General features: G+C 34.7%; 3 protein-coding genes, 1 long non-coding RNA gene, 1 other non-coding gene and 1 pseudogene across 5 annotated transcripts; 1 reads left to right on the top strand and 5 right to left on the bottom strand.

Moving 5' to 3' along the window:
* Nucleotides 1–23901: 23901 nt before the first annotated feature.
* Nucleotides 23902–26757, bottom strand: LOC110733911. The gene is made up of 2 exons (XM_021913987.1): nt 25643–26757; nt 23902–24523 (listed from the first exon to the last, which is right to left on the bottom strand). Exons 1-2 carry the CDS (start codon nt 26454–26456, stop codon nt 24159–24161), a joined length of 1179 nt encoding a protein of 392 aa, XP_021769679.1. The 5' UTR covers nt 26457–26757; the 3' UTR covers nt 23902–24158.
* Nucleotides 26758–36384: 9627 nt separating this feature from the next.
* Nucleotides 36385–40427, bottom strand: LOC110733910. The gene is made up of 5 exons (XM_021913986.1): nt 39683–40427; nt 38705–38890; nt 38223–38282; nt 37718–37774; nt 36385–37534 (listed from the first exon to the last, which is right to left on the bottom strand). The coding sequence occupies exons 2-5, from the start codon at nt 38807–38809 to the stop codon at nt 37409–37411; spliced, it is 348 nt and encodes a 115-aa protein (XP_021769678.1). The 5' UTR covers nt 38810–38890; nt 39683–40427; the 3' UTR covers nt 36385–37408.
* Nucleotides 40428–41379: 952 nt separating this feature from the next.
* LOC110733909 lies at nt 41380–45492 on the bottom strand. Its single transcript, XR_002513709.1, has 3 exons — nt 44396–45492; nt 44235–44298; nt 41380–43183 (listed from the first exon to the last, which is right to left on the bottom strand). It is a non-coding gene; the product is annotated as an uncharacterized LOC110733909 (long non-coding RNA).
* Nucleotides 43489–43562, bottom strand: TRNAV-AAC. Its single transcript has one exon. It is a non-coding gene; the product is annotated as a tRNA-Val (tRNA).
* Nucleotides 45493–49792: 4300 nt separating the features above from the next.
* Nucleotides 49793–50973, top strand: LOC110733772 (annotated as a pseudogene).
* A 2988-nt stretch (nt 50974–53961) lies between these two features.
* Nucleotides 53962–56127, bottom strand: LOC110733908 (protein PNS1-like). The gene is made up of 2 exons (XM_021913984.1): nt 55696–56127; nt 53962–55397 (listed from the first exon to the last, which is right to left on the bottom strand). The coding sequence occupies exons 1-2, from the start codon at nt 55795–55797 to the stop codon at nt 54099–54101; spliced, it is 1401 nt and encodes a 466-aa protein (XP_021769676.1). The 5' UTR covers nt 55798–56127; the 3' UTR covers nt 53962–54098.
* Nucleotides 56128–72089: the final 15962 nt, after the last annotated feature.

Below are 72089 nucleotides of genomic sequence, written 5' to 3'. Positions count from 1 at the left end.
AACGACGTTAACCGTCAATGCATATGAAAAAATGCTAATTTAATCACAAGAATACGATTCAAGTATCTTTCAAGTCTCATCCACTCATCTCAATTAAATATCGATCACTCAAATCGATAAATAACTAAGAATCCTCCCTAGTGGAGTCGCCAAATTGTAAGCATCATCTGAAACGCGCCTACTTTAAGCATGTTGTGAATATGCCTGGCACTTATATGAAGTGGAATTAACATAATACGATTTGGGACAAGGAAAGTAGGGAGCCGCCAACAAATTTTTAAGGAACTTGTAAACCGTTCACGGTCATTTAAGGCAAACACGATAAGGGACAATGATAGGCAACAACAATTGACCTGTATGTTGGGTTTCGTAGCGTCCAACGCTACGCAGAAGAGAAACTTGCCCAAGACCCGCCCACTAATTAAAGCAAATAAACATGCAATCACATAATTAACAACATAAGAGAGAGAAAGAGAAAAGACATTCTTACCCTCGACGCATGCTTCGCTCGATTCACGAGCTCTTACTTAGAAGCTCGAGCCACGCAAGTGCGTAGGCCTCCAATGGCTCGCACCCTCGACTCGACCCGAACGGTCTTAATCCCGAAGGTTAGTCGGGACTTGACCAAATAAAACTAGAGTATTACAAACTTAAAGGTTTTCTCACTAATAATGAGATGCCTTATTGAGTTCAACTCAAGTGATTTTTCCCAAACCCAAAACTTGGGTATTTATAGGGAATGGAGATTTGACCTCCCTTCTCCCATCAATTTGGGAGACTTGCATTTTTCCTCAATTTTATTTTAATCAAAAACAAAATAAAATGCAAGGCAATCAACAAGCTCCAAGTGTCACATGGAGGACAAGAGTAGGTGAGGACCATTTAAGGGGGGGACCAAACCCCATACTCACCAAGCCACCCCTTAATTTCGGTCCCCACACAAAACCGGCACACACCTCACCACTTGGTTGGTTGGCAGCCTGCCTTGGCTGCCAAGGCTACCAGCTGGTGCCTAGCACCAAGGCTGGGCAGCCCAGCCAGCCAGCACGTAGCACATGCGTAGCCAACCAGCACGCATGCATGCGATGCTACTGCTTGGTGCGCGCTGCTACTTGTTGCTGCTCGCTAACACACATGCACAGCCCAGCACGCTTGCACGTTGCTGCAATGCTGCTGCTTGGTGCTGCTCGTTAGCAAGCACGCACGGCCCAGCACGCTTGCACACTGCTACGATGCTGCTGTTTGGTGTTGCTCGCTAGCAAGCACGCATGCACAACCCATAGCACAAGAACGCATAGCGAGCTGCTATGCGAGTGTTATGTGTTGCATGCTTGCGGTATGCCTAGTGATGCGCATGGCATCTTAAGCTAGCCTAGCACTCGCATTGCTAGGCAAACTCGACTTGACTTGCGACGCTCGGTTTCGACGCTCTAAGCTCAACATCCGACGTCTTTGTTCGTAATACTCTAATGACTCATCTAATCCATCGGATTGATTCGTCGTCTCGGATCGGTTATTCGATAAGGGTGCGACCCGAAGGGTTTAGTCAAGATTAAGTGGTAATATTAATTATGCATTAATATTACTGATCGGAAGCGGCCTCCACATTCCGATCACATGACCTCACTGAAAAATTAGCTTTCTAATAATTCCGAACCCTCTATCGGAATAATACACTTGTTGGAAGGACACCATTCCTTTCACCGTGAAGGTTACACCCCGTTCATAATCCATGAGATTACTAACTCCATATGGTTCGATACCACAAAAGGAGGATCGGGGATGATGGTACGAAGTGAGTCATGGAGTCACATTCGCCGTATTAGCCTCTACTAAATTCTTTTTGTGAAAAGTGATTCCTGCGACCTCAAAGGCATGCAAACAAAGATTTAATTTGCTCCAAACTAATATTAAGCTAAATTTGTTTAATGTTAATGCAATATATAATTCTAAAATATCGTGATCACTTCGATTAAACAACAAGATTAAAAAGGAACCTAAATCCGTAGTCCAAATTATCTTATTAGGCGTGATATTCACTTACATATTCCCTTTAAACATGTAATACGGTGATCAATAAATATAATAGAATAAACATCAATATGGAAGCAATTTAACAATAATAACGTTAGCCAAATCAAATAATGATAAGCCTAATCATGATACTAGCAACAAGAATAATAAAAAGAGTAATTAAGTGAATTAACTACTCACGTTCCGCGTTTCCCTGAATTGCTACATCATGAATAAATTGTTAGTAACTTCAATAAATAATAAATCAAATTGAATTAAATTAAATGAAAAGTAGAGTTGATTTAGTCCAAACCCTCAGTTAATTCTACCTTTCACGCCTTGGTTTAAGTATAGAACTTCCGGTCAAGTATGGACTCCTTGGAGTGCTTAGGGGAAGTATTATGAGAGAATAGTGTGGCTAGTGTTTAGGCTAAAGAGATAAGAGAATGATTGTTGGTGTAGGGAGAAAGAAAATGATTTTTGGTGCCTGAAAACTGAGGAAATCAGGTTCGTATTTATAGAGGAAATGAGTAGGGGTGAAGCACAAAACCCTAGAAATGAAAAGGCTCCGCGGGGAAACCCTAGAAAAATGCCCCGTCACGACAAGGCGCGGAATACCGTTACACGGCTCAAAATACCACGACACGGCGCGGAATACTATGACGCGGTGTGTCTGCCGTGACATTGTGCACATGTTTTCCTGAAAACAGTCCAGATTCATTTATTCCTTGCTTAATAATTAAGTACGTGATATATTATGCGCCGTTTCAGCTATTCCGAATTAATTTCAGGCTTAGGGTTTTTATTATTTATTAATCGGGCTCAATTAAAAAATAATATGAAATGAATTAAAAGGGTTTGTGCTGAGATATGGGTTGGACTGTGTTTGAATACATGCTTGGACTAATTTGTAGATTGAATATGTATGACTAAACATGGGTTTTAAGCACTCCCGAGATTAAATACTCGACCCGACAATAATGGCGGTGAAAGGTTGTTCATCATCGGGTTTGGTTTTGGGGAGACATTTTCAGGTGTCTACATCTGCTGAGGCACATACGGTGCCGGTTGTATCACATATGGGCCAATGTAGACGGATAGGTCGCTCGACATGTAATCTTTCCCAAATTGGGAGTACCTCAAAGAGGTATTTAATGTGCTGTCTGGCATAGACGGCGTGCATGCCAAATCAGACAACAACTGCATTTTCTTACGCTCAATGAGTTGCCGAGCGTCATAGTAAGTTTTCTTGGTGCCATCCGGCTCTTCATGTCGGATGAGTTTCCTTTTAGGCGTCTTTCAAAGACAAATCTTAGTCCTGTCAATGAACGGGTTGCCCCTCCTGCCGCTTAGGGTGAGGAGTGGGCTCTCTGTCTTTAGTGGCCTTCAACCGCTTGGAGTGAGACGGCTTCTTGGCTGGCTGAACCTTTCTTGGCCCAGCCTTCTGATGAGAGCTGCTTCTCATCGTGATTTTATTCTCTCCTCTGAAGTTTGTCATGAACTCCACGAATTCCGAACGTGTTATGTGAACAGTCGACTCTTCAGTCTAAGACTTGCCGGTCGACTTACTGCCAATCAAGATTCCTCTCCTTTTTATCCTTGGAACGGATATGCTTTACTCTAAGTGAGCCGTCAGTAAGGTCTGTATGGAACTCTGCCTCCGTCTTAGACTCAGTATCATGCTTAGTATGGACCTCTGCCTCATTCGGCGCCTCTTTTAATAATCAACAATTCAATAAATAAAACTAAGAAAGCATAACAAGTAACTCTCTGCACTCATTCCCTTCATGCTCTTCATGCTTCAAGTACCTGTCACTTTCTCTTTATTTCAACCCCTTTATTCACCATATAAATGGGTCACAATAGGGCCAATCTAAAGGAAATCCAAACACAAACACAAAAGTATGAATCAGCATAAACTGAGTACGTATGCACCACACTAACATCAATATCCTAGCAAACATGCTCGCCATACAATTCACAAGTCAATTTACCTATAACTCATAACCAACAATATTAATTATTAATAAATAGATTCGGATTACGCATCGAACGGGTTTCCTTCCTTAAAAATAGCCCATAAAAATATTAAGCTTCCAATTAGGGAGCTACTCCAATTAACACTACTATGTCACCTTGTGACGGAATTCTAGCGCATTGATAATAAAAGAAAGTATAACGTCCTGTACCCCTATAGAAGTTATGGTTAAATATAAAACGCCATAACTTTCCCCATATATTCATACTCCAGGTGTATATGTTCCAAGAGTTTTGGTGCGTATCCTCTTACACTTTACGTGATTTACCAATTTAACTTATGATGACTCCAACCAATCAATCAAGAATAAACAAAACAATCATCAACACACATTTTCATTTCATTCTTGAATTAATTAGTGAGGACATACAATTTATTTTAATTAAGGTTCCTTGTCTAGTTTTGTGCACAACATTGCACTATTACTACCTTGGTGCATAAGATGAACTCATAAACTTCCTTAACTCAATCTCAACTTATGTGAGTGAGTAAATAAATACACTAAATTCTTGACTCAATAATAAATAGGTGAGAAATAAAATCATGAATCACGCTCAATAATTCTAACTTTATCTCTTTCAAACATACATAAGCAAGGCTTATTAAATTCATGATTCCTTGATACTTGAAAATAAAACATACTTCCTTGATTCATACATATTCAACTTGTATCATGCCTCAAATAACATGTTCACATGCTTCCATAATAATTCATGATCAACCAACATCAAATCCAAGCATATAATCAACCAAACATGCTACTAATTCAACACTTGAAACATACTTTACAATCCTAGCATGATACTACGCATACATAAATATTTCTATGCGCATACGTACCTTGACTAGTGCCTAAACTCAGCCACACTCGCTAGAAATCACCTAGCTCAAAGCTTCCTACAAATAGAAATACATAACTATAATTAATCCACTATTCTCACAAATTTTCAACTATAATATGCTTTAAACCTCACTAATTAACCCAACTTAATGGTTTAAAAAACTTAGAACCTTTTCTCTAAGTGGGTACTTAAAATCCTTTCAAAAAGACTTAGTTTTCATGACTTAAATAAAATTTCAGCATACTTATTTAATATAAAACATCACTAATAGAATAGAAAATCATATTTAAATCATCAAGAACCTTTTTCCTTTTTATGGGTAATCAAACCCTAACATAATAATTAAAGAGTAGTGTGTACATTTAAATTCCAACATTAATTGAGGGCTTAAAACTCATTAAAAACATGTTTAAATCATTTATTTAACAACCACAACAACCTAGGATCAAACCCTAACCATAAACATTAAATTCCCAAATTCTAGGGTTTGTAAATTGGGGTTTTTGATTTAATTAAAATCTAAAATTTAATTATAGGAATAAATTAACATCCACTACCCAAAATCAACATCAAAATATAATCAAAATCATGCTTTGAATTAATTAAAACAATCTAGAATTAAATTAGGAAGAAAGAGAGTTTTTTTTTTCTTTTACCAAACCGTGAAGAGGAGAAAGAGAAGAGGAGGGATGGTGGCGCATGACTGGGCTGCCGGTGCTGCCGCTGGCTGTCGATGGTCACCGGTGGTGGTGGTGGCAGCATTGGTGGCACGTGGGAGAGAGGAGGAAGAGGCGTGGGAAAAAGAGAGAAAAAAAAAAGAGAAGAAAAAGGAGAGAGAAAATAAGAGGAAAAATCTTGGGGTTTTGTGAAATCTGAAAATATGATTTTTGAGTGTGAAATTCTTGAAGTTTTGGGTATTTAAATCTCCCTTTTAAAACAAAAACACTTATTTACAAAACTGTCATTACTAATCCTACTCCTCCTTGAATTCTCCTTTGAGGCCAACTTGTTGGGTTCTTAAGTGTTCTTTGATTCCCAACAAGTTGATCCAACAATTTAATTGATGTTGACCTAATTTAAAAACATTTATTGCCTCAATTAATGACTCTTATTATTTTATACACGCTTATTTTATTTTTTAATAATTAACTCTTGTAAAATGAAATGAATCATTTTAATTTATAAATAAAATAAATAATTTATATATATAAATACAGAGTATTACACTAATACTCTAGAATAAGATATGGTATTTGACTTGTTGGCAAAGAACAATATTTGTCTCAACAACTGTCCAGGGTGATACGTGTCACATTCTGATTGGTCCACGTGTCTAGGATAAAAATTACCCTAAACATTAGCCTTTGTATTTTGCTTGTTTGGACAATTTAATTTTATTTTAAGCTTATTTTAGTAGGGTTTTATTTCACTCCATGTATAAGGAGAAGAGAAATCCTTGTAATAGACATTCATGCCTCTTTTGAACTTTGAATGAGAATTTTCTCTCTCCTTAATATTGGTGATTATTTGCAAATCTATGTGATTTTCCCCCTAATCTTTGCTTTACTTTGTGTTAGGCTTGGATTAAACCCTTATTTCATTAAACTTGGTGATTGATGTGATAAGAATTTATCTATGTTATTTGTTTTCTCTAGCTTGGTGATCAATGTGATAAGAATTTATTTATGTTATTTGTTTTCTGTCAAATTGCATCTTAAACATTGAAGCTTAGACTAAAAATTGGTTTTACTTGTTTATTTCATATCAATTACACAAAAAAATTAAGTTTGTCTTAGGTTTATGTCCCAAATTCCATAATTTAAGCCCATAATTAAATCAGTGTTGATTTACGAGCACATGATAATTTCTAGGATATTCTAGTTTAGTCATGTGCTTGTTAAAAAAATCATGAACCTTTCGAAAATATGACATTGGATGGCTCTAGAGACATTTATTGATGGAATTTTCTACACAATTCTATCGGTTTCATGAATCTACCATCATCAATTTACATATCATCTATAAATATAGGTGTTGAATATCATTTGGGAGCATGAAATTTACTTAGCTACATTTTCCAATGTTCCTCCAAGACCATCGAGAGATCCATGAGTTATAGTGAGAGTTATTATTTTATCATTATTCCTCCCTAATATGTTGAGGTTACTTATAGTGGTAGTGCTCGTCGGTCGTGGTCAATTTTTCCCACGTTAATTGAGCGTTTATGTTGTTATTATTGTTGCCTTTATATATTCCCCATCTAGTTCTCAATCTCTACCTATTAATTTGCTTCTACTACGCATTCACAATCCTTACAATTTCAGTAAAATAAGATTTTACAGCAACTTTCAGACACAATTATAATTTATTATATATGAGTTCAGACAAAATTAATGTAGATTAAATAATAATAAGTTGAAAGAATGTACAGTATTGTAAATAAGATGGAGCCAAAATATGCAAATAAATAAAATGATGACTTGGCAAAAAGATTTAATCATGTTTTGTGGTCTAAGGTTTTTATGGAGAAACTAGCCTCAAGATTTTGAAATGAAAGAATGTTCAAAGATATGATTGCGTTTTTAATCAATTTGCTTTTCTTCAACAATAAAATAGAGTAGAGATAAAAAGTTAACTTTATTATGCAAGTTTATGTTATAAAAGTAATACACAATGTCAGTTACCCGTCATTTTTTATCTGTTCTTGTGTTCCATTATCACCTGCATCAAGTTAATCTAGAATTAACAGAGATTGATTTCAAATCTCATTTGCTAATAAGAATCGTGTTCAAGTAAAATATATATCTTGTAGAATTGTTCAACTTAATCCCTAAAATCTATTGAGCTCTAAAAAAAGGTGTCAGGTCAAACAACCATGCTATTATATTATAGCTTGAAAAAAGTGGTTATTAAAATTTGTCGCCAGCTCATAAAGTCGTGCATTATATCGTGAAAAAAGGGGTTAATAGTGTATTAGAGCTGCTATATTTTAAGAAACTTTGTTACTTTATATTTTGTTATGAGGAAGTTATTTTCTTCCCCCATTTCATTCTATATTCTGCATTTTGTTGTGTTAAATCTATATATTTGATACGAAATAAAGCTTTGAATGTAAAGATGAGTGTTTGAGAGTTTTGAGGAGCATATGCTGGATGGGTTTCTTATTGAGCACAACAATTTTTTCACGCTTAAATCTCTAGCATTATTGAGTTCCTTGAGTTTTTAGTTTTTTACTATAAAAGTAAGGGTCATGATTTCGTAATATCAAACAAAATCAGATAAATCAAAATAACCTATAAAATATATGGATACATATTAATTTCTCAGAGAAAAATTTACCTATCATACCTAAACTACTTATAATAATAGTATTTTTCCCTAATTATTTTGTCTTTCCGTTCTATGACAACTTATTTAATAAAATAATGAAATTAAGATTTAACATTTTTCAAATAACGAGTAAATGACTACCTTAAAAAAATCATGCAATACACGAGTCTTATGTAATGAAATCATTCAGAAAATAAATCAAGACTCAACATACATTATTAAACTAAAAAAAGAAAATTTGTCTACAATAAAATGACCTTAGGGCGGTCTTCCAAAAATTAAATGACCTTTTAATTATTCCAAAATAAGACGACCTTTGTCCTACATCTGCTCAAAATAGAACAAGAAAAATGGTAACCTGCATAAAAGGTTAAAATCAAATACGTGTCGCATTGTGATTAGTTAGGATTTTTTTTTAGGAATAGGATTTTTTATTTTAATTTTTAACAATTTTCTTTTCTAAAAAAAATGATTTGAATTAAAGAACTTAAAAAAAAAAAACTTTTTCTTTATCCTGCCCTCCCCTTTCTAGTGAGGGTCGTAACCACTTGAACCCCCTCCCCAGAACCACCCCACCCCTCACCTCCCCAGCCCCATCCCCCTTATCGTTCAGAATCCTCCCTCTCCACCTCCTCTTACTGTCGGGCCACCGATCACCCCCTCCCGCCTGCCGAGTAGACCCCTACCCCTCCCTACTAGCCATCGCAACCCCCCCCCAACACCCTTAACCCCGTCCTAGACCCTCTTCTCCACCATTAAACCAACAAGGAAGGGCAACTTTCATACCGGCATATTTTGCCAACATCGCTGGCTATTAAACAAGGACGCCATCTTCACCCGCCACCACCACGCCGCCGCACACGCCGACTATTGTCGCACATTCCTGTTGGGTTTTACAGTGTCCAACACCGCGCAGAAACAAAATCCGCCTAAAGATCCGTGCATAAATTAAAGCAACTAAACATGCATTAAATAAAGCATACAATAAACACATAATAATAGGGAGAGAGAGAGAGATAATAAAAGACGATCATACCCTTGATGCGTGTTTTCCACTAGCACGAACACAAACACGAACTCACGAACGGAGAAAGAGCCTCAAACGCGACCCCTCCAACGTGGTCCACCCACAACCCAAACTTGGTTAATATTACTGGCTAAGGCAATATTAACACAACTAAACAATGCAAGAGGATCTCTTTATAAGGTTTTCTCAATGGAGATGCCTCTTATAGCGTTCAACTCTTGCAAAGAATTCCCAAGGGAGGCCTTGGGTATTTATAGGAGAAGCATCTCCATCCCCTTGATTTCCAATCAATGTGGGACATTTGCAAAGTTGAGAAAAGCTAGTATTTAATTTAATTCTAAAACAAATTAAATAGCTAGAACAAATAGTCAAGCAACAAGTGGCAATCCCATGGGAGTGGTTAGTTGAGGACCACAAGGAGAGCCACATGGCCTCCTTGTTCCCCAAGTCACCAAACCCACCAATCACAATAGCCTATGACCGGTCAACACCCTTGCCCACCAAGGTATGGCCTGTCAAGGCCTCCTTGACTTGGCTTGGGCTTCCCAGCCACAGCGCAAGCCCAAGCGTGTAGTTGGGCTACTTGTGCGCTGCTCGGCTGCTGTGCCGCAAGCCCATAGGTCTTTCCCGCAAGCACCATCAAGCCTCGCTTGCTAGCGAGCTGATACGTGCTTGCTAGCAGGCCATGTGGGCAAGTGCTAGCAGCTGGTAGCGAGGCCAAGCGCTTGCTAGCAGCCAGCCTTTCCAACACTACTAGCTTGTGAGTCATGGCACGCTTGCCTAACAAGCATTCGTGTGCTGCTGCTAGGATTACGACCAAGTGTCACGCATGTTTGCATGCTTGCTAGCCATACTAGCCTAGCCCTCGCATGGCTAGGCCGATGCGAGGCTAGGGCTTCGTATGTTGTCTTGATATTTGTTGTTTGACTTATTTGCACGTCTCATAAATTCCTAGAATTTAACTCGACGTTCGTTTCGATGCTCTAAGATCAGAATCCAACGTCAGAGTACGAATCCTCTTGTTTGACGTATTAAGGCCTTCGACTTAATTCATCACCTTAGTTTGGTTGCACAATTGGGTGTGACCTATTTGGTTCAGTAGAAGGAAAGTTGTGAGATTAATATAATTAATTTCACTGATCGGAGATGGCCTCTAGCCCAACTTTCCGATCACTCGACTTCACTAAATAATTCACTCCTTAATTAATTCCGAACCCTCTATCGAAATAATACACTTGTTCGAAGTACACCAATCCTTTCAATCTCAACTCCCACTTGTCCTTCCAGACAAGTGTGCTGATAGTGTATAGCCTTTATCCTATGTCACTTAATGCCTCTTCATGAACTATAAGGTAAGATTCTTCGTCATCCTTATTACGTCCAGAAGTGTTTCTCGATTTTCGAGTTTGACTGTCAATAAGCAGATGATTTATAAAATCCATCTGAGCATGGCCATGCATTTTTACAGTCTCACTCTTCGAAAGGCCTTGTAACAACAAAGACATGTTCCTTACTATTAATATGGGACATTACCAGTCTTGCATTGTAAACTTCCCTTACTAAGAGGCTCTAGACGTCCGAGTGTTGCCTTTATAATCCCCTTGTACGGCAGACGTTTGACAACATCAAAGCGGACTAGTACTCAAACAAGAGAACTTACAATACTCATGGTTGAGGAAAGAGGTTCCGATAGCCATAATGAGTAATATACTTATGACGATTGTTAAATCTCTTAAAGTATTCTCATAGGCCGATCCAGTATAGTTCCAAACCAATACCTATGGAAATAATTTATGACATTCTTGTGCTTGTAGCACAAGAAACAGTCCTATAAATCATACTACACACTAATCTCATGCGGTCATTAGTCGTCCAACTTTCAAATAACCTCGATTAGGGATAATTTCGTTATGACATTTAATGTTCACTTAATAGGTGTTTCTTTATCCAAGACTTGTCTTGATACCCTATTTTGAATGTCGTCAAATCGAATGGACTCATTATTTAATTTTCTAAACCACAATTAAATAGTTTTTGTGGAATAATTAGTAAAATTATATTCCACTATGAAGCTTTCAAACGTTTCATCTTATGATAAATGGTTTTGCCAAATGTTTTAAGAGTAATGCTCTTGACAAAACATTTATAGAAATCACACCCATATTTAATATGCTTGATTTCTTTTATGTAATTGTGAATGTTGAGGTTCACTTATTGCATAGGTTTAGTTACGATTACTTTGCAAATCTTCGCATCTTCATTATCAAACACTTTCATAATAAGATGATAAGATTTGAGAGTGTTATGGATTATATGCGATTTAGGATTTATTGTCCAAGTGATGGCTCCCACTCATTTTCATGATTTGAGATTTTCAACTTGACAACCTACAATCATCAAAGTTCAACAACGAACTATCCATTTAACAACTTCCTTATTATTTCCTCTAAGGCAGCAATGTTCTCAACATTATACTTTATTAGATTTCCTAATGACGCTTTGTTTGGATTTCACTCCAACTGGCTCACAATGATTTGGATACCCAAATCATTTGTGATAATGGAAATTACCTTAAATTTCCGCATAATATACATGGACATAAGTTCATGTTGCCATTCTTAAGCCACGGCGCATCTTAACCTCGCGCTTATAAATGACTTCCTCATTAAGGATCTAATCCTTGCTGAGGTTATGCTTGCAACATCAATACAAAGCAGATGCCCTTACAACTGATGTAGCACTACTTGCTTCATTCCAAGCTTGTAAGTCAATAACTTAGCTTAACTTCAATGGTTTGAGGTCACTTTAAAAGTGGAACACTCAAGCAGTATTCGATACTTGTGAAGATAATGAGTTGTTAAGTTTAACTATGATAACATGAACTCTTAGGTAGAATTGGAATCTCGTATTCCTTTCCAATGTTCCTTGTTTCCTATATTTCTTATCATACATCATCTCATAACTTTTAAGAACCATTTCTTTAAGTGTTTTGACTTTTATACTTTGTTAGGCATAATTAAGCATCTAATGCGCCGTAAAACAAAGTTCCATCTTTTCCTTTAATTCATACTTGAATTTCTACATTAATGAGTCCTACTCATTAGTGTTTGAAGCGAAAAGATATGTTGGTTGTCAACTATTGACATTTTGAGTTTTTCAACTCAATACTTCATGTTTATCAAAACTACCTAGTATTTTGAATACATAATATCCAACCGTCCTTTCGGACTAAGCCATAAAAGTCATTTATGAGAAGTTGTATTTAGAAATGCCTTTTCTTTCCTTGAGAACCATTCTCAAAAGATTTCCTTTTACCAATCGTTGGAAACATTATTATTTGTTTTAGAGTTCTACAAATATAAGTGCAAAGTATTACCATTTATCAAAATAACATAATAAGCATTGAAATACAGGCAAACTGGCAATTTCAAATAACTTATTAACGTTCTATTCACACATTTATAAATTTGTCCCAATTAGGCGAGAATAAAACGATTCCAAGACCCCAAAAATCAAAAACTGATTAAGCATGCTTTGGCTTGTCTTGACACTTAATATTTTAAGGTAAGCAATCTAATTGCTAATAGCTCTAAGCTATCCTTGGTTCGATAATTCGTCGCATCCAATGCCTTACTTTGGCAAGCACACCAAAATACCTTACTTCTCTAGTAAAGTAGTAATGCCTTGCTTTGGCATAGCCCATTACTACTCTCATTAGTTCCGTAAGTGTCATTTCGGAATGGCAAATTTAACTCGATATTCTTTGGGACTTAGGGTTTCTAAGTTGGTTGATTTAAGTGAACTAAATTAATCATTCAACATTCGAAATCCTAAACATGCATCTAATATCGCATTATATATAAGCAAAATATAGGGCATAAATAGAGATGCATTTGGCAACTAGCATGACCCCTTGAAACTTGAATATTCAAATCTTCAAGGGCCTTCATTGCATCTTCTTGGCTTCGTCTTCTTAGAAATGTCGTCTTCGAGGCATCACCACCAGTTATGCAACTTCTAATAAGACTAGGACTAATCTAAATATTAAGGTACAAAAATACTCAACGGCACGTAGTTCGTATTTAGATTTACAAAAATACAGAACAGAACGTAGTCCGTATTTGCTATCCTAGTCGGGCCCCACTAGTTGCCATTTTGTAAAACCTGCATTAGAATATCTATTCCATTCATCCATTCACTAACGTGAATGTCCCATGCATTTTTACAAATAATTCAAGTAACAATGCAAAACATGCGCAAAACTAGTAACTAACTTAGGTGGTTAATCCAATTAACGCGCCTAATTAAAACTAGTCAAAGTTGTTATACGATTATGTGAATTAACGCAATAATAACTCAAGAGATTAATGAAGCTCCTACTAAATTCCACATCCAACTTAATTAAAATTAATCCAATTAAAATTAATTAAGCCAATTAACCAAAATTCTGTCAAAAAATTGCAAGTACATGAAAACCGAGCCCTAGCCTGGTTTTAACAAACATCGCAAAACCGCAAGCCTAGACCAAAGCCTAGCCTCCCAAGTCGAGGGCTGGGTGCTGCTAGGTTGCCTAGCCGAGCAGCCTTGATGGCGCTCGGGCTGGGTGTTGCCTAGCAACCACATTGCACTGCTAGCATGTGATGGCCGCACATAACTCAGCAGCGCAGTACTGGGTGGCCTTGGCAGCTGCACAACATGCTTAGCATGCTTGCGTGCTGCTGGTTGGATGGTGCTTGCGCGCTAGCTGGCTGGCAGGTGCCATTGGGAAGCCCTGCCTTGCGGGTTGGGTGTTACCTAGCAGCCCGTGCCCTTGCGGCATGCACATGGCAGCCCTCACATACCTACGCTCGCACACACTCGCATATACTCGCATGCATTAGCTCGGCAGCCACATGTGGGCTGTGCTAGTAGCCCAACTAGCTGAGTTGGTGCTTCGAAGCTTGACGCTTTGATTTTTATGCTCATGCTCCGGAATTAAATTCTGATTTTATGTGTCTTTAAATTAATTCTAAATTTGTTTTAGAACTAATATTTGAGCAATATTGAAATTAAAACAAGTCTAACTTAATTAAATTCAATTTTAGTGCACAAACCAAAATTAATTCAAGAACCATTCTTTAAATTATTTTTGGCTCAACTTGATGCTACAAAAATTGAGGGCTATTCTCACAATTAATTTAATCAACATAAATTAAAAATGAGATTTGACAAAAAAAAAAAAAAACCTGAATAAATAATCATTCATCCAATGAAATTTTTTTATCCAGCACTCACTTGTGCAACATTTGAATATTGTAATCTTCCAATATGAAGAACAATAATTTTTCAAGCACAAATATGAACATTTTAGGATTTTAATCAACTCAAAAATGATTAAAACCAAAAATTTGATCACTATGGATTTTAGAAAGTGAAGATCCAACCAAATAACCAATTAAAGATTGAATCTTTAACATTTTAGGGGCTTCAAAAATACATTTTTACCATAAACATTCACACTCCAAGCAATTAATTTGCAAAATGTGAAATTGCAAGTTTAAATGAAAATAAGAGCTAACCAACTTAAGCACCAATTATGACTTCATAAACATGCTTAATGAGGGTTAAAATTGCAGAAGATTAATGGTATAATCAAACACATAATCCAACAATTGCATGCCATAATTAATCAAGGTTTAAAGATTTAAAAAAATTTCATCAAAAACAAAAAACCCCTCGAAAAACCACTTTTTGGGTGGATTTTGGCTTCCGAAAGGCCATTTATAAATATAAAGTGGGTAAAGTCTAATTTAGAATGTCAATTCCACCCAAAATTCACTATTTTTGAGTCAAAATCGGAGTTTGCAATCCAAAATTAGCATGAATACGATTTTAATCCAATTAAAAACGAGCTCCTAATATAATTAGGATGCTAAACAAGAAATTCAAATCCAATTTAAATCACCTTAATTAATTATTAGTCACAAAAATTAAATGCACGCGGCTCGTGATAACGCTGTTGGGTTTTGTGGTGTCCAACACCGCGCGGAAACAAAACCCGCCCAGAGATCCGTGCATAAATTAAAGCAACTAAACATGCATTAAATAAAGCATACAATAAACACATAATAAGAGGGAGAGAAAGAGAGAGATACGAAAAGACGACCATACCCTTAATGTGTGCTTTCCACTAGCACGAACACTAACTAACGAACGGAGAAAGAGCCTCAAACGCGACCCCTCCAACGTGGTCCACCCACGCGCCCAAACTTGGTTAATATTACCGGCTAGGGCAATAAAAACACTACTAAACAAGAGGATCTCTTTATAAGGTTTTCTCAATGGAGATGCCTTTTATAGAGTTTAACTCTTGCAAAGAATTCCCAAGGGAGGCCTTGGGTATTTATAGGAGAAGCATCTCCATACCCTTGATTTCCAATCAATGTGGGACTTTTGCAAAATTGAGAAAAGGTAGTATTTAATTTAATTCTAAAACAAATTAAATAGCTAGAACAAATAGTCAAGCAATAAGTGGCAATCACATGGGAGTGGTTAGGTGAGGACCACAAGGAGAGCCACATGGCCTCCTTGTTCCCCAAGTCACCAAACCCACCAATCACAATAGCCTATACCGGTCAACACCCTTGCCACCAAGGTATGGCCGGTCAAGGCCTCCTTGACTTGGCTTAGGCTTCCCAGCCACACCGCAAGCCCAAGCGTGTAGTTGGGCTACTTGTGCGCTGCTCAGCTGCTGTACCGCAGGCCCATAGGTCTTGCTCGCAAGCACCATCAAGCCTCGTTTGCTAGCGAGCTGCTGCGTGCTTGCTAGCAGGCCATGTGGGTAAGTGCTAGCAGCTTCTAGCGAGGCACATCGCTTGCTGGCAGCCAGCCTTGCCAGCGCTGCTAGCTTGCGAGCCATGGCACGCTTGCCTAGCAAGAACACGTGTGCTGCTCGCTAGGCTTGCAGCCAAGTGCCACGCATGCTAGCATGCTTGCTAGCCGTACTAGCCTAGCCCTCGCATGGCTAGGCCTATTCGAGGCTAAGGCTTCGTATGTTGTCTTGATATTTTTTGTTTGATTTATTTGCAAGTCTTGTAAATTCCTAGAATTTAACTCGACGTTCAATATTCGGTTTCGACGCTCTAAGCTCGGAATTTGACGTCGGAGTACGAATCCTCTTGTTTAACGTATTAAGGGCTTCGGCTTAATTCGTCCCTTAGTTTGGTTGCACAATTGGATGTGACCTGTTGGGATCAGTAGAAGGAAAACTGTGAGATTATTATAATTAATCTCACTGATTGGAGATGACCTCTAGCCCGACTTTCCGATCACTCGACTTCACTGAATAATTAACTCCATAATTTATTCCGAGCCCTCTATCGGAATAATACACTTGTTCGAAGGACACCAATCCTTTCAATTCCGCGTCACCAGTGATTCTCTCATTTTGTACGACGATTGGGAGTTCGAAGGTGCCCCACATTTTGTCTGGTTCAAGTGTTAAATCTGGTAAAATTGTTGAAAAAGGGAGGGTAAAAAGGGGTCCTAAATTGCCGCATAATTGGTCATATTCTAATGTTTATGTTGGGGGAAAGGGAAGGAGGACGGTGTCGCACTGGGTGGGGGGAACGGAAGCTAAGGCGGCCGGCAGGGGAGGGAGTCTGGGTTAGGGGCTGCCGGGGAAGGGGTTGTCCATGGGGTGGGGGTGTCGTGTTGGTGGGGTTTTTTTTTTCTAATTAAAATCAAATTTTTTTAATTAAAAAAAAAAGGCTACCAATTGCATTGTGACACGTGTTACTATTACCTATTAAACATGTTACCAACCAATCACGTTCTATTTTGAGCAGATGTATGTTAAAAATCACTTTATTTTGGAATAATCAAAAGGTCGTTTTATTTTTGGATGACCGCCCAAATGTCGTTTTATTTTTGACATTCTTTTCATAAAAAAGTACCAAAAAATATATATACTTCCTCTGTTCTACAAATATTGCAACAAGGATGAAATTACGCATCTCGAAGCACATTTTATAGCTAAATATCTATAATTATATAAGAGTAAAATTTATAAAAGTTGATATTGTGAAAGTGTTTAACGAGATGAATCTAATAAGACCCCACATGACTATATTTTACTTTACCTATAAATCATAATATGTGGTCAAACAAGTGTGATAAATAGTGTAAAATTCCAGTTGTTGCAATATTACTAGAACGGAGGAATTATGCAAGAGCAAATAAATAAATAAATAAAATTGATAAAAATTTTAAAGAATGGATTTAAATTACAACTTTATAATTAACATAATGTTTCCAAATTCGTCCTTGTTCTATACTTTAATTGTAGCATGAATATTGAAGATTGGAACTTGTATAAGAAAGGTATTTCAATATATGTACATAATGTTCATATTTAAAATAAGTTTTAATAAATTCAATTTGCAATGGGTTTACTATTATAGTTGTAAATCTTTATTGGAGCTTAGTTTCACTATCGATCACAAACTCACGATTCACCCTGTAACTTGAGGATGTACGATGTAACAAATATTTATATGTGTAGGTTGGAAAACTGTAAAATCAGAAAATAAATTGAAATGTGGGCTGAATTTGTTTAATGTATGTATAACGTTGTGACGCGTTAGGAACACTGTCTTAGAAGCAAAATTCGCCCCGACTATGGTGCAATCGGAGATGGCGTTGCCCCCCAAGATTTAACAAAGCGATCTCCCTTAATGTGCACTCAAAAAGAGAGATTAGGAACTCACAAAAATGCTCAGAACAATCGTAGAGGAAAACCGAAAAGCAAAAGAGGAAGAAGATGAAAGAATTTCTATGTATTCAAAAGCCACGAAAATACCAGTATTTAAAGAAGAAGAAAATTGTAATTGCCGGAGATAATCAAGCCACGCAAATAATCGTGGAGGAAAATCAGCGAGCAGTTACAACGTTTAAAAGACCGATTCAAAGGTTGTTGTGGACTTCGTAACTGAACAATCTCATAAAACTGGAATGTCAGTTATGACTTAGCCCAAAAAAGTAGACACACCACACCGCGCACGTGCCACGAACACGAACTGAACCGACCGGACGGTGGCGGCAGCGCGCGCGAGGTGATGCCCCTTTCAAGCCCACAACAATAGGGAAAGCACTTCAAACATCAAAGTATAAGCACTCACATTTAAACCATGTAAAATATACTTTTCCCACCAATGTGGGACAAAACATCTTTCCTCCAATATATAAACAAGTAAATCTTTCCTTATCCCACCAATGTGGGACAAAGGGTTTTCCTCCAAAACAACAAAAAAAACTTTCCTTAGCATTTAATTCCAACAATCCCCCACAAATGCGAAGGAAAAAGATTTAAAGATAAATAAAAACACTCGTTCTGATAATTTCAATAGGTCTGATACTTAAGTACTGGTATCTTTCGATTGAACCAATACATAGTGAAGATTAGGCAACTCCTTTGTTAAGTGAGTGAACGAATCTAGAACTCACTCAACCCAGAAGTTAAATCCCAATAACACATATCTTACCTTAAAACATTGTGAGTTCCGCGATAAAAATCAACCACCAAGATTGGCCATCAAACTTAGGATGCTTATGAGTGCTTTAGAAAGACTGCCCATGTCTTTCATAGAAGGTGGCCAAACCTTCACACCCACGTAGGTGATTTCATCAAGTCTATCACATAGACCACCCAGACCTTGGGATATGAAATCATTAAGAGCCTTTGCTCAACCTCACATTATCAAAGCGGTGAATTCATCAAGTCCGTCTCATTAGGACCACCCAAATTCTAGGCTATGAATTCATTAAAAGCTAAAAGCTTAACCTCACCAAATGTACAAGTCATAGGAATGAGAAGTGTACAATCATGAGTCTTTCCATGGCTTCGTTAGTCCACATGAATCCTTGTGTGAACAAGGTCGAGTATCTACCATGAATTCCTCAACTGACGGGCTTAAGCCCCGTTCCCCTCGACGTATCAAGGACAAGTCTCATATTTAGTCCTTTGGTCAATGGATCTGCTAGATTCCTCTTAGATCTTACATATTCCATAGTGATAACACCACTTACTATCAAAGTCCTCACAGACTCATGTCTCACATGAATGTGCCTCTTTTTGCCATTGTAAGCACTGTTTTTGGCAACACAAATAGCAGCCTGTGAATCACAATGTAAAGAAATAGGTAGAGCAGGTCGCCCCCACAATGGAATATCTACTAATAAGTTTCTTAACCACTCCGCCTCTTGCCTGGCCAAGTCCAAAGCAATGAATTTAGACTCCATAGTTGACCGGGCAATACAAGTCTGTTTTGAAGACTTCCAAGACACAGCTGCTCCACATAAAGTGAAAATATATCCACTAGTGGAGCTTACCTCATCATTGTCAAACACCCAGTTTGCATCACAATATCCTTTAACACTGCAGGAAAACCAACATAATGCAAACCCCAATCCATAGTGCCTCGAAGATACCTTAATAGGCGTCTAAGGGCATTCCAATGTTCTCTGTTAGGGTTATGGGTATACCGACTAAGTCTACTAACTGCATAAGCTATGTCAGGCCGAGTGTAGTTTATAAAAAACATTAAACTCCCAATTATTTTAGCATACTCGGTTTGTGACACACTATTGCCATTGTTCTTTTTCAAGTGAATGCTAGCATCATAAGGAGTTTTAACAGGCACAACATCATAACTGTTAAATTTCTTTAACATTTTTTCCACATAATGAGATTGAGACAAAGAGAAACCATTACTAGTTTTGGTAACTTTAACACCCAAAATCACATCAGTTTCACCTAAGTCTTTCATCTCAAATTGAGAGGAAAGAAATTTTTTTGTTTCATTAATAACATCAATATGTGTACCAAAAATCAACATATCATCTACATATAAGCAGACAATTACACAGTCAGATCCAAACATTTTTTAGTACACACAAGTACCAGCACGGTTTGCTACAAACCCAAAACTAAGTATTGTTTTATGAAACTTTTCATACCACTGTTTTGGAGCTTGTTTTAGCCCATACAAGGATTTCTTTAACTTACACACTTTATGGAGGCTGAACCATATAAATTTCCTCCTCTAATTTGCCATTTAAAAAAGCAGTTTTGACATCCATTTGATGCACAATCAGATTATAGCTAGATGCTAATGCAAGTAAAGTACGTATAGTGGCGATCTTAGTCACAGGTGAGTAAGTGTAAAAGAAATCAACATTAAATTTTTGTGTGAACCCTTTAATCACTAGTCTTGCCTTATACCTTTCAATAGTACCATCAGTTCTAAGTTTTCTTTTGAAAATCCATTTACTACCAATGGCTTTACTACCTTTAGGCAAATCAACTAGTTCCCACGTATGATTAGACATGATGGACTCTATTTTACTATTAACAGCTTCCTTCCAAAAGCTAGCATCAATTGAACTCATGGCCTCTTCAAAAGTTTTAGGCTCATCATCAAACAAATGATAATATACAACAAGTTAATCTATTTCATCAACATCATTGAGTTCAGTTAAGAAAGTGGTCAAAAAATCAGGACCATAGCTAGTCTCGGTTCTACGTCTCTTACTTTTCCTAGGTTGTACAACATCATCATTTTTAACAACAGAAGAAGGAACAGGCATAGAAGAGGATGAAGGAACTGATAAAGTTATATTATGTGACACATTACCTTTCTTCAAAGGGAAAACATGCTCAAAGAATTCAACATCTCTAGATTCACACATAGATTTGTCATTCAAGCACATGAACCTATAAGCTACACTATTTGCAGCATAACCAACAAATATAGCATCAAAAGTTTTAGGTCCAATATTTTCCCATTTAAAGGAAGGCAAAGCAACTTTAGCAAGATTACCCCCACACTTTCAGATATTTAAGGTTAGGCACATGGCCTTTCCACAATTCATAGGGAGTTTTATCGAGTTTTTTATGAGGTACTTTGTTCAACACATAAGTAGCTGAAAGAATGGCCTCCTCCCACATATTATCAGGAAAACCAGAACTAATCAACATGGCACTCATCATTTCCTTAAGGGTTCTATTTTTCCTTTCGGCAATGCCATTTTGTTGGGGAGTATAGGGAGCAGAAAGTTCATGGATTATTCCATTTTTCTCACAAAGTCCTTTTAAAAAGGTGGTTCCATACTCTCCCCCCCTATCTGATCTAAGTCTTTTAATCTTACAGTCCAATTGATTCTCAACTTCTGCCTTATAAATTAAAAACATGTTTTATGCCTCATCTTTGGTTCTTAACAGATACACTTTGGTATATCTAGAATGGTCATCAACAAAGGTAATGTAATACCGTTTGCCGCCTCTGCTTACGGTATTCTTAAAGTCAGCTAAGTCCGTATGAACCAATTCAAGCAATTCAGTTTGTCTACTAATAACAGGTTTGAATGGTTTCTTGGAATGTTTAGCTTCAACACAGATTCCACATTTATGACCATTACAGACTAGACTAGGAATTAAAGACATGTTTTGCAAGCGTTTCATGGAACCATAATTTACATGTCCTAATCTAGCATGCCAAAGATCAAAAGTCTCAACAATATAAGCAGAAATAGAAGCTTTATTAATAGAATCGTCAACAATACAGTTTCTAAAATAAACAGCCCACCCGACAAATATCCCTTCCCCACAAATTCCCCATTATGAGATAACACTAACTTATCGCCTTCAAAAACAAGTTTCACTCCAGCCTTGTTTAGAAGTGCACCAGAAATTAAATTTCTACGAAGGGAAGGGACATACAACACATTTTGCAAAGACAAAGAATTTCCAAAATTTAATTTAAGGAGAATTTTTCCCTTACTGAGAACTTCGGAACTGCTAGAATTGCCCATGAACACCTAATCAGCTTTGGCAAACTCATGGAACTCGAAAAACAGGTCTTTGTCCGAATAGAAATGCTTGGTGGCTCCGGTGTCTACGACCCATTCTGCTTTGTTGCCGATGAGGTTAATTTCATAAACTACGGCAGCAATGACATCATTAGATTCTTCAGCAATATGGGCTTGGTTCTTGTTCTGGTCTGATTTCTGCCCATTGTTGGATGCATCTATACGGTTGTAGCATTGCCATGCCTTGTGTCCTTGCTTTCCACAGACATAGCAGCCACCATTGCCCTTCTCAGATTTGTGGTTTTTCTTGAAGTTATTGCTCCTTTTGTTTTGAACTCCAAGCGGCTTCTGATTTTGGTTCTTCTTGGAATTTGCAGCAGCTTTGTTTCGTTTTTTGAACCTGTCATGTTTTGGAACAGAAGATTCCACAATTTTAGCTTTAACAGAAAGTTCATAAGGGGAAGAATCCTTATCCTTAAGGCGGTTGGCTTCTTCAATCTTCATATGACCGACAAGCTCCTCAAGTGACATATCCTTCTTCTTGTGTTTGAGATAGTTGCGGTAATTGGACCACGAGTCAGGGAGCTTCTTGATCAAAACGTTAGCTTGCAGCACCTCGCACATCTTAATACCCTCGGCCAGAAGGTCAGCTACCAGGTTCTCGTACTCATGAACTTGCTCCATGATCGGCTTGTCATCAACAATCTGGAATTTTTTCCACTTTTCCGTTGCATACTTCTTCTTTCCCGCATCATCATTCCCATACTTTTTCTCAAGAGTCTCCCAAACAGATTTGGCAGATTTGTTGTTGATGAAGAGATCGAACAGCGGGTTGGACATGTGACTCAGAAGATGACCTCAAACAAACTTGTTATGCTTCTCATATTTAGCGATATGTTCGTCTATGGCAGAAGACGAAGCAGCACTGGTATCTCCGGCTTGAGGGCAAACTGGACAGTCACGGAGAAGCACATAATCGACCTCCAATTGTTCGAAGAAGATAAGAAGGTTCTGAGACCAACGTTTGTAGTTAGTCCCAACAAGGGGTTCAAGTTTAGAAAGATCAGGTAGGGTTTTTGAGATTAAGAATTCCATAATCTAAAATTACAGTAGGAAATTTTGTTTCTAAATTGTAGGTTGGAAAACTGTAAAATTAGAAAATAAATTAAAATGTGGGCTGAATTTGTTTAATGTATGTATAACGCTATGACGTGTTAGGAACACTGTCTTAGAAGCAAAATTCGCCTCGACTATGGTGCAATCGGAGATGGCGTTGCCCCCCAAGATTTAACACAGCGATCTCCCTTAATGTGCACTCAAAAAGAGAAAGTAGGAACTCACAAAAATGCTCAGAACAATCGTAGAGGAAAACCGAAAAGCAAAAGAGGAAGAAGATGAAAGAATTTCTATGTATTCAAAAGCCACGAAAATACCAGTATTTAAAGAAGAAGAAAAATGTAACTTCCGGAGATAATCAAGCCACGCAAATAATCGTGGAGGAAAATCAGCGAGCAATTACAACGTTTAAAACACCGATCCAAACGTTGTTGTGGACTTCGTAACCGAACAATCTCATAAAACTGGAATGTCACTTACGACTTAGCCCAAAAAAGGCTGGACGGCGTCGGTGGCGGCACGCGTGGGGATGCCTCTTTCTAGCCCACAACAATAAGGAAAGTACTTCAAACATCAAAGTATAAACACTCACATTTAAACCATGTAAAATATACTTTTCCCACCAATGTGGGACAAAACATCTTTCCTTCAATATATAAACCAGTAAATCCTTCTTTATTCCACCAATGTGAGACAAAACATCTTTCCTTCAATATATAAACCAGTAAATCCTTCTTTATCCCACCAATGTGGGACAAAGAATTTTCCTCCAAAACAACAAAAAAAAAACTTTCCTTAGCATTTAATTCCAACAATGTGAAGTACAATTGTACATTTGTTACAGTACAATAGGAGTTTTCGAACCAACCGGTCTTTCTTTAGTAGTAAAAGCCTAAAAGGAAGTTTTACAAAAGAATAATATTGAAAACCCAAATGGGCCTCTATATTACAAAGACAACATAACTATTTCATCCACTAGCTGATCTAATAGCAAGTCCAACAATTCTTGACCCAAATGAATACATACTTCTTCCACAAATTGCATCTTCCATAATTCATATTTTGTCACCCAGTTTGAGTCTTTTTTATGTTCTTCTTCGGCCAATTTACATATTTTTCCCAACATTTCCACTAAATAATCTGCTGCATCTACTTCTTCTTTCACCAGTTCCTGTTTTGTAGCAATCTTGTTACAGTAGTCCTGATGATTTTCTCTTGATTTTGGCATTATTTCTTGTTGCAAATTATCATTAATTTTGATTTTTGGTGATATTTTTCTCCTTGAATTTGATTTTGTTTGTCTTCCTTCCCCTGCTTTAAAAAAATTAGTTAGTCAATTACACAGCATTTATGTTATTTCACCAATCATGCTATAAATTAACTTACCATGTAATTTCATGTGGGTGCCAAATTATTGTATAGGAATAATATTGCTTAAAAAGTTTTGGACAAAATTACACTAATAATAGAAATTTAAAAAGAGATGTTATCAACTTGGATTTTTTTTTTTTTTTTTTTTTGGTTTAGAGAGCACAATGGGTGGGGGTGAGAATCGATCTCAGGATCTCCTAGAGGCGGGAGGAAAGCTCTAACCACTTGAGCTATCCCTCACTCTCATTGAATTTCTTAAAGAAGAAGAAGTTTTTTTTTTTTTCTTAAATTGCATGTTCTAACAGATTCCATATTTTGGCCAAATAACGTGAAAATAATAACATTTAGGTGTTGTTTGGTTGGAGGTAAATAGCATGGGGAATTCTATTTCCTAGGAAATGGAAAATGTATGTGTTGTTTTGACACAAATTTATCAAAGTGGGGGAAATGGAAATTCCAAGGAAAGTTTCACTTCCCATGAAACATGGGAAATAACTTACCAAGCCCCCGATAAGTCACAATTCCTATGATTATTGTGGGGCCTACTTGCATTATTATTACTCATAATTTAATTTCTTTCTTTCTCTCTCCAAATTTGTTAACTTAAATAAAAAATTATCAAGTTAACTAATAAAATTTAGGAAATTAATTCCTAGGAAATCAAAGTTCCTATATTATCAACCAAACAAACTTAACTTAATTCTTAGGAAATGGACAAGGGAAATTACTTTTAGAAATATAATTTCTTATGGGAACTCATTTCCCATGTTAACTAAACAACACCTAAGTACGCTAGCTACCTAGTCCCAAAACAATATGACAATTTCTTTATTTAGTATTTATATGTTCAACCTTTTTTTTTTTTTTTTTTTTTTTGGACAAACTCGTATGTTTAACTTTATACTCTTTAGATTATCGTTTAAGACTTTATACTCCGTAATACCATTACTAAGACCTTTAAACACGGATAGAAGGATAATTAAACGGAGTATTAGGTACGGTATTAATTTGCACAAAACAATAAGATATCAATTAATCAAGTAATTAAAGAAATCATACCTTTGGAAAGAGTAACAAATTCAAACTCCTTGTAATAATTATCAAGAACAGAAACAGGGCTCCGAGATGGTAATTGATCATCTTCAAAACACATAATTTCCTTATGATAAACCTTCTTCTTACTTGTAACAACTTTCCCATTTAATTTCCCCTTTTTCTTCACTAATTTCTCCCTTAATAAATCACTATTGTCACCTACATTATTCCTAAACTCCCTACTAGTAGTATTATAATAACGTTCTTCATACTTTTTCTTACTCTTTCTTTCTTTTACTCTTCTACCATCATTATCATGTCTATTTTTCTTGCACATACAAATATCATTATTCGATTTCGAACCCGCCTCCCTATCCCCCTTCATATCTTTATCCACGCTATCGTCATCTCTTATGACGACAAAGTTATAGTTAACCCGGCCTTGTTCAGGAAAAGAAGCCGAAGTAGTTCTAGCACGACGATGAATTGCAACTCTAGTAGGGTCAAAATCAGGCAAGAAATGCAATGAATTCAAAGACTTGCTTCGAAAAAGCGAGTCAAGAGTTGTAATTTTATTATTCTCCTCATCCTTATTATAATTTGGCAATGAGTCTAACCCCATTAGTCTCGCTATAATCCCCGGACCACTATTTTGAGCTTGTACCTCATGGACCGACCCATAATCAACGTTACGAGAAACTGAGGGCGATTTTTCGGGTTTTTCGAGTATTTGATCGTGTGGAGAAGGGTGAGTAGGGAGATTGCCTGCACAAATGAACATTTGAAGAATGCCTGTAAAACAATTAGTTGGAGGGTTATTATTTGAGTACTTAGTCATTGTTTTAGTTTAGTTTGGTGTTTAAGGGACTTAAAAAAAGAAAAAAAGAGGGTTTAAGAGGTGAGAATTTGGAGATATATGAATAAAAAAGAGGGTAGGAAGGAAGTTGAGGGGTACTTTAAATATAATTAAATTTGATTTATTATGATTTATGAGGTGTGAAAGTGATGGTATAAATGTGGAAAAATTGGTCATAGTCATAGATTCACATTATTGGAGGATGTAGAGACTAGATAACCACGTTGAATGGATGAAAGAGTTGACGTACGGACGAGGAATAAATTGTGATAATAACAATAATAATAATGATTAGTTGAATATGAGTATAGTATTACGTCATTCTGTTCTTTAAGACTTGTTGGTGATGTAATCACGATATTTTTGTTCATTTCTTAATACTTACATCACTTCGTTCAAAAAAAAATACTTGCAATACTTTTTATGAAAATTGTAATTGTGTATTTGTGTTACTCCATTTTCTCTCTCTAAATAACCTCAGTTTAATGATTTTTGTTATTGTTTTTCTTTTTCACTTACATTAATTATCTAATGTAAAATTTCCCTCTTCCAAATAATTTAAAAAATTCTCATTAACTTCACTTACACATTTATTTATTCATATTTTGATGAACTACCTATAAACCCTAATCCTTTTTTTACAAAAAAAATAATGAAGGAAGATAGTTAAATATGGGAAAAAAGAGTAATTAAAGAGGTTGGGTTATGGTTACTAGATGCTGTCAATAGTTAATTGTCGGTAAGTAGCGCGTGCAGAGACGAGAATGTTGACTTTGTGATGGCTTCTGTTTGGACGGTGACGTTTTCAGCCCACTATTCTCTAATCTCCAGTCCTCTACTCCCATCTTATAAATTCTTCAGTCACATTATATTTGCTCTAATATCCTAGTATTATTACCGGTTGTTCAGTGCTCATGGTGTATTGGTCTGGTCAAATAACAACCTACGGAGTATGATGTATGTTCATTGGAGTTAAAGTATAGAGTACAATATACGTATGTTTTTTGGGTTGAATTATATGTTCTTTTTTACTTTAAACTATTATATACTACCTCCATTTTTTTTAGTCGACACATTTTGACATTGTGGCTATTCACATAACCTATTTTGACTTCATTTTATGATTTAATGTTAAATAAATATATAGTCATGTGGGATCTTGTTACATTCATCTCAATGTCTAATTTTCAAATATCAAAATTTTATAATTTTTACTATTACACAACTAAAGATGTTTACATTTATAAGTATGTATAGGCAAACGTGCCTAAATAAAATATGTCGACTAATAAAAAAATAGAGGAATTATATTGTTTAGATATAGAGTTAAAAATAAATATATTGTGTTTAACTACATGTTCTAGGATCTTGGCATGAAGATTAGATGTGTTATTTGTTTCTTTGGCTCACGTTCTTAGGTTTAACCCTTGTGTTCTTCTAGGGATCTTATTATTATTTCGTTTTTACTTTTGTTCAATAATTTTTAATCATGTTATGAATCTAGTTTATGTTCATCAGATGCACAATGAGCATTGTGCATCTGGATGCACAAATCAATAATTATATTTTTACTCATCACGAAAGATAAGAAAGTAGTTTTCTTGTTCACTCTCCGTCCTCTCCTCTGCTTCTCCGACAGGGTTTACTATTTTTGGTCATTAGGTCGAAAACAGTCTGATTTCTAACCAATTCTCTTTGTTTCTCTTTCACTTTTCGTTGTTAATTTCAATAAATCTGAGTAATGTAAATGTACGAGTCTCCCTATAGTGAAGTTGTTGGTGTAGTTGTTCGTTCCCCTTAGGAAATTATTGTGGGTTAAGGTTAACAAAAAATTATATATTCTTCTGTCATATATTTGATTTGTTGAGTAAAGAATCGTGCGAGATCACAATGATTGTCAATTTTTCAAATACGTTCAAATGAATCAAATGAAATTCATCCTCTTAACTATAAAAATATATAGTTAGACCGTCTTTCGAAATGATTGTATTTTCCAAAGTTGTATGCGAGGGGTGTACCATAGTGCAAGATTTACTTAATGATTGTGGTTTCAATGAAGGAAACCATTGTTTGATATATATATATATATATATATATATTATATATATATATTTATATATATATATTATATATATATATATTATATATATATATTTTTTATTTTTTTTATTATTATATATATATATATATATATATATATATATATATATTCGGTGAGAACCACCCTCTATGTGAGAATCTATCCCTTATATGAGGACAAATCTCAGCCATTAGATTGTAATAAATCTAACAGCTGAGATTAATTATATAAACCTTCCCTAACAACCATGCTTAACTATTTCGAAGCTTCAATTTCTGCTCTGCTCTCTCTCCACCACTCAATTTCTGCTCTGCTCTTTCTCCACCATGAAGCTTCAAGGTTTTATCAATGGCGTCTAATTAAAATTTTAAACTCGACAATTTCTCTCTCCTCTTCTTGTTCACGAGTATCAATTACCATAAATTATTGAGGTTTGTAATTCTCTTAGTTTTGTAAATTTTGTAAATTCAACAATCTTAGTTTAATCTTAGCATCAAAATTTACAAAATATTTTTCAATTGCATGTTAATTTCTGATTTTTGTTCAATTTCCTGTGCGTTTCATGTTTAATTTTTGTTCGATTATTTTTCGACTTCCTGTGCGATTTCATAATCTGATTTTTTGTTCAATATTTGTGCGATTTTATATGCCAATTTCATCGATTTTATTTTTATTGATTTTTTTCCTGATTTTTGCGAATTCTATGCGTTTTTTAATTATTTTTTGCAGATTTCTTCGTTCGATTTAAGTAGTTCGATTTTTTTTTTTCGATTCATCAATTCGTTTTTTTTGTGATTTATCAATTTGCCTCGCATGAAGATCTATGTCAAACTGCTGGTTGGTACTGACGATTTAGTGTCAAATACTGATCTTTCATTGAAAATGAGAAAACCTAAATATGTGTAATAATATAGAAAAATTATAATGAGCAAACATAATTATAATGAGCAAATACAAAAAAAGTGAGCAAATACAAAAATGAGCAAATGAGCAAATAAGTTGGTGATGGTGGTGGTGGTAGGGTGCAAGGGACAAGGGCGGTGGCAGGGGAGTGAGAGTGAGACAGGTTGTGGTGGTGGTAGGGTGCAGGGGCACGGATAGGGGCAGAGGAAGGAGAGAGAGTTTGGTGGCGGCGGTGGTGGTGCTGGTGGTGGTGATGGTACGGTGTAAGGAAGAGGGTGAGAAATGGCATTCGGCTCATTATCATGAGTTGCAGAAGCAGTGAAAGAGGTAGTTGTAGCTAATGTTAATGCTAATGCTAGGACTAGAAGAGAGAGAGTGCTCATATTACTATGAAGAAAAAAGAGGAAAGAGAAAGAAAGTGGAGGGAATTTGTGGATTAGAGTGGTGTGGTGGGGTGATTTATTTATACAAGGGTTAAAAGGAAAGCCTGTGGTGGAATAATGAACTTAGGATGGTAAATTTGAGAGAGTGTGTGTAAGTGTGTTTAAGGGGGTGCATATTCACTTGTTACTATTTTGTGGAATTGTTAATGACTTGATATTTCTATTATGTTTAATGACAGAAATGATGAGGAACAAAGAACAACTTGAGAGTCATTCTAGTACCATCACAAATGTGCCAACTACTCCTACAATAGTAGTTTCTCCTAAAGTAGCACCTTTGCTTACTCCTGGAGGAACAAAAGAATGGCTTCTAATATGCCCCAATGAGTTAAAACCAGCTATAGGGATGAAGTTTAATAGTCTTGAAGAGGGCTTTGAATTTTATAAAAGTTATGCATTTGCTGCTGGATTCAACACAAGAAAGCCTACAACTAAAAGACAAAGAAGAAGCAAAGAATTGAAATCACAGTATATCTTATGCAATAAGGAAGGATACAAAGAGAAAAGAAAGGCTACTGTTGAAAAAGATTTAAATAACAAGGAAGGAGAAAGCAATGAAGAAAAAGCTTCAATCAAAAAGAAGAGACTCGTTACTCGTGTTGGGTGCAAGGCACATGTTGTCATAAAGCATTGTGATGATAACAAATTCATAGTGTCACAATTTCATAAGGGACATACTCATGCACTTTATACACCTAGTTGCAATCTCTTACAAAAAGAAGGAAAAAAATGAACATATTGCACAAAAAAATAATTGTGAATAATTCTAAGGTAAAACTTTCAAAGTCACTTATGTTTCATGAATTCTCTATATATGTTCTAATGAAAGTTGTTTGCTCATTTGAAAAATGAGAATTGAATGGTTTGTTCATTTGAAAAATGAGCATTGAATGGTTTGTTAATTTGAAAAATGAGCATTAAATTGTTTGCTCATTTGAAAAATGAGCATTAAATTATTGAAATGAGCAACCAAATAATTAAATGAGCATTAAATTGTTTTCTCATTTTAAAAATGAGCATTGAATTATTTGCTCATTTGACAAACTGTTTTGTTCTTTAAATAGGTGAATATTGGTCCCGTTACAACTTTTCGTATGATGAAGGAAATTGTTGGAGGATATGATAACATTAGTGCATCTAAGCAAGATTTCAAAAAATTTCATAGAGATTTAAAAGCATACATTCAAGGAAGTGATGCTCAAATGTTCGTGGATAACTTTACTAACAAAAAGCTAATGTGGAGCGCTTTTTTCTTTGATTTTGAGATGGATGAAGATTATTGCCTTTGTAGAGCATTGTGGGCAGACCCCCTTTGTAAAAAGAGTTATGCTCTATTTGGTGATATGATATCCTTTGATACCACATACCAAACCAATAGGTAATACATAATAATCACAATTCATTTCTATGTTATAACTATGGCTTAACTTAATGACTTTGTTTTAAATGAACTTAGTATAATTGTTTGATTACTTCAATGTGAAAAGTGAATATCCCCATAAGTCTAATTTTCTTTGATAAGAGTATGTATGTGGTCATTGAATTGCATGTTCATTTGACAAATGAGCATTGAATTATTTGCTCATTTGACAAATGAGCATTCAATTATTTGCTCATTTGACAAAAGAGCAAAGAATTGTTTGCTTATTTCACAAATGAGCAATCAATTATGTGCTCATTTGTCAAATGAGCATTGAATTATTTGCTGATTTAAAATTTAATCTGTATGTGTAAACAGGTACAACATGGTGTTTACTCCATTTACAGGGGTTGACCATCATAAGAGCTGCATTACTTTTGTTGCTGGTTTCATAGCAAAGGACGATATTGTGTCATTTGAGTGGCTGTTCAGATCATTTCTCAAGGTAATGGGTGGGAATGAACCTAATTGTATGATCACGGATCAGGATCCAGCAATGAAAATTGTTGTTACAAGTGTGTTTAAGAAGACTGAACATCGGTTCGATATGTGGCACATAATGAAAAAGTTACCACATAAGGTGGAGAAATCAGTCATGCAAGAAGAAACTGGTTTCCTAAAAAAAAATATGTGCTTGCGCGTTTGGCATCTTGAAACTGAACCCACTAAGTTTGAAGAAAGGTGGAACAAGGTGATGGTTGAATACCACTTGGAAGAACATGAGTGGTTAGGTTATATGTACAAGATAAGGAACAAGTGGATTCCGGCGTATTTCAGAGACGTGTTCCTTGGAGGAATAATGCGTACAACATCAAGATCCGAAAGTGAAAACAACTTTTTCTGCCCCTTTATCAATCCTCATGTGTCACTTGTTGAGTTTTACTTGAGATATGAAGCTGCAATTGATTCCCAAAGACACACTCAAGGTTAGAATGATAATGATTCAAAGCACAAATATCCTGAGTGCAAAACACCACTAGGGATAGAAAAGCATGCCTCACATTTATATACTAACTCTGTCTTTTATGAATTTCAATATGAGGTTGAAATTGCTTGTTTTTCTTGTGGTGTTGATGAATTGAAGAAAGAAAATGGATTGGAAGTTGCAAAAGTAAGTGAAGGAAATCGGACTAGAACATTTGATGTTGTGTTTAATCCAACTAACTATGACACCACATGTTCTTGCAAGCTATTTTATAGACAAGGAATTCCATGTAGACATATGATTTGGGTTTGGAAAGTTAAAAGGTTTGAAACCCTTCCTAAGCAGTATATGCTATATAGATGGACTACTATGGCACTGAAGAAACCAATTTTTGACTTAGGAGGAAACCTGTTGGAGCAATGTGCTAATATAATTGACAAGAAAAAATTGTTAAATGATTTATGGTCAGAGATACACACTTGTGTAAGTTTGGCAGAAGGAAAAGATGAAGATATTTAAGACCTTGTGATAAATCTTCAAGGAATAAGAAAGGATTTGGAGGCTAAGAGGATTGCAAGAAATAATGAAACAACAGTTGGAAGTACAAACAACAAAGAACAAGACATTGAGCTATTAATTGGAGCTAGTGTGCCAACTGAAATAATTGTCAAACCTCCAAAAATTTCAAAGAATAAAGGGATTGCAGTTCATGTATCAAATGAAGAGACTTCAAAAAAGAAAGGGGCTGAGATTGATGTGTCAAATGTTGAAACAAGAGGTAGAAGTGCAAAAAGGCTGAAGGGAGAAAAAGAAAAGACTGTAGAACAAAACCAGAAAAAGAAGAGATTATGTAAAGGTTGTGGTGAATTGAGTCATCATGATATTAGAAATTGTCCAGAAAAAGTGTAATGATACTTTATATAAATATAAGATTGCTTTAGCAAAGGAAGGTAAAATTGCTTTAACTTTATTCAGATCAGACATACTTTGAGCTGTACTTTATTTTTGTTGATTGGGATCTCATCAGATTTCGAAGGGCATATATCATACTCTCTGTATATTGGTCTTAATGAACTTGTATAAACCAGGTAATAAATCATGCTAGTCTGATCATTTACACTTTCACATTCATATTAGTTCTAGGAACCAGTGACATTGCTCCTCTTTCATTCTTATTGGCAGAGCAACAGAAGTAATTGTCCAACAACAATATATGAGGATACTTTGTGGAAAATATCACCATTTGTAATGGTGACATTATCTCTAGGGCAATAGTCACTAAACGACTGCAGTACTTATTCTCGAAGAAACTTATACTTTTATATAAATATAAGATTTAATATTTTTAGCGCATCCCCTCATTAATTATCGAACATATAGAAATTTTGTGTTTTTAATTTTGTTGAAATGAGCAAATAGTTAGTTGCTCATTTGTCAAATGAGCAAACATTTCTTTAATCATACATTAAATCAACAAGCATTTATTTGTTCATTTGTGAGATGAGCAACCATTAGTTTGCTCATTTGTCAAATGAGCAAATAATTAGTTACTCATTTGGAAAATAAGCAAACATTTCTTTGATCATTTAGGAAATGAGCAATCACTTTTTTTCTCATTTAGCAAATGAGAAAATAGTTAGTTGCTCATTTGTCAAATGAGCAAATAGTTAGTTGCTCATTTGTAAAATAAGCAAACATTTCTTTGATCATTTGGCAAATGAACAATTAATTTTTTGCTCATTTAGAAAATGAGCAAATAGTTAGTTGCTCATTTGTCAAATGAGCAAATACTTAGTTGCTAATTTAACAAATGAGCAACAACTTAGTTGCTCATTTGTCAAATGAGTAAATAGTTAGTTGCTCATTTGTCAAATGAGCAAACAATTCTTTAATTTAATCATTCATTAAATCAGCAAGCATTTCTTTGTCCATTAGTGAAATGAGGAATCAATTATTCGCTCACTTAATAAAGTATAAATAAACGCTAGGTATAAATGACAAAGCATTTCAAGTAAAAAATAAAAAAAAGAAAGGTTATAAGAACAAGATTAATACAAACACATTTGTCAAATTTGATCATTTGTCCCATTGAGAACATCATAAAAACTAATACTTCTATTGTTCTATACAAATCCTAAGAACATCATAACAATTGCCTAACCTCTTAATATGCCCTCCTTCCCCTATATACAATAATTACCAAAATGTTATTCTTCCTAAAGTCAACTTGTCTTATCAACTTCAGTCTTCAATTCTCTCCCTTGAATGCTCTTGGATTGCTGCCCCTAGCTTTCTTCAGTTGTAACACTAGCTTCCTCGGCCTTTTTTTTCTTTTGAACAATTTGCTTAACAGATTTAATAGTATTTACTTCACTTGAAATAATTGAGAAGCTATACTTCAAACGAAGTTTTTCAATGATTATGACCTGCAAAGAGAAAAAAATGAAGCAATAGTTCAGGGTAAGGGTCTATTAAATTATAAATAGATAGGTAAGTATAGGGAAGCAATAGTTCAGATTATTCAGAAATTGCAGAAGGTCATCTTATAAAGCAAAATTTTGATTCAGCTAGTAGCAAAATAGAATTAAAATGAAAATAGAATTAAAATGAGCAAAATAGAATTAAAATGAGCAAAAAGCTGGTTGTTATGATCTCCCTTTGTATATAAATAATATCTTAGTCTTCCCTTCCTAGAAGGTGAGGCTCATTGAGATACTCAGATGAGATGAAATGACCTGTAAGTTGACAAATGAGCAAATAATTGTTTGATCATTTGACAAATGAGCAAGAATTATTTGCTCATTTGACAAATGAGCAAAGAATTATTTGTTCATTTGACAAATTAGCAAAGAATTATTTGTTCATTTCGAAAGATTTGAAAGATTTGAAGCACCAACAACAAGCATGTAATGTGAAAGACTTACATTATTTTTCTTGAAACCTGAATTCCACTTTTGCAAACCCATATATGTTTCCATATGCCTAATCATTACAACTCCACAATGCAAATGATCATCATCTGAACACTTTCAGGGTAAATCAATCACTACATCCTCCATAGACTTGTTCTCTTTCGACAAAACAACACTTTGTATAGTTCCTTCACCATCCATGAATTATGAAAATGAACAAATAAATTAAAATAAGAACAAAAACAGGCAGAACAAATATAGTCAGAACAAATATAGGCTGAACAAGACCAAGATAAACAACTAAACTCTAATCATTTTTCTGAAATAATCTAACAAAATCTTAAGCCATACCAGATTATTAAGAAATTTCTTGCTTTCTCTAGAGCCTTCTCTATAATCAATAACCTTCATTATACCACACTCTGTGGTGGTGTTAAAACATACCAAAAAATAATGATCTTTTTCAAATACTAGGAAAAAGAAAAGCTCAATATCTTTCTTTGGGATGATTGTTTTGTTGAATTCCAGCTCCACTATATCATAAAACATTTTATTCCTTTGTAGAGCACGATCACTTTTGTATTGAAAAAGGCATTTCTTAAAAAATACATAAAGAAAAATACATAAATAAGATGAATATAAATGAAAAGAGTAAATATGAAATGAGCAAAGTGAATATGAAATGAGCAAAGTCATATAAAATGAGTATTGAAATTTATTTGACAAATGAGCACCGAAGGTTTTGCTCATTTGACAAATGAGCAAAAAATTAACTACTCATTTGACAAATGAGCAAAAAATAAATATTTATTTTCAATGAATGAGCAAGAATAGTTTGACAAATGAGCATTGAATAGTTTGCTCATTTGACAAATGAGCAAAGAATTAATTTTAGTTTTTGGAAATACAAACTAGATCTACATTCAAATATTAAAAATCATATGAAATGAGCAAAGTGAATATGAACAAAATAAACAAAATAAAATGAACGAAGTTAACTTACACTTGCAGTAAGACTGAAAAAGAAATGTCCACGAGAATTGATATCTCTATTTTGCTCATTATAATTCAGAATAGTAGACCATGCATTAATGATTTCGCAATGATTTTTATTCTGATTTTTTAGCATTTCAAGTTGAAATATCATTACTTCAATATCAACCTCACCCTCGCATGAAAACACTGGATCACTACATATAAGATTTAGGGAAGTTAATATAATTTCAACCGAAGGTATGTAAAATAAGAATACAGAGCTGGACTCATTTTACGAAAAAAAAAACATAAGGTCAATTGCCAATTTCCAGAGGGGTACTTCAAAATGCAAGAGGCTACTGAAATTTCCATCACCCTTTACTCTAAAATGTATTTCTTAAAATAGGTCTAGCTCGGTATTTTTAAATAAGAAAATATTGCTCATTTTGAAAATGAGCAAAATTTAGATAAGTCAAGATAAACAATTATATGACTTAAATAAATACTTATAAACGATTTTTCTTCTCATGAAAAACTGAATCCATAACACCTTTCTGAACTGCTGTTAATGGTGTGTAAATGTTGATAATCCGAGAATTAAAAGGAGATCTAATCTGCAACGATGATTGCACTTTACGCTTCTTCTTTAGAATAGAACTCTCCTTTTTAGTATCTCCTTTTCTCTTAAGCACAATTGGATCTTCTTGAGCATCAGAAATGGACTCTTGATGATTAGCATTCAGAGCATCAGCAACAGCTGATATAGAAGCTATTGCAGAAGCACCAACTTGTGCACTGACAGGAGCAACTACAGGTTCATCATTGGTGCACTACTAGGGGACTTCTCCTGAGAATCAGTTTCTTGAGAAGAGATTCCTAAATTGAATGTAGGAGTTCTAGATCCTTTGGCAAGTGAACTTCTTAAACCATATCTGATACTTAGTCTCCAAGTTTTTTAACACATGTTCAGCAGCCCTAGGCTCTATGACAACGGACGGACATTCAACATCAGCGATACCACTTGCTATGTGAACACATTCAGCAGCAATCTTAGTAACATCAATGGGTTCTGATTCATTTAGATGAACAACCCTTGCATTGATTGAAGATTCAGCATGCTTGTCGTTGCCTGAAATCTTAGAAAACCTATCCCAAGCTTCAATTACTGCCGGATCTTGCCAATATTGTTCATCTTGGCTAAATGAAAGAGTATTATCTTCAGTCAAAGTTTTGGAGCTCATCTTATGCTCATCACAAATGCTCATGGCATCTTCCTTCAACTTTTGTATCTTCTCGTTGTTTGGAAAATACTTGACGGCAACTTCATGTTTTTAACTGAAATCCATGTATGCCAATGCAAGACTAGGTTTGTAGATGCTGTTGCAAGTTCCATAAGGCATTTCTGTAAAAAAAAAAAAAAAAAAAAAAAAAAAAAAAACATAATAAGATGAATATAAATGAAAAGAGTAAATATGAAATGAGCAAAGTGAATATGAAATGAGCAAAGTCATATAAAAATGAGCAAATTGAACTTTATTTGACAAATGAGCAAAAAAAAAAATTGGTTTCCAGAAAAATTATATACCTTCTTTGGATCTTGTTCAGTTTCTTCATTTTTTATACCAATTGGATCAGATTGTTCCTAAAATCAAGCACAAAAAAAAAAAAAAAGTTAGAACAAGTTGAAAGCAAATATCCTAATTATTTGCTCATTTGACAAATAAGCAAAGTGGATATGAAATAAGCAAAGTCATATAAAAATGAGCAAATTGAACTTTATTTGACAAATGAGCACTAAAGTTTTTTGCTCATTTGACAAATGAGCAAAAAATTAATTGCTCATTTGACAAATGAACAAATATTTTTTTTGTTGATTTAGGAGGTCCATTGGATGCGTCATATAGAGCACCACATTGCATCATTATCCACCTGCTGCTGCTACTCCACACCCCCCCCCCCAATTTTGCCAACCAGTAACCAAACTTCACATAATAGACTTCAGAGAACATCGAGTCAAAACGGATGTACATTGAAAAATAAACTACATTAATATTAGATCTACATTGAAATATTAAAAATCATATAAATACCTTCTTTGGATCTACTTCAACATCTTTGTTAGTTTGTGGAGCAGTTGGAACGGATATTTCCTAAATGCAAAACATTAATAATAAAAAAAATTTTAAAAAAAAAAAGTCAAAATAAGTTGGAACCATTTGTAATCATACAAATACCTCAACAAATTATAGCTCAAGCTTATAAAATGAGATCTGACAAATTGATACTTATTCTACAAGCAAAGGAAAAATTTGTTCCAATTTTATTTAGAAGCAATATAAATTAAAAGAGTAAATATCAAATGAGCAAAGTGAATATGAAATGAGCAAAAGTCATATAAAAATGAGCAAATTAAACTTTATTTGACAAATGTGCAAAATTATTTTTGCTCATTGATGTGCCATATAGAGCGTCACATTGCATCATTTTCCTAAAGGCAAGATTTGTTCCAATTCAATTCTACAAGCAATGCCAAAGGCATAGAAAAGCTAAGTATTGGTTGAAAGTGAAATACCATTTTTGGTTGTTTGCTGCCAGAATGACCAACAACCTTCAGATTTTTATCAAAAAGTCCAAGCCTCCCCTTAAAAATTTCCAATTTCTCACGACTAGACAACATATTGGTTGTCCAACCGTTGAGAACTGGAGTTTCTCGTTTGGCTCTAACTTCCTCAATGACAAACTGATCAATATATAAAAGCTACAAACAAGTAAGATAGAAAAAATTAGTACATTAAAATTAAACAAATAAATTAAAATTAATACATAAAAAATTAAAAAAAAAAACTTAGAAAATACCAGCCCCACCCCCTACTTCCACCTACCCACACATTTCAATTCAGTAGCTGATCACAATTCTGATTTCAGAAACTGATTTCAAAATCTGATTTCTGAATCTAATTTCAAATTCTATTACAGGTTGTGAGTGCGTGTATGTATTTGTGTGTGTGTGTGTGTGTGTATTTTCTTGTTAAAAAGTGTAATGATACTTTTATATACATATAAGATTTAATATTTTTAGCAAATAGTAATTTATCAATTTTTTGCTCATTTGTCAAATGAGCAATTATTTAGTTGCTAATTTAACAAATGAACAAAAACTTAGTTGCTCATTTGTCAAATGAGCAAATAGTTCGTTGCTCATTTGTAAAATGAGCAAACAGTCCAAATAAATGCCAGGAATACCATAAGAAATAATAAAGATCCTGGAAAGTATCGAGTAGGAAGCTCATCCTATTTCATCTTCGCCTTCACAAGAGAATCAAGGATAAATTTCGACCAATTTAAATCCTTGATTTTATCAACACTAGTCAAATATCTGAGAATGTCATGATTAACATTCTTGTTTTTTCCTTCTAACATAAAATAACAAAATTAAATTAAAATGATCAAACAAGAACTATAATGAGCAAAATGAAAGTAAAATGAACAAAATGAAATTAAAATGCTCAAAATGAAAGTAAAATGAGCAATATGAAAATGAAAAGACTACCTGACATTAAAGTGGAAACACAAAGAACTACAAAATTGCGTTTGAACATTGGCCCAGCTGGTTTATGGTCCTTCAAATACATTGAAAGCCCCCCAATGTTGACAGATAATGAGTTCTATTTGAACTGTTTTTTCCATTGGGTAATGACTTCATCCTTTGAAAAAACATTTGCATCCATCTCCATGCCTCCAACTGGCAGCCCTAGGACCTCATGTACATGTTGTTCTGTAATTTTGAAAGGTTCAAAATCAGGAATATTTAAGGAACAACTCTGAGCATCAAAGTGCTTGATCAACCAAAAGCCCAACTACAAAGGCAGTTGGGACACTTTCAAAAATTCCAAGGACTCAAATCCTATAGCTCTAATAACAATCAACTGGTCTCCCGAAAGCTTCTTAAGAACATTAACAACAGATAAAGGCGACATCCTATTACGCAATGTCCCATAAACAATAGATTTTGATCCTTGCACTTCATCAACAACGTCTTCACCATCAGGATCCTCGAACTTCACATTCTGTTTTTCTTTCACTCCTTTTTCAACCTTTTTTCCTTTACCCTTAGTAGCGACTAATTTGATTCTCTTCTGCTTCTTTTCACTGAGCTTCTCTTCTGCCACTACAGCCCCTGATGAAACAACATCGGCAGCAGCCCCTGATGAACCAACATCGGCAGCACACTCCTTTTCAATAGAGTTCTTGCTCATACAAAATCATAAAAAAAAAAAAGTAAAATATCACATAGATTTTTTTTTTTTTGCAGGTGTAGTGAAAAGGATACTTTAGGGGAGGGTCTAGAGTATGTTATGATAGAGAAGCATAGACTGATAAATTATCTAATGAACAATTGTCAAATGAGCAATCAATATTTTTCTCATTTAGCAAATGAGCAAATAGTTAGTTGCTCATTTGTCAAATGAGCAAATACTTTGTTGCTAATTTAACAAATGAGTAAAAACATAAATGCTCATTTGTCAAATGAGCAAATAGTTAGTTGCTTATTTGTGAAATGAGCAAACATTAGTTTGCTCATTTGTCAAATGAGCAAATAATTAATTACTCATTTGTAAAATAAGCAAACATTAATTTAATTATTTGGGAAATGAACAATCAGATTTTTGCTCATTTAGCAAATAAGCAAATAAACATTCACTAGTACATAACTAACCTTAAGTAACACCCAAAAAGTGTTACATAAAGTGGTAAAAGTGTTATTATAGACAATAGGTAACACTTTAGTGGGTAATACATCCGCCCTAGTTTCCTAAAGTCTTATATAACACTTTGGGGAATGTATAGTAACACTTTTCAAAGTGTTACTATAAACCCTCTTATGTAACACTTTATCATATTATTAGTATCATCTTTAAAGTGTTACTTTTTATTTCTTATGTAACACTTATCTTTTATAACATTTTTTTTAATATTAGAGTAACACTCTAACAAACATTAAGTATCATTTTTGCAAATTAATGTAATACCTTTTTTATTAATAGGTAACATTTTTCAACCATCTTCTGAACATATAGTATCACTATATTCGACATTAAGTATCACTTGTTGCAAACTAATATAATACCTTGTTATTAATAGGTTACATTTTTTTTTGTCATTATTACTACTACTACTACAATTACTACTAATACTATGATTATTCAAAATATGCAACTTTTTTTTTAAATACATAAAAATAATATTAACATGTACAACAACCACGAATGTGAGATTAACATATACGATAGACAATAATTTGAATTGATATAATTTCATATTTCTTTTATAATAAAAATCTATCTAACACCAATTTTTTTTTGTTTGGATAAACAATCTAATAATCTAAACAAAAAGAAAGTCAACTTCGGTCTCTAGACCAATTAAATTCAAAAAGTCAACTTCGGTAACAGTGATAGCAGTAACAATAGATAGCGATAGCAGCAAACAGTAGAAGCAGCAGTAACAATAGCAGACACCAGTAATAGCAGCAGCAGTCAGCGGTGTGATAGCGGCAGCAATAATAGTAGACAACTCCAATTTCTCAATCCCGGAAAAAAATAAAGGAAAAATGTTTATCTAAGTTGATCTTGTATTATTAATCTCCCCAAACATCAGCAGCTCCATATATGCAATTACGTTTCTTGTAGTCTTTCAACAAGTTAGTGACTTTCAGGCAGAGAGAATCAAAAGGATCGGCAGTAATCCAAGACTGTTTATCCAATCAGAGGAGTTACCTCACCAATGCAGACTTGCAGATACCTCGATGAGTAAGGTTCTCAACACAAATTGCATAAAAATCACAATAATATAAGCATATGAAATTAATACAACACCTGAACAACAGGTGCACAAACCAATTTCTTGATTAAAAAGGGAAATTTTCATTTATATCCTTTTTACTTCAAATATCATTACAAATTATCACAAGCTAACATCAAGCCAGACACTACATGTTAGACCATAGTCAGTAATTGAATAATCTAAGACCTGACATGGTCCTCTTCTCTAAAGGTGCTGATTCCAGGTGAAACTCAGATAACTACAAGCTTTGAGTATCTCATAATAAAAGTAATGGAAAGTTCTTATATCTTCATCAAAGAAGAATAATAAGTAAAAAAAGATATTCTTCAAGAAAAACTGTTAACATAATACTTATTAAGTCTTTGAGGCAAATTGGTATAATGGTAAGACTCTATCTCAAGGGCGTTTTTAGGTATTCTTTTTCAGAAGTCTAGTTCAAGTGTCAAAGGAGTTCTGGTTATAATCATATACAAAAACAAAGTACTAATCAACTCCATAGCATCCTTGAAAGGAATTCATTCAATCAAAGTTCATAGTTTGCAAAGCCAATGTCACCAACCATTAATTAAAACTTACAGCCTCGGTAACACATTGCCAGCATGCTAAACAAGTTCGCAAAGATTAGAAACTGAAAGACCATGCTTGCTCTCATCCTTAAAGAACAATTCCAACTTCCTCAGTTTGTCGAAAGCTCAAATAACTTCCTAAATACGATTTAAAATATCATGAAAAAAAAGAAGAGATTTCAAAAATCTGCAGACTATCATACAAGCAAGAAATCACTCACAGAGTTCAGTGTTTTTTGTTTCATGCATTCATATTCTTCAAATTATTTAAGAAGAAAAAAACTATTTTGTGGGAAAAAAAAAATGCCATCACTCAAGCTCAGCAAAACATGACATAGTGAAATGTGGAGAATATGGCCCTTTGATAAAATTACATACACAAAACACTAACCACTGCTCCACTACTCTTTCATAAGATCCCGCTTGATTTCTTTCTCCGCCTTAACTTCTTCTTCTATAGGTTGGTAAATCTGATTATTACAAGAACTGTTTCACAAAATCACCGGAAAACTAAGGCAAAAAAAATTGGTACATAGGACACACTGAATTATGGATTAATATCAAAACAAGATGAATCTAATGAGGGGAGGAGTAAGCTGATAATGCTCTTTTCTTCACCTTCTGTGTGTTAGAGTGTTAGACTGAAGTGATAACCAAATACACCACGAGGTCCACGACACCATTTGATGAGAAACACACAAAAATTATGTGACATTAATATAGAATTTCATTGAACAACAAAAATAGGTAGATGCAAAATTGTATATCCACCAAAACAGATCATATAAATTTAATAAATTCACAAGCAACAATCTCTAAATGAGTAAATTCATTAACTTATACATATTGAAGAAAGAGGCATAATAGACTCAGCCGAGCAAATATGACATACCTTCGGGAAAAAAAAACAAAAAAAAACTATTCAGAAAGAACAAATAATGAAAACTAGCGTCGCCCGGACTCGAAACAGAGACCTTTAGTGTGTTAGACTGACGTGATAACCAACTACACCACGACACCATTGCAAGAATAGAATAAGTTATATTGTCACCTCCTGAGTTAGATTCAGAGTGTTAAAATTGGATATATCCCTAGCAAATTTCATCTTAGAAAGAAATCATTTTTTACAACCTTATTTCACCATTCATGGAATGTGTGCGAAGCCATCATCCAAGAGGTATACAAAGACCGTTTCTGGAATTGAACTACTAGCACTCTAGCATTGCAAAGAGTTCAAGGCCGAATTGAAGGTATAGAAGGCGCAAACTTATATAATCAATAGCAAAAGAACAAATTGAAAATGCTGAAATAGGCAAATTAATAAAGGGGAAAAAAGTTGAAATGGGGAAAGAATATTCATTTTTACCTACATATGATCTGCTGAATTCAAACCAGCTACCTAAATTGAGCACATATGACGATGATTGAATTAATAATTTCCTTGGCTTGACCAGGCCAATTGACACTAATACACAGCACAATGGTGTCAAGACTGATGTCCCATAATTATCACAAAATCACGTTGGTTAATTAATATCATTTATAGATTATTGAAATAAGCTTGTCCAAATCTAATTTAACCACAAATCCCTAGAATCTAAAATAATTATTTCTTCTCTAAACCATAGGAATGATCACAAAAGTAACAAAAAAAAAAATCAATATATAAAGATAAAATAAGAGCAAATATACCTGAAACTGCTCCGTTTTATAGAGAAACGCATACGAATTTGTAAACGGCGAAGGTCGAGGAATTCTGCAAAATAAGAGACAGAACATAACATGAATTAAAGTTTTTGGCCCAACAAAATGGAAGCTTTTTACTCAAAAATACTCATTTGAAGAAACCCTACCCTTGATTTCTAGGTTTGAATTGTGAAGGTATAGAGAGAAAGAGGGTGAGGGTGAGGATAGAGAGAAGAAATAAGATTAGAGGTTCAAGAATTTTCGTTGCTGCCGGGAGGAGGAAGTTTAAGGATTGATTTTTTTTTTTTTTTTTCTTTGGCGGTTTCAAAATTAATTTTGGCCTAAATATTATTTTTCATTTTCTTTTGGCGACAATAATAAACCTCGAAAAATGAATTGTTAAATTTGGAAATTTTAATTGAATGTTTAATTTTATTTTATTTTTTTTCCAAAAATTAGGTAACACCTCTTAGTATTACCATATAATGTTACCTACTTTAAAAATGTTACTTTGAAATGTTACTCATGTTAAAAGTGTTATATTGAGTGTTATATTCTAAAAAAATGTTACCAAAGTGTTACTTATAAATCTAATAATTTTGCATTTCAAAAAGTGTTACCAAAACGTGTTACACAAACTCAATTTTGTACTAGTGAGTTCTTTAATAATTCATTAAATCAGCAAGCATTTAATAAGAAAACATAAAATGAGGAAATAAGAAAACACGTACATTATCCTTTTCCAAAGGTACATCCGTATAATCTTTAGCATTGGTAGAATCAATAGCAATCGAAGAATCCATAACACTGAACAATTCTACAATTATATAAAAAATAAAAAAAAAAATAAAAAATAAAAAAACAGAAAAAAAATGTAAGCTAACTAAAACAAAGGAAAAACCAAATTAAGAAGCAAATTTGTAAGAGAAATAAAGAGGGGGAGGGGGGATTCACCACATTTCTAACAAGAAGCAGAGGATCCTAAATGTGAGAAAATAGTGTACTACCAACCAAGAAAAAGTAAGAAGATTAAAAAGTCCATATAAACTATCAGAAGGTTCAATTCACAGCCCACATAACTTGGTTGGAGACTATTACCAACAGCCTCCCGACCAATATTAGTATATCACAAAATTCTAGGACATGATAGCAGTCCCTGTTTTCTCAAACAAGCAGCTTGAAAAATATGCATGTGTTTATTAACCATAAACAGATCATCAATTTTAACCAAATACTAGCAGAGATATGTATTAATCCCAATTCTAACATGATCCAGTTCACCAAAATGTTCTAAAGCAAGAATACATGTTAAAATCCATATGAAACTACAAATATCTAAATTTTGTACTGAAGGCAACTTAACGGAAAAATCTGATTCAAGCAAGTCAGAACATTACTATAGTCATAAATAAACTTCTGATCTCCATAAATCAGAAACTGAAGATTTGACGAGGATAAAGAAGGCAGCAGAGAAAAATACAAATATGTTGCCAGCACTTAGTTTTGAAGCTACAATAAACACATGCACTCCAGCTGACTGATGTACAACTCTAACACAATGCATTTTTAAGACATAACTGCTAGTCCGCCAGACAAGTAAATGCATGATAAATAAAAAGTCTTACAAGAAGAATATGTCAGCCGCCTGAGGAAACGATTCAATCCGGTTGTGATCATCAATCACCAATTAGAATTTCAATTTGATTTATAGAGTGCAATCACAATCAATAGGTGCTAATTACAAGGTAATATATTTGTTAATCATATACTTTCTTATTTCCTAGTTTCCTATTAATATACACAGAGATGGCATTAAAAAAATTCTCAAGTCTCTTCTATCGTGCACACGTACCTACAACAACACTAAAATTCTCACCAGGTGTGATCTTCTCTTCTTTTATCCTCATCTAATTAGTATCAACTGCAATTCATTAGCCTCATCTAATTGCTTGGTCTCGGAATCATGTACTAATGGGAACTGAATATTAACAAATGCAAACCTTAAACCAAACACTCATTTCATCCCTACTGTCTAGCCAAGTTATCACAGCCAACAAAAAATTGAATATCATACTTCCAGTAGCAAAAAGTATGTGAAATTACTCTAATAAAGCTAAACACAAAATAGTTTATTGAGCAACAAACAGAAAATGAGCAAGTAAATATAAAATGAAAAAATTAAAATAAAATGAACAAACACATGCATTGTATTTTCTTGAAGACCAATTAGGGATGATTACATAGCAATTACTACTAGGTTTCCAAAAAAAACAAAGAAAATGTAAGATAATTACTCAAATGAAGAAAAATTAAAACTAAAATCAACTAATAAGAACTCAAATATAAATTGAATAGAAATTGCCATGAAAAAAATCGTACGGAAATTAAACCAAAAATCGCCAAAAATCTCAAAAAAATTGACAAAAACCTTAAGTAATCAAACTAAATCAACGAAAATCAAACTTTAATCAACGAAAATCAAACTTTAATCAACGAAAATCAAACTAAAATCAACGAAAATCAAACTAAAATCAACGAAAATCACCTTGACAAAGAATCAATGAAGTTTGAAGAAAAATTGAAAGCAAAGGAAGAGAGCAGTAAGAAGGGAGCAGAGAAATTGAAGGAGGAGAGAGAAAATGGTGCGTCGAATGAAGGAGGAGAGAGAAAACGCTGGAAAATTATTTTTGAAATTACGTTTGATTGGGATAAATTGTAGCCAGGTGCAATTGATCCAACGGTTGTAATATGTCCTCACATATAATAGGGTTCTCACATAAGGGATGTGGTCTCATATGATCTCATTTCTATATGTGTGTGTGTGTGTGTACACATATATATATATTTGTTAAATTTAGATTTCGGCTCTATTAGGCAAAACTAGCGGTACCGGGTACCTTTTAGCGATCGAGTAGCAGGTAGTTGTTAGGATAGTAAGGAGCAGTCAATTAGCAATGGGTAGAGGTTAGTTGTTAAAGTAACAATTGGCGGATGAGTGTTCCCTAATAGTCTTATGATTTTTCTTGAATTGATAGCTTATTTAAAAAAAAAAAAAAAATCAATCAAAATCTAATATTAACTTAGGGTTTCTATATTGTTTACAATTAATTTGCCATAAGCTAAGTTTGGATTTAATTTGAAAAAATTTGAGTGTTGAGAGAAATCAACGATATAAGAGAAGTTGCTTGTTTGATTAAAAATCGTAAATTTTAATGTGGTAAAAGAATGAAAATGTAAGTGGGTTCCACTTGAACGGAAAAGGATGACAACCCAAAGCATTTGAAAAATATAAGGTGATAATTAAATAACAAGAAACACCTATATTAAGAAAATAAATAGAAGTATAATTAACAAAATGTGGTAAATATTTGATATATTCCCAAATTTAAAAGGTTTTTTTTTTCCAAATGTTAAGTAATTAATTATCGTACCATGATCTCTCCATGGTTCTTCAAAAAAAGTGTTTTATAGGCCGTAAATAGTCAAATTTCTATGGAGTTTGAGTGTAGTAAATTTACACTCTTTGAAGGTAGTAAGTACCCCTTATTGTGGGTTTGAGTGTAGTAAGTGCCCCTATGGTGGGCTTTGTTCTAGTTTTGTTTTTATTTTTTGAGTTTAATATGGTAGAAGTTGTTTCATGGGTAAAGATTTGTGCGGGATCGAGAAAGAGGTTAATCCTTCGATTACAATCAGATGAATCAGACGAAAATTTTCTCCACGACTACAACAGATCGATAGACCCCTTCGTCGAAGAAGGCTGTAAATCACAGCGATATAAAAGAGGGTATGAAGAATGTATGATTTGCAACAACGATCATAGCTCTGCTGAAAGGATGTTTTTATTTGATTAATTGTCATGTATTTATTAGATTTAAATCTCTTTGTAGATATCGTATGACTTTTTATTTATGAATCAATCTTTATTCAAAAAATAATAATTATCGTATCATGACATCAAATTTTCCACACTAAAAAAAAATTACCAAAAATAACAATATGGGTATTGGCACAAGTCACTTGATTGAAAATGATAGAGCACTAGTCGAATAACAAAACCTGTGTCGAATACTTATACATTATGCGTGATCAAAATCTACACCACTCAAGAGAAGTATAGGTTCAAAAAGATTGGATAAAATTACATCCATTTTCTTTCTTCTCGGTAGATAAAACGCTATCGGCATGCGACTCTTTGAGTTTCTTTATCCGCCAAAGCCAACCATGAGATAAACAAATAATTTAGAGAATGAAAAACATATAAATTCCTACCTTTTACAAAGTAATGTGACTAAACACTTATGAATAGTGTTGAGAGTGAGACAGTTATGTCCCTTAATATATTTGTTTAATATATATATATTTGCCTTAAATATACTACCTCCGTTACATATTAGTTGCAATTTTGGGAATTATTTGTGAAACATAAAATATTCCAAAGTTGCAATTAATATGTAACGAAGGTAGTATTTATTCTATTTATTTTTATGAATATTGTTGAGACAATAATTATGCCCCTTAATTAATATGTTTATTTACTTATTTGTCCTCATTAATGTTAATTGCCTCTTTTTGTGGACTCTTTAAAATAGTGTGCGAACATTTACATGCTAAAAATATTTATTTACGTATTTTCCCTTATTAATACTAGCAACAACTATAGTTATGACATAATGCTAAACCAAAAAAGCTCCCCGAATATGGCTAACTATGGCGCGAATATCGCGTGCGTTAGTCGTCCTAGTATAAATAAAACATGAGTCCAATCTGGTTTTAATAGGAGAATGCAAATGGAGTCGTTTGACACTCCTACTTGATATTGCCCCTTTTTTTATCTTTCATTTTCTACAATCTTATACCGTCCACGACCACTAGTTCAATTAGCAATTTATAGGTTAATGAAACCGTTAATTGATATTATAGCATTGGAGTACCAACTAATCATCGAATTATATAAATCATGCCTATATCTAAATATTAACTAATGAACACATACAAGTATCCAAAACTTCCCTTAATTGTAAATAAACCAAACAAGCTCCTAGCTCATTTCTAACTAACTAATAACCTAGAACAAGCTCCAAACTCGATTAATTAGCAGCATTATTAACAAGGAAGTAGTTACTAAAGTCACAAATCTCACAAGCTCGGTTGTGCTACTCAAAGGGTTGATAATCAATTAGCGGTTTCTGCTTCCACCAAGCATGAGTAATACATGCAGATGCAATGTTTTGTGGTTTACTACTCCGTACATAGTAAAATCGCTATTTAAATTAGCGATTTTACTATATATAACGCGGTTTATATGGTAAAACCGCTAATTGAATTAGCAATTTTGTACTGAAGCGGTAAAAAAAAATAAATTCAATAAGCTAATGTGAAAGGTATTGTAGAGAATTTTTATGAAAAGCAGCGTATTTGTGGAATTTTGGTTTGTTTAAGCAATTTTAAGGAAAATCACACTTAAATTTTTCTTATTGGACTATCCTATAAAAAATCGTCCCATTTATTTATTGGAAGCTTGACCCATTTATAGCTGGGCCGGATTAGGGTTTTTTTAATGGGGCTCCAACCCATTGAACAGCTCTAGTTGCGAATAATAAGGAAAAGATTAAAAAAAAAAAAAAAAATGTCAGTTCTCCATTGAAGTGCACTGAACGTTCTCCATTGAAGCGCCTTCTGATACTTGTATTCCTCATTGAAGCAGCTTCTGAGGTAATTTCTTGTTTCTATTTCTAATCATCATGTCAATTTCACAATCTAGGGTTTATCGTTGATCTAATTGCCAGTGTAGTAAGTTTAGGGTTCGAATATTAGAACTATTGGTTCTAATTACTAAGATTATATAAAGATGATAATGAGGGATTATGTTGCTAGAAATTTGACAATCCGTTAAATTATTTATGTGATAATTGAATCAAATTTGGTTGCTAATGTGTTGCAAAACCCTTTAATGTTAGTAATAATGCTTTGATTTTGTTGCTGTTGTTATTGAAAGAGTGTGGATTTTGTTTAAGAAGAATTTCATTGAGTGGATCTTCTGATTATCTCGTTATGCCCCTTTTCTATATCGGACGATTCCTTGTGGCGATTCATGTTAGCCGACCCCAAATCATTTTGGGACTAAGACTTTGTTGTTGTTGTGGTTGCGTATTGTAGATAGAAAGAGATGAGTGCATACAAGGCTTTCAAGGCACAGGTCCCAATCGCATGGAGCCCCAACTTGTATATAACATTGGTGAGGGGTATGCCCGGAACCCGAAAACTCCACAGACGAACCTTGGAGGCGTTGCGTCTTGGCAAGTGCAACAGGACTGTTATGAGATGGAACACTCCTACTGTTAGGGGAATGATACAGCAGGTCTCGCAATTATATACATGTTTAGTTGTTCTGTTTGTTATATACCTAACTATTAATTTGGTTTCAATCTGTTTCAGGTTAAAAGGTTGGTAGTTGTCGAGACTGAAGAGATGTATAAGTCTCGAAAGGAAAATCAGGAGAAGCATCGAGCTTTACGTCCTCCACTCATTGTCAGCCATCAACCTCCTACTCCTGCTACGCAATCTTCTTAGGTCTCGTTTTTATATTATGAGGTTAGCTGTTGCTTCTTACTTGAGTGTAATTCTCTCATTCCCATTTGTGAGTCTGGTTGGCAATTGTTGTTATAAAGCTGTTTCTGCGAATGATTAGCTGATCCACCATGGTATACTTGTGGCAAAGTTTGACCTTTCTTCCTTCAGAAAGTAGAGAGAAATGTAAATGCTCATATAGTTTTATACTTCTATAAACTAATTTTCATCCAAATATGCTGCTGGTAGTTTGGAAGGAACTGACAATTTGCACAAAGAAAGGATGTAGTCCATTATTTTAGAATGACAACCCTACCTATTTGTGTGCTTATTACATCAAGTGATGTAGTTCTGGGTTGTGATGCCTCACTTCTAACGTTAAGAAACTACTGTAATACCTTTTCAAAGGCATTACTTTTGTCTGGATGAGTGAGGAGTCTGGAAGTACGTTGTTGGATGTATTTTAGGGTTTTGGATTTTGGAATGTCTTCATTTGTCTCCCCTCTGAATTCTTGGTTATACAGAGTTAGTATGGACCTGTGACTCTTCACTGCAAGTCTGCAACATTAAGCTGAGAGGTGATATTCATATAGCTTTCCTATGATTATGGTTGTGCAATTTGGTTGTGGTATGCATAAGGATTGAGAAAGTGGGAGTAAGTTTGTTTTGGCTTTAAGTTATGGCCGTAAAAATAGTTCACGTGCCCGGAAGAACTAATCCTATATATATATCATATTAATTATTCATCAGCTGTACCAATCAGTTTTAGTCTAAATGGAGTAGAAACCAAACTATTGTAGGAGGTGACCCAAATCTCTAGGTAAATCTTATATATTGATATACACAGATGTGGATTTAGGATCCAATAAAAGTAATTTATAAACAACATGTTCAATTCGCCTTGAAAGAATGAATTGGATCTTGAATCCCCTATAGTACTCTATGACTTCTTGAGATAATTATTCATTTAATACTCTTAAAATGGTGTGAGTGTGAGACTTAGACAGTAGACTCAGAATAATTAATTTAGTTAATTTTTGTAATAATCGGGTCTGGTTTATTTTACATCTAAAAATGAGGGATAATAGGGTATTTTATTGGTTGATTGGTATAATTATATCTCAGGCTTGTTAATGTGGGCTTTGATACTCTTTTTACTGTTTTATTATTGGTATTAGTAATTTATTTCGATAAGGTTAATTTATTTCGATACCAGGGATTCTTGTAATACATCATGAAATTATAGTATGAGAGTGAGAATTTGAATCTGATGTATTTAGTGAAATTTATCGTCTTTTAGGAGTGATACAAAATCTTTAGTATTAATCAAAGAGTAAATTGGGATTACTTAGATTAAAATTAGTCTAAAGTGTTTAAAACTCTACCCCTTCTTTTGCTTAGCTTTGCCATGTTATAGTAATTGCTGTTTAAGCTATCACAAATTTCATATCTTTTGCATAGGTGTTTGCGTCTTCATAGCATAGATTGTTTAGTTGTTTTATAGTTAGACTGCTTGTAATCTTCAAAAATAATGTTACCATCTAATTACTTTTTTTTACTAGTCTCAGACTTCCCTTCAAGTTGCTAAATCAGCCTTCTTAGGAAACTTTGAGAATATGCAAAGTATAGTGGTTTTTTTTAAAAAAAAAATAAATAAAACTGTTAGCCTAAGATGTTGGAGTTAGCTTTGAGATCATTGATGGACAGAATTAGGTTTGTAAGTTCAACATAGTGAGAATTAGGTATTCCCTGTTCAATGCAGTCTTGACTCTTGAGAGATGCTATCGTTGGTGACTTGGTGGTGTAACTGGCTAGCTTGGATTTTGTTTCATGCTGGTCTAAATTACAACTTCAATCTGGTCTCTTTCCATCTTAACTTGCAAAAAATAAAAATTGCCTCTTTCCTCAGTTTATGTTTTTCAATTAAGGTGGAGATGAGCCCACTGAAGACTAGTCAATTGGCTTGTGCTGAATTCACTGTCCTAGATCAACAAGTAGGTTGCTGGAGTTCTAAAATCCAGATTATGATGAGAACATGTTTTGTTATATTATTTGGATCCCATCTTTGTATCACGATGATTAATGTTCATACTTGTTATCATACTCGGCGACTGTCATGTGAACAATTTCCTGATAGATTTCTGAACTGTTCATGCTATGCAGGTGCCAAATGTTATTTAGGAATCATGAGTCGAAGACAACTCAGTAGGAAGCTCATCATAAATTTATCAGACTTGCTGATGATTATAATTTTATCCTCTAGCTGTATGGATGTGGTTGCTAAGTCTTCGAGAAAAGGTTGTTTTACAAACATATTGTATAACATATTATCACTCAAGGGCTGAGCTGAGATAGGATCAGTTACTAGAGATGATAAACACCCCTCGTGGTTTAAGCGATGGGAATCTGCAATGTTGATTTGATCTTTTCTGCACCATAAAATTCCATTTTGTCCTTCGTATGTCTGGATTTCTTCTTGCAGTTTCCCTAGGTCCTGTTTTTAAATGACAAGGCACATCCAACATTTGGTGTTCCGAACTTCCAATAATGTCAACTTTTGACTATTGATTTCTATCTTTGTACCCCATAGAATATATGATCTGATGAAAATGTCCCAGATAAATCTAGAAATGTAATTTTCACTGTATTACTGTAGTGCTGTACGGTTTTTGACAAATTTGATTTTGACCAATGAACTCAATTCCGGCTAATATTAAGGGCGAAAGGTAAGTACATGTATATTGTTACATTCTCTTTGGATTCAAGTTAACAACTGAAGCTCTTACGCCACCACCATGCTTCTCTTACAACGTTACAAGTATTCGCTCTATTATGCATTTATGCACTATTGTCGTTGCAGCCAGCATCCCTATATCTCAGACATCAAGATTCACAACCTACCTTTTGACTATAGTTGTGGTTGCGCTAGCTAAAGAGCAAGTTATGGTCTCGTGGACAAAATTACACATGGAATTTTAGGGAAAACACTGCCTCTTTGTGAGCACAATTTGTCACAGTACAAGCACTACAAGGTGGAAACCACAAGAAAACTTTTTTGGAGTTTATGACGTCCTTTTGAATTATATACGAAGTATATAGTACTCTCAAACACTGAGCAACCTTTTTTTGCTAATGCTACCTCGCCTATAGCTACTAAACAATTAAATGCGCAGTTGCAAGCAATTTATTGATGTATACAAGACATGATCACAATGATTTCATGGTTACAGATATTTACAAGAAAGAATTCATGCTGCTATCAAGATTTTTTTTGGGAATACTATATACAAACTGTGCTCTGTCCTACTCAATGTTCCCCCCAGAAATGTTAGAATGCTGGTTTTTATGTAGCTCCTGCAACCTAAATGGAATAGTTGCATCAAAACGAGCACTTTGGGGGTTCTCAGCAAACGCCACATGGTAAGCCGATGCACATGCTTGTGGCCAAGCCATAGCTACACGACTAACCAAATAACCAATCAAAAAAGCATAGATCGAAATTTCAGTTGCATACTGTTTATGAACCACAAGTGTCCAACACCCTCCTGCTAGTGCGCTCAGAGCCCCTCCTGCAATCCCACAGAAGAAGCAGAATGAACTTGTCAAATCACAGTCAATAAGCTCTTCCATCCCAGCTCTCCGGAACATCTCCCACGTGTCAGAGGATGATTGGATGATCCCCTTACAATAGACTCCAACATGGACGAACCCCCAGCGATTGCCACATGTCACAAGTCTTGAGGCAATTCCTGAGTAACAGTCAGTACAAGAAAACAGGAACTCATCAGAATCTCCTGCTATAAGGCCGATTGCCCTAGCAGAGCCGCAAACAAGGGTGACAGTCGGGACTAAGACTGACCCGAAGCAGACAGTTCCCACCATGGGTCCCACTGCCACTCTAATAGATGTCCAAACATCCATTGTTTCATCTCCACAAGCAAAGTTCAGATACCTGACACGCGAGACTGCCACCTGCAGGATATTCTTGATCACCTGCAGTGTCCAGGTCATGCTAAGGATGATGACCGCAATGAAAACCTTATCAATATGAGTTCCAGTTGCAGTAGCTCCACCAATCCCACCCACCAAAGCCGAAGAGTAGATGACTGTAACAATGACAGACACAACAGTCATTGAGATGGTCTTCTGTGGAGGAACTGCAGTGCAGACAGATAGCACAGAAACAGCATGATTAAACCGTGGGTTCGCCCAGCAAGCATACAATGATTGAATAACAGCTACTAAGATCGATAAAATTCCGAAAGCTAATCCAACTGCTGAACCAGTAGAAATCAAAAGAACACCCATGGCACAAGTTAGCAGGGGACTAAACCAAAATGCCAATTTGACAGCTCTCGAAGAATGACAGTACGTTACAGTCTGCCATACTAATCCGGTAATTCCTGCCAGTCCAACAGACATCAGCATCGGAGGATACCACTCAGATGGATGAAACCGACGACGAGCATGCTTAGATAGAAAGCCTCTGATGATCAGAATCACTGCAAGCACAAAAATCACAAGAAGTTGCAAATAAAACACAATCCCTATAATCTTCCCGCTGAGTTTTGGCTTATCAACCGCGATTCTTGCCTCTTCCACCTGCATTGATAATGATTTTCTTAGGAAATCTTTATGCAAGATTAAAGTTAAACAAGAACAATAACAACCCAATTAACTAAATCTCAATGGGTTTTTTTTTCTTTTTTTTTTTTTCTTTTTTCTTTTGACGTGGTAAATATTATGTAATACAAGAAAAAGAAAATAAAGTTAGACAAAAAGAACAAGAAATTGAGTAACGTGTTAGACTATAACATAAATAAAATGATAATGACTAGTAAAAATGATTAAAACAACTTTGATTTAAAGCCATAAAATTGAGGAAAGAGAAAATTATTACTTGTGCAGGATTCTTGTGAAGATCATCTGCTTCAACTTGAAGATTCTTATCACCTTTGTTATTAATTGGAGTTACTGATGAAGAACTCATGATTCTTGCCATGTGAGAGGCACTTCTTTATTTTTTTTTTTCTTTTTTTTTTTTTGGATTTAAATTTTTGTTTCTTTTAATTTCTTGCGCCTTGAATTCAGCAAAAATATAAGGATAACCATGTTATATAAATTTGAAAATCAGTTGTTATATGATAAGAGAAAATTAAGATAATAACAACAAACAACTAATATTGACCAATTAATTAGTGACAATATTTTCTATGATAGTTTACCTTATATTACACACTTTTTGTTAATGGAACTTTATGAGTTAACTTGGTCAAGTGTGTTACATTGTGGGCAGGTCAACGGTTTTAGCCGCTCAGTTGGCATTCTATGATTTGTTTACCTTAAAAGGCCCAAAATCCTCTGCCTCAATATAAGACTTATTTGTTCGAGAAAGGCTACACATACAATCCTTGTATGTGACAACCGCATACAATTTGACATGACAATCTATATAATTGGTTAATTAATTGGGCCCCAAACTCCACTACTTTTGAAATTTCATTTGAAATCAAATAAAATTTCTAATTAAGCTAATCTTTGAATTTCAAAATTTATGTCATTTCCAATGTAATATTTAATTACTTTAAAAAATTCCAAAAAAAAAAAAAAAAAAAACTGTTCATTTCTTCATGCCATGAACAGCTATCCAGAGAAACGACGGCCATGGAAGACGAAAAGAAAACGTGATTTTTTTTTTTTGTTAATTTATATTGGTCATCTCTTCCCGTTGGTTTGTTCATCTTTGCCATGAAAGGATTATGCTTGGTCTTTCACTTGAATTAAAATCGTATACAGGGGCTTAGATTTTTCGATTTTTTTTTGGAGTTCAAATAGAGTATATTCCAATGAACTAATTAATTGCTATGTAATATTTGCATAGGATATGGTGTAAAATAGTTTGTGGTTTACTCCCTTTTCTATTGAACTATAGAGTTAATCTTCATCATTTAATCGTCCACAACAATTGAAATAAGTCTTCTTCCCCTTTTCTATTGAACTATTGAAATGGGTCATATTCTTCTTCTTCTTCTTTGCGTTTTTCTATTGAATTTGGAAATTGTGCCAAATACATTAATTAATAAAGTCACAATAGTAGTCAACCCCGTATCATTAGTACGTAAATAAATTGGAGAAACAAAGCTAAGGACCTTAGTAATGGCTAAAAAAGGTTTAAGGTCGGCGAAAATGGCAGAAAACCCCCAATAATATCAAACAATTTAATTTGCAAATTGTTTTGTAACATAAGGAAATTATTTAGTAACACAAGCTGTTTTGTTTGGTAACCACATATCTTAAACCGACATAGCATTAATTAATATAAATAATTTTTTCCTGCAAATGTTGACATGATGATTATCCCGCAATCTTGGTTACTAACGCTGAACATTAATTTGCATTGATGGTACATTGTTTCGAGTAACACATAGATCGTTAGGAAATAAAGCGACATTGATCATGTGTAATGATTTTTTTTATCTTTTTTTGGTGTTCCACCCGGTTCACCCTTTTGGGCTAATCCGGATTCAAGGATCAGTTATGGGTGGTTAGGTTCGAGTCCCCTTCCAATTGTTGTTGCGGGGGATCGAACACGCAGTCCTCCCTACCAAGTGTAGTCCCAATCACCATTACACCAACAACCAATTGGTATGTGTAATGATTTTTGTTTGAATTAGTTTCACGTCCGAGAGAAATATATATGCGACAAGTGTTTAGAGTTATAAACTAGGTTAAATCCCGTGCCATGCACGGTAATTTTTTCTCAATAATCAACCAGCTTAAAATATTTTTTCTTATCTTTCATGGCAAGCTTTTTCCTACATAATTGAATCGGCTATTTCACCAAATGCCACTGAGCACTTTAATAATTCACCAAATGTCATCAACCTTTTCAAAATTCACCAAATGCCACTGCAAAACAGCGCATTGACACCTCGTGCCATTAATGAGGTCTACACGTTAGTTGTCCGTTACTGCAATTCTTATTTCATGAAATGCCACTAAGCAGTTTAAATATTTCACCAAATGCCATTACTTTTGTAAATTTTTACACAATATACCTCTAAATATACTCATTGTAACGGCTAGTTTGTTTGACCTTTTTTGAATTTTTTTTGGGCAAATCTAGCCGTTGCACCCAATTTGTTGTATAAATAGTACACTAAAACACACTTAGTAGACCTTTTTGCATAACCATGAGCTTGATATCAAACAGATCCTCCTCAAACACATGAGTATGCATATGTCAAGGTTCCAAACAAATTTTGCAATTGTGGTAGAAAATATGCAATTAGAAGCTCGGAGTCAACATCTAATCCACAAAGGCTGTATTATAAGTGTGATTCATGTAATAGCTTCAAATGGTGCAAAGTTCAGATGCATGAAGAAGGTCAGAGCAGGGGAAGCTGTTATGTAAGGGATGGCTCAGGACAAAGCAATTTGCATGAAGAATTGAAACAATTGAAGAAGAAAATCAAGCAGTAGCAAAAAGTTCTCGATTGTATTATGAAATTAGGGGTACTGATGTGTGTAATAGTTGTGATTGTAATGATGAAGTGAACTATTGTAATTGCAATGAAATTTAATAAAGAGGGAAATTAAATCATATGCGCATTTAAATACACTTTCATTTAAGCATAGTATATAATAGCTTCCTGTTCAAATCATGTGCCCAAAAAATTGCTTCCTGTTTAAATTACAAGGATATGTAAAAAAAAAAACTAGACAACACAGCACACACTACACTGTTAATGTTCAAAAAATACATGGATAAACTGGTTGTGCATTAAAAAGCTGAGTGGCTGTGCATTCATGCTGCTCTCTTTGCTTTCTTCTTTGGTTGAGAGGAGGTGTTTGATGTGCTTGCTTCAGTTGCAGCGCTTTTTTTTCCTTGATGCATAAGTCAACATGTTGTGCCCCAACTCATTGCATAAGCTGCACTTAACTATTGAATGCCTCTTCCCTTTCCTTGCTTCATTTGGCCCTCTTCTTCTTTGCTTTTTTTGTCTTCCTGCAGATCTTTTCACCAGTGGTGGTAGTATGTTAGGCAGGTTCAATGATGGCCATTGACTTGGGTCAGGCATTGGGTACATATGCTCTGCATAAGTTAGTTTGTATGCCTTCCCTTTGAAACAAGGGGATACCAAGTCTGCAGGTTGTAGCCTCTGATGGTAAATCACCCTTAGTACATGTTTGCATGGGATTCCTGAATGTTGTCACTTCCCACAACCACAAGTCTAGTGTTCAGCTTGATGGGAAAATGCACATGTTGGTCTCTCACCTCAAACTCATCACCACCACATGGGATTGCATAGCACAACCTAGACTCATCTGATCTTGTTTGCAGAATCTTGGCTGCATATTTAGTAAGCTCCATATCCCCCATGCCTATAGCTTTGTCAAACCTTGAGTCAATCCTCTTCATGCCCCACTACCTTATAGCTACAAAATAGCATGCACGAAATTGTAAAACAAAAGAATGCAGGGCACTTGTGTTAATGCAAGTAGTTACAACATTTAATGGGTGGCAGTGAATACCTTCAAGTAGTTTCAGAACAGGTAGATCTCTGTAGGGCTTTGTGCAGGAGTTGAAAGATTCTACAAAATTTTGTTGTGTTATGATCACAACAGTGTGCAGGATCAAACTTATGTCTTGACCAGATCTCAGTGCAGCTCTCTAAGTATTCAACAACCTTAGGATTGTACTCATGTATCTTCTGCATTGCTTTATTGAATACATACTCATTGTATGCATCAGCTGCTATCCAAAAAAGCTTATGAGATTGGTCTTGCAGTTCATGTACAAGTGCTGGCAACATACTCTTCTAGTTGCTCTGGGAATGTTTCATGAATTGCTGTGTCAACACCCTGCAAAGAAAATAGTTTAATGGCTGAGATTTGAAAAAACAAAACAGTAAATCACATGTAATAAACTAGTTTCTAGGTGGTTGACCTTCATTCTTTCAGAGATGAAGGTCCAATCATCTCTCCTGCACCCTTCCTTCTCAAAAAGGCATTTCAAATTCCTCAAAAAATAACCCCAGCTGTCAATACTCTCATAACCAACCACTCCATAGGAAATGGGAAAAATCTCATTGTTCCCATCAATCCCAATTGCAGTTAACAAGATTCCCTTGAAATGTCCACTTAGGTGGGCTCCATCAATGCCAATAATAGGTCTACAACCTCTCAAGAATCCCCTAACTTGGGCAGCAAAAGATAAAAAACAAGCCTTGAATCTTGGAGGCTCATTTGTAGTAGGTTCACCCCATGTCACAAGAGCATAACTACCTGGGTTAGTCGCTTTCACCATTTCAGCATACCTAGGCTACAGTGAGTATGCCTCTCCTAAACCACCATGAATGATCTCCTTGCACGCCTTGACCTTGTAAAACAACCTTTTCTTGACTTGAATCCTAAACCTTTCCATACAGAGTCTCTATAAAGACTCAACTAGAATGTTAGGATTGGCTTGAATGTCTGATTGAAGATGTCTACACAGCCACTCAGAACTTACTGCTGGGTTTACTCTAGCCTACCACTACTTTTATGCTCCCCTGTCAAAGTCTTGATTGCCCAGCTAACCTTATCTGTCATTGTGGAAGCATGATCCTTCAGTTGCATGTATCTATAGCACACCTTGCTATCAATCTTGTTCTGTCACTCTTTTCAACATAAACACCAAATCCAACCTATATACAATAATCTTTTAACACATCAAGAAATGATTGTGTGTCTCCAAATATCAACCATGGCTCTAATCTGATGGATCCAAACTCTTGATAGCTCCAAATTTTACCATTCTTATAGGTCTTATCCATGGTTGAACTGCCATCAAGGTAATCCTCAAATTGCTTGTCAGGAATGTCATCATGAAGGCAATCTATTTCTGTCTCATCCTCTATGAAGTCACCAATATCTGCCTCATCATCTTCTTCTTCACTGTCAGATTGTATGTAATCATCATCTTCACTATCACCATCACTACCAGAGTCATCAGACCTCTCCTCACTTAAATCAACAGTAGGTGCTATGTTCCCATTCCTATTTCTTTCTAATCTCCTTAAAGTAACACCTTGCCCCTCAGCATTAACCTTTTTTGCAGCACTCTTTTTTGACCTAAATCCCTTAGGTCTTGATCTACCTCCCTTTTTAGGTGTAGTAGGAGATGAAGTACATGTAGCTGTTGCAGATGGTGGAAGTTGGGGTTGAGATGAAACTGGTGCTGTTTGTGGCTGAGGAGAAACTGGTGGTGAGACTGGTGTTGGTTCAGCAGAAGGTTAGGATGATTGTGGTTGAGGAAAAGGTTGGGATGTTTGTGGTTGAGGAGAAGGTTGGGATCTTTGAGTTGGCCTTTTTTTTGGTGTGCTTTTCCTTTTCCTAGGTGTCATTTTCTTCCTAGAACATGTAGTTTTGGGCTGGTTCATAGGAGAAGTTGGTTGAGAGTGTTTAGGTGGAGTTGAGGGCTGAGTACTTTGTTCAAGCTAAGGCTGAGATGCCCCAGGGAAAACCTCATCAGCTAATGGAGTGTGAAACACTCTTACATACTCAACATTAGAGTCATCAGCATTAACAATAGGAATTTCAACTGCAACTTTAAAACGTTGTTGTTCCATAAGCTCCCTTTGAGCATCCTCTTCTTCAGCCATCCTCTAAGCCTTTTCCTGATCTACTCTAGCCTTCTCAGCCATTGCCTTAACCCTTTTTTGCCAACTTGCTTCAGCATCCTTAAACACCAAACTAGGACTTTCCTTTTCCTCTAAGAATACTTCTATTGTTTCCCTACCCTCATTCCACTCCCACATTTTTAGCTTATGACTATCCCTACATAACTCCAACTTTCTATTAGTTCTAGGTGGCAGTACAGACAAACTAAATTATTTAGGGAGGATCACATTTTGCTTGACAGATTCCTCAAACATGAACTCATACAAGTCCATTAGACTAGTTTTGTCAGTATCCTTAACCAATACATCAAAGCCCAGATCTTTGTAATGGACATCAAGCCACACTTTACTCATCCTATCAACAACAAATGACATATTACTTTACTGAACATCAACACACATCATTCATATCAACAAACACATACCAAACCAAATATTCTGATCAACTCGCAAAATTTCATTTCAAGGACTTAATTATTGTGAAAAACACAAACCTTAACATACCAATACACACATTGCCAAATTCATACCCACGAATGAGGTTTTTAACATGATTTTTAACAATAATTCACGAAGGTCAAGTCAAATAAGCACATTAAACTGATCATTTGAGAAAACCCTAACCTTAACTCAATTTTTGCAAAAAAATCAAAATCAGTACGCGAAATGAAGATCAATAGAGAGATTGTTACCTTGCGTGCTATTTCTAAGGCCTCAAAAAAAATTTCACCACTCGCGATTTCCTTCTACTTCTTCCACTACTTGTGACTGCCTTTTGGTTCCCCCAGATTCAACAACAGCTAAAGCTTGAATCTTGTTGCGTGGGTCATTCAGCTGTTACAGTACGCTTCTTCCTTGTTCATAGATTTAAAGGTTTGAATGATGGTGAAACCTCGAAGAACAGGGGAGAGGCTGAGGAAGAACAATAAGAGAAGGGGGAAGTTTTTGTTTTTTGTTTTTTTTTTAAAAAAATTGAATAGGTCAAATCAGAGAGTCAATGTGCTTTATGGCGCCATTAAACACATTAAAGGGCAAAATGGTAATTTCGCTGTAACGGACAACTAACGTGCATACCTCATTAATGGCACGAGGTGTCAATGCGCTGTTTGTCAGTGGCATTTGGTGAATTTTGAAAAGGTTGATGGCATTTGGTGAATTATTAAAGTGCTCAGTGGCATTTGGTGAAATAGCCGTAATTAAATACAATAATGCTATTAAAAAAATCCTTGTTATATTATAATAATGCTAGAGTAGTACAAAACTGTTTTTTTTTTTTTTTTTTTTTTTTTTTTTTTGTTTTTTTTTAACTCAAGCTTTTGGTATCAATACATATTGTAGAAGGATACATTAAATTCTATTTATGTATAAGTGTTAATTTGTTTCACTAATGGAAACACCATAAAGTGACACGTGTCATTACTGGTGTGTCTTTTAGTATATAGTTATTATTATTATTATTATTATTATTATTGATTGATTGATTGATGATGTGAAATAGACACAATTACTGGAAAGTCATAAAAAAATAAAGTTGAATAAGTAAAGCGAAACAAGTAAATAACAATCTAGTTGCACACCGATAATAAGCAATGAATAAGATCACAATTTTTTTGAGGGAAAACGTTAGCAGGAATTTTATTTCAAGTCAAGTTCCGCTAAGGTAAGAAGGCCTTGCGGAATAGAGTCAATACAAATAAGCTCTGAACAATTACGAGTGTCCCTTCTAGAAACGAGATGGGCAACCGTATTTCCTACTCTACGTACATGAGAATTATGAAAAACATGAAATGAACTAACAATATCCCGAATATCATCATATATCAGCCACAATGGGGAAAAGCCATGCTCCACCTTCTCAATATCCCGAATATCATCATATATATCCCGAATAAGATCACAAATAATTTCATTTAAATTCGATTTATTTCCGGCAAATGTTTTAATATTGCACAATACTAGCTTGATGAAATAGTTTTTCTTATTGCAAAATGAAATATCATGATTTATATTAATAAACATTATTTAACACCTTCTACTTCCAATAATGTTACTTTCTATTAATCCGTAAAAAAAAAAATAAAAAAAAAAATAAAATAAAAAAAAAATTGACACTTATACTTGTTTTGCAATGTATAAAAGTAGCAGCCTATATTTGTATCCGTTAGATGACTTAGATCTCCCCTTAGTCAAATAATTTGTCCATTTCCTAAAAAAATATATAAATCAATTTAAATACAAGGGATGATTTATCAATAATAAGGTTTTTGAACTCAAAATAATCATGTAGTGAATGATGTGATGCATATAACAATATTAAAAAATTCTTGTAATATATATATATATATAAAATTGAGATCATGTGAGAACCAAGGTGAATAATAAGAACTAGGAACCCAGAACCCATCCGAGCCGTTGATCACGCATTATTTAACGGCTGTTATCACACCCGCTTTATTAAGGATAAAATGGTAAATTTGCGTTTTGAATGACTAGCTTCAATGTATCTGATTTTCATTTTCACTTTCTCTCTCTTCATTTCATTTTCTTTCTCTTCCTCTGCATTCTCTCTAATTCTCCCTATTCTTGGTAATTTTTCTGCGTTCTTCTTGATTTTGTATTTGCTTTTCTTCTTCGCTTTTTTCAATGCAGATTGAGACTGGAAAAGTAAGTTATTTGATTATGGTGTTCTTGTGTTTAATTTAATTGTTTTATATTTTTTTGATTTTTTATAATTTTGAGTCTAAAATTAGGATTTTCGTTATTTTTAGTTTGAGCAATTTGCTATTTCGGTTATTTTTGCTGAGGTTTTGTTGCGATTTTGTTGAGCTTTCTTGCAATTTTTTTAGTCAAAGGTAGAGTATTTATTGCTCGATACAGGTTTTGATTAATTCGAGTTTGAAATTAGGGGTTTCTGCGATTTTTTGTTTGATTTATTTGTGCTGTTGCATTTTTTTTTAATTAGATTATATGAAATAGTAAGAAATTTAGGGCTTATTTTGTTGTTTTTGTATGAATTTATAGCAGCTTATGAAAATTTTAATTGAAGAAAAATGATTACGAAATTTGAAACGAAGAGTGATCAAGTGAAGTTTTTTTTTTTTTTTTTTTTTTTGTTAGTTTTTGTTCATTTTTTATCATTTTAGTTTAGATTTTATTGTACTGGATAGTGATTCTTTCTGGATTTGAGAGATGTATTGATCTGGTTTTCTGGGTGGGCCTACATTTTTGTGATTTGTGGGAGTTTATATGATGGATCGTAGACAAGTTTTGATATGTATTAGTTGTTCGGAGTAATTGGTATGTGTGTATCAATGAGTGTGAGTTTATAAACAGTTTGTTAAGATTGGAGAATCTGAATGCATTATATTAAATTGTTTGTAATGAATGTCTGATATCATCTACTGAAGCTCTCAAAAGTGCACAAGTTCTTGGCTAGACCATTTTATGTAGTAATAGTGTAAACCCAAAGTGAAAACACATACACCTTGGCCATCCCATGGACTGTTACTAGCTAATGCTTGTGAGTATTTTAGTACTCCACTACTCCATAGTATTCTTAATTGTAGGTAGATAATATCATAATGCTTTTTGGCGTAACCGGAGAATATTAAAGTGCACAAATGCTAAGCTGCTTTTGGCACACGATTCATGCCCTGCTGACTTTTAACTAATTGCAGCGTATTGATGTTTTGATTCAGCACTCACTGCTCCCCTTCCCAGTGGACTCATCTTCCTCATCAGATGAAGATGAATTTGCCAAACTGCACCGAGCATCAACCAACACAGTAGTTCCCCTCGTCCCAACCAAGCCCACAACTATTTCAGGTCCAGGCACCATGTTCTCATCTTCTGCTTCATAATCAGAACAGCAGCCATGGAACTCTGAGATAACACCCTCATCAACCCCATCCACCTTGGATTCATCCCCAACCACCTTGACATCACCCCCAGCCTCTGCAAACAGTGGATCAACCGAAATCTTTTGAACCACACGATCAGGTCATCTTCACCTGAAACTGTATCAGCATGCCTAATTTCTTCCCCACCAAGTCCTTTTCCACCTTCTTTTAGTTGTTCCTTCTCCAACAAACAACTGCCCAAAGACTGATCTTCATGCAAAACAACTTCCCTCTCCATTGGCATCCCCCTAATCACTCTCTGGGCATTAGCTACGTCAACACACTGTGACATCAACTGATGCATTGATTTCATAACGTCACCTAATTTCAAGTCAATCACAGACATCAACTTTGGAGTAATTCTATCCAACACCTTCATGAAAACATAAATACAAACTATTAACAGCTGGCATAGGACATATCACTTATTTTATAAAATACAAAGCTACATCTAAAACTATCATTGACTTGCATTATACCTGCCGCGTAATATTTTCCATGTCTACCTCCTGCGTAGTCTGTTGCACGTCAACTCTTTCCACCCTTTGCTTTGGAACCTCCCAAGGAGTCAACGGATGCTCCTCCCCATATGCTATATCCAGATACTGCAAAAGAATCAAACACAACAGCTTCAGCAGTATTCACATGAAATGAAAGTCAAACTAATACTAACCGGCAATTTTCCGAAATCCCCAGATTCTTTTTTATCATCGCCAATCGCCTCATTGATCTTTTCTTCGGACCATGCCTCAAGTCTCGGTCTCACACCCCATCTCATTGGGACGCGACTTAGGTGATCAAGATAAAAAATCTACAATAAAAGGATAGGATGGATGATTTAGTTCAACTAACCATTACAAACGATAACACTGCACAATTAATAAAATACCCAATTTTACTCACCAACAAAAAAAGGATACAACCCCCCGAACCTGCAACATATCCATCACGAGCAAATTTCTTTTGGAAACTCCTGGTTGCTACAATCATCTAGTTAAATACATAAGTGCACCAGTCATACTCATCAGCTTCATCGTAAACCAATAACGACAGAACAAGCTTCACCCCCAAGATAGCTTGTATTTGCCGTACACAAACTTCCGCAAGTACACAAACTTCCGGGTTACAAAAGTTAGGGGTATACTTATCGAACCATCTCCAAAAGTTATCCAAGTATTACACAACAAATAAGCTTTTATCATTTCCATCTAACATGACATACCTTTAGCTTGCCCCTTTTTCTTGTCCTTTTCTCAATATGACCTCGCTTGCGCTTCCCTTTCTCAACCTTTTCCCGCAATAACTTGATCAGGAGCTCCTGGTAGCTCACTTTGTCCTGTTTTGGTTCTTCATCACTACCTACACTGTGGTCCTCCGCATCCTCATCTACCTCATAATCACCAGCTGTGGAATCAGCATCATTAGAACCAGATTCATCACCACTAGATTCATCATAATCACCATTATCAGAACCAGCTTCATCAGAGTCCTTTAAATACTCTACCTCAAAAATTGGATCAGATTTCAGTTTCTTCTTCCCTTTACTAGCTACTTTCTTTTTAGGCGCCTCCTCATTCACGGCTTTCGCCCGCGCCTACACAAACACAAATATTTGCCACCAAAACTCAACTACAACACACAATCTTTTAATTTCAACAAACAATAACTCACCAATCCTGATCCCTTGCTCTTCCTTGGCATTATTTCCTCCTGCCAAGTTCAGATGAACGCTCGATATATGGGATTTCCCAACTACATAAAACCATTTCAACAAACCCTTAACTCTTCACATATAATTTTTCCACTATATTCACATATACATACCACAACAGTCATAATTTCTTAATGAAACAATATCACTTATTCATAATTTAATACGTCTTCCACCACAAAAAACTCACAATTAATCACTTATTCACATGGATTCAAATTAAATTAAACAACAAAGGGTCGCAAATTTCAGTGGTTAACAAAGCATTACATAATCTAAATCATCATATCAACAAATTCATTCCAATTACAGGTTTCACATCCTCAAATTAATCCCAATTATAACAATTGACAACAAAGGAAACCCTACTTCGCTATTTTCCCTAGATAACCGTAATTCACATAAACTACAACATCATAACAACAAATTCATTCCAATTAAGGGTTTCAGAACCACGCCCACTAACATTTTTCCCAATTAAACAAATGAACAACACAGGTAATCCTAAATCGCTAAATTCAACGGAAAACCCTAAATTCCAAAAACTAAAACTTCATAACAACAAACAAAAGTCACAAATACAACATTTACACATAAATTCATAATTCGAGAAGTGTTTTGCGCCCATACCTTCAATCAAACAACGAAGCTAGTAGCAGCTACCTACAATTTACGCACCAACTACACCGCAATAAACTTCTGCTCTTGCTCTGGCGATAACCACCGTCCTAACGTCTTCGTTGGAACAGAGTATAAGACCTTCAGGGAGGAGAGAGAGTCGAGAGAAAACAAGAAACGGAGGAGAGAGAATAAGCTTTAAAGGTAATGAAATTGGTTTTCGAAAAATAACGGGATACCAAAACACAGTCAGCCTTCCACTCCACTTTTTTATTTTAATGCATAGTAAATGACGCTTATGCCCTCCTATAAACTTGATATGCCCATAGCTGCTGTGCGCTGATATGGACTCAATATAATCAGAAACCGAGTGGATTTTAATCTGGTGGAGAATATGCCAGAAGCACAGGATCTCTTTTCTCGTTTACTACAACCAAACCTTCAAAGGAGGTGAGTTCAATGTGGTTTAGCACTTCCACCAAGCATGTATTCCTTGAAGTATTTTCTATTGACTATGGTGGGATTTTAGCATGCGCCTAACTTACGATCCTTTTTTTGTTCACTTTGTTGTGTGCAATCAATGTCTTTTGACCGTACAATTTTTTTTCTCATGATGTACATATATATTCCACATAAAGTTTATCTGAAATAGATTGTTATCTCTAGATAAAAGTTGCCTTGAAAGTAAGTAAATCTTTGACATTGATACTATGCTTAGGGGTGTTCGTGGTGCAGTTTGGATCTTAAACCATATCAAACTGCAAAATTACGGTTTGTAATTTTTTCAAACCGCACTTCTAAAAAAACCGCACCAGATGCGGTTTGGTGCGGTGCGGTTTGCCTTTTAACCATACTTTTTTAAAATTAAAATTATTCTTTTTAAAACAAAACTTTTATTTTATTTTGTAATTATTAATTTATAATTCAAATATTAAACTCTTTTTTTTTTAACCTTTAATTTACTAATAGTCAAATATTAACTCATATATTTAGTTCTTTTATATTTTTTTAATAAAAATATAGTATAAAAACCGCAAATCGCATTAAAGTGCGGTTTGGTCTAAATATTTTTGAAACCGCACCAAACCGCAAACTGTGGTTTTGTCATTTTCGAAAACCGCACCGCAATTTTCAAACAGTAAACCGCACCAAACTGCAAAATTACGATTTGGTTTGCAGTTTGGTGCATTCTAAGCCGCACTCTTTAAAACCCTAACTATGCTTTGACAATGAAAGAAAGTAAATCTTTGACTGCTAGCTTAATCTTGAAACTGATTTGAGATAACTTTGTTCTTCTAATCTTCTTGGCTAACACCGTGTAGAAGGAGAAAATATGTAAACAAGCCGAATTCGTCAGAGAGTAAAATTTAGCAAGTTCAAGTTGTTATCTAATTTTTTATTTACTTTTAAGTTATTTTTATTTACTTTAAATGTTTGATATATACCAGCCTACTAGTTCAATAGGAAGAGCATTGTGTAAATTCACAAAAGATGTGGGTTATTTTTATTTATTCTACAATTACAATGTTAGGCCTAAACTTGGCCAGAATCTTCTGCTTATCACACATGTATGAGATTATACTGCAGCAGCAACATCCCAAAGATTTAAATATGTTGATGTATAATAAAATTTACAAGCTAGCTAGACTAGCTAGACTAGCAGGCGTGGATATAAGGATTCACGAATGTGTAGGTCGATAAGGTTATGCTCTTATTGTCATTATTTTTTATTGGTTGGTATTTAGCTCTTCGGTGACGGTAAATTCGATTATATTATTTACTTTTGTGCTTATATTATTTACTTTTGTGTTTGTATTATTTACTTTTTGAGTGGATAATGATTAAATTTTGCGTATTGTAACTTGGTATTTTTATTGAATGTCCTTGCTACTAGTGTGGGTTATGACATCCACTTCACCATATTGATTTACAGAATTGGTTTTTTTTTTTTTATTTACTTTTGAAATTTTTTATTTACCTTAGAGTAACTTTTATTTACTTTGATACACTCATTCCTCAAGCATATAAATTTATTTTTAACAAGGTTGCTGCTAAGGAGGCTGCTGCAGCTGCTTCCCTGCCATGGCTATTGCTGCAGCTGCTTCCCTGCCATGCCATGCCATGGCTAGCTGCTGCTATGCTACTTCTGCTCTGCCGCCTGCTGCTGCTATGCTACTCTGCTCTGCCGCCTGCTGCTGTAAATGTTGCTCGAGTGTTTTTTTATTATTTACTTCAAATGTTTAAAATACATTAGTCAAGAGGTAGAGCATTGTGCAACATGTACAAAAGATGTGGGTTCGAATCTCACGTAGGTTTATTTATTAGATGAAACATTTTTTTTATTTAATTCCGTGTTTAATTAGATTTTTGCCTAATTTTTTTTTACTTACTTTATGTATTTTTATATTCACTTTTTATTTGAAAACCTTTACTTTAACCTCATATGCTTCTTTCTTATGAAATAATTTTTCATTATTGTGAAGCGAGTTATAATTTGGCTCATTTTATAGCGATATAAAAGTCAATGACTCAAATTATATGCTTATAAATCACTTTCCATGGTTTCATTATACTTTCACTTTTGACAGAATTTTATTTACTTTAGTCATTATTTTGTTTACTTTTTATTTGAAAAATGATGATAAATTTTTTTACTTTTGTTTTTATGATATAATGAAACAATGCTTTCAAAGCCAAATAATTGTTCATATACAATAGAACTTATTTGATTTACTCTTTAGTTATTTTGATTTACTTTTGAAAATTCTTAAGCAAAAAATCAAGAGGACTTTGTTCAAACTTGAAATAACTACCAATTGTTCAATTAATTAAGTTCTTAACAACAGTGGGATAGAATCATAGAAAACTATATTTAACCATGATGCTTTACATAGCATTAGTCTATATACTACGCATAGGAACCATCAATCCAACACATCACAATTCACGAGCCCCAACTAACAACTGCTCAATAGTTGAAGAAGTAGAGTAATAAGCCAGGTAAACATGCAGCTGAACAGAATACCCATATCAAGTACAAGCTAGGGTACAGCCACATACCTGTCCTTATCTCTTTTTAAAGACATAAGCTTTGGCTGGGCAAATGGATCAGGCAGTTCATTCCGGAACCTATCATAGATAATATGTTAGTGTATGCATAGTCTTGAATAACTTCAGTGTGTTTTGCTTTTGATCTATTATGATTTACTTTTGAGATATTTTGATCTACTTTTAGAGAAAACCTATGTAGGAATCGAACCTACACCTCCTATGCATTTGCATATTGCTCTACCATTTAAGCTAATAGGTTTTAGCAAATAGGGCGCATAATTCATGGTATACTTGATAAGTCCTAATTTGTACACATTTTAGGTGCTTATCTACACTCAATTGCTTATGGATTTAGAGATCTAAGGTGTATTTTTACATTATTTGCTTAGGTTATGCTCTACTACTCTCCGTTTGTGTGTTTTAATAAATTTCAGGTGATTAGATGCAAATGGATTATAGTTGGCTAATCTTGAGTATAATAACCATGGAGTATGAAGCTATCTTGCTCAAGGATCTCAAATCATGTCTTCGAGAGGAAATAAGGATAGAAAGAAGCAAAGGCGTTGATGAAAGACTTGATGAATATGAGTCTCGTCCACTATTTTGACCATAACTTTTGATATACAAATGATATTGGAGTGATTAAAATTGCATTGGAAAGCAGACTTCAAGATCTTTCCAACGATATATTACACGCCTCAAACAAAGCTCTGTATCTCAAGTTATGAAGAGCTACGCGTGCAGCAGTGAGACACGGACGTGCCTCATGCTAGCACGTCCGTGCCTGGACGAGTAAAGAATCCTATTAGCGGATTAAATCCCTAATTCTATCTTAATTCCAAGATTTATTATAAAATACTCCTTGGCTTTATTATTTGATAACCCCATGAGTTTAGAACCCTAGTTTTCTCTCTAGTTTTATTTTATTAATTCAAGTATTATATTTTCTTCTTCTCTTTCTTTTATGTTTATTTCTTTTATTATGTTAGAGTAGATTATTATTCTAGGGTTAGGTTGAATCATTGGAGTTGATAAGGAAGAGTAATGCGTTCATTGTTGGCGGTGTGATGTTTGATCACATTAATTTCATGATTGATGTTTCTTTATTACTTCCATATTACATTCAAGGATGTTATGTATGAGTTTTATTGGATTGATTTTAAGCACCACATTCCCAAAATTACATCTCTCTCACCCTATTACCCGAGCTTACCCTTTAAAAGTCTTCTTGATTTTCCTTGCAATTTGGTCCTTCTACCGGTGGAGGGTAAGATTTTGTGCAAGTCTTGACGAAGGTTATCAAATTGAAGTGAGGTATGAGCTAATATGGTTGAGCATCCTTGGGGAAGGT

This window comes from Chenopodium quinoa, unplaced genomic scaffold, assembly GCF_001683475.1.
Source record: "Chenopodium quinoa cultivar QQ74 unplaced genomic scaffold, ASM168347v1, whole genome shotgun sequence".
Taxonomy (NCBI): domain Eukaryota; kingdom Viridiplantae; phylum Streptophyta; class Magnoliopsida; order Caryophyllales; family Amaranthaceae; genus Chenopodium; species Chenopodium quinoa.
The sequence above is the reverse complement of the archived record's forward strand: the minus strand, read 5'-3'. Positions and strand labels throughout refer to the sequence as shown.

Bases quoted from the DNA above. Each gene is read 5' to 3' on its own strand.
- LOC110733911 (XM_021913987.1), bottom strand. From the start codon at position 26,456: ATGACTAAGTACTCAAATAATAACCCTCCAACTAATTGTTTTACAGGC. The intron at 24,524-25,642 runs GTATGATTTCTT...TTTTTAAAGCAG, and splicing joins ATTTGTTACTCTTTCCAAAG to GGGAAGGAAGACAAACAAAA.
- LOC110733908 (XM_021913984.1), bottom strand. From the start codon at position 55,797: ATGGCAAGAATCATGAGTTCTTCATCAGTAACTCCAATTAATAACAAA. The intron at 55,398-55,695 runs GTAATAATTTTC...TTATCAATGCAG, and splicing joins TTCACAAGAATCCTGCACAA to GTGGAAGAGGCAAGAATCGC.
- LOC110733910 (XM_021913986.1), bottom strand. From the start codon at position 38,809: ATGTTGTCTAGTCGTGAGAAATTGGAAATTTTTAAGGGGAGGCTTGGA. The intron at 38,283-38,704 runs GTATTTCACTTT...TTTTGCATTTAG, and splicing joins GCAGCAAACAACCAAAAATG to GAAATATCCGTTCCAACTGC. The intron at 37,775-38,222 runs GTATTTATATGA...GCTTGATTTTAG, and splicing joins TTGAAGTAGATCCAAAGAAG to GAACAATCTGATCCAATTGG.